General features: G+C 47.9%; 1 protein-coding gene and 1 long non-coding RNA gene across 3 annotated transcripts; both read right to left on the minus strand.

Moving 5' to 3' along the window:
* Nucleotides 1–19,400: 19,400 nt before the first annotated feature.
* LOC138365799 (uncharacterized) lies at nt 19,401–48,828 on the minus strand. Of its 2 annotated transcripts, none has more exons than XR_011229006.1 (3): nt 48,678–48,828; nt 21,582–21,784; nt 19,401–20,309 (listed from the first exon to the last, which is right to left on the minus strand). It is a non-coding gene; the product is annotated as an uncharacterized lncRNA (long non-coding RNA). The 2 variants fall into 2 exon arrangements; XR_011229007.1 differs by lacking the exon at nt 48,678–48,828 and adding an exon at nt 28,170–29,337.
* A 9,025-nt stretch (nt 48,829–57,853) lies between these two features.
* LOC138365951 (basic salivary proline-rich protein 4-like) lies at nt 57,854–58,438 on the minus strand. The gene has a single exon (XM_069326664.1). It carries the CDS (start codon nt 58,436–58,438, stop codon nt 57,854–57,856), a length of 585 nt encoding a protein of 194 aa, XP_069182765.1.
* Between the last annotated feature and the right edge of the window lie 2,510 nt (nt 58,439–60,948).

Here is a 60,948-nt window from a genome sequence, read left to right on the forward strand (position 1 = left end):
ACAGGGCGCTCTTGCCTGTCGCAGTTGCTGGACCACTATGATATGGCATTAGATGCTATGGAAGACAAACAAAACGCTGATGTAATTTACACAGATTTCGCAAAAGCTTTTGATAAATGTGACCATGGTGTTATTGCACATAAAATGCGTTCAAAAGGAATTACCGGGAAAATAGGCAGATGGATCTACAATTTCCTGACTGACAGAACCCAATGTGTAATAGTCAACAAAATAAAATCCAGCCCATCAACCGTGAAGAGCTCAGTCCCCCAGGGTACTGTGCTTGCTCCAGTACTTTTTCTCATCCTCATATCGGACATAGACCAGAACACAACCTATAGCACTGTATCATCCTTTGCAGATGACACTAGGATTTTCATGAGAGTTGGCAACATAGAGGACACGGCAAACCTCCAATCAGATGTAGATCAGGTCTTTCTATGGGCTACAGAAAATAATATGGTATTCAACGAGGATAAGTTTCAGCTCATGCGCTACGGAAAAATTGAAAATATAAAAACAGAAACCACGTACAAAACGCAGGCAAATCATAACATAGAACGAAAAGGCAATGTAAAGGACCTGGGTGTACTCATGTCGGAAGACCTTACCTTTAAAGAACACAATAAAGTAGCCGTCGCAACTGCAAGAAAAATGACAGGTTGGATAACAAGAACTTTTCACACTAGAGATGCTATACCGATGATGATACTTTTCAAAACGCTTGTGCTCTCTAGAGTGGAGTACTGCTGCACAATGACAGCCCCTTTCAAAGCTGGAGAAATTGCTGACCTAGAGAGCGTGCAGAGATCCTTTACTGCTAGAATCCACTCAGTAAAACATCTAAACTACTGGGGCCGACTAAAGAGCCTAAATCTGTACTCCCTTGAGCGCAGGCGGGAGAGATACATAATACTTTACACGTGGAAAATAATTGAGGGGCTGGTCCCAAACCTGCACACAGAAATAACACCACATGAGACCAGAAGACATGGCAGGATGTGCAGAATACCCCCGTTGAAAAGCAGAGGTGCAACAGGTACTCTGAGAGAGAACTCTATCAACATCAGAGGCCCGAGTCTGTTCAACACGCTTCCACTACACATAAGGGGCATAACTGGCAAATCCCTCACAGTGTTCAAGAGAGAACTGGATAAGCACCTCCAAAGGATACCTGATCAACCAGGCTGTGACTCATACGTCAGGCTGCGAGCAGCCGCGTCTAACAGCCTGGTTGATCAGTCCAGCAACCAGGAGGCCTGGTCGACGACCGGGCCGCGGGGACACTAAGCCCCGGAAGCACCTCAAGGTAGCCTCAAGGTAGCCAAGGTGGGACGCAGTCAGTCCCCCTGGCGTGGGACGCAGTCAGTCCCCCTGGCGTGGGACGCAGTCAGTCCCCCTGGCGTGGGACGCAGTCAGTCCCCCTGGCGTGGGACGCAGTCAGTCCCCTGGCGTGGGACGCAGTCAGTCCCCCTGGCGTGGGACGCAGTCAGTCCCCCTGGCGTGGGACGCAGTCAGTCCCCCTGGCGTGGGACGCAGTCAATCCCCCTGGCGTGGGACGCCGTCAGTCCCCCCCTCCCCCTGGCGTGGGACGCAGTCAGTCCCCCCCCCTCCCCCTGGCGTGGGACGCAGTCAGTCCCCCCCTCCCCCTGGCGTGGGACGCAGTCAGTCCCCCCCTCCCCCTGGCGTGGGACGCAGTCAGTCTTTGGTAATACATTGGTCAGTATTTGGTAATACATAAAATTGTATGTTTGTTTACAAATATAAAAGATAAATTGAAAGTTAAAGATGCTAATGTAGCTTGACTAAATATAATGTAAGTAGGATATATTTTGGTGCTCTGTAAGCGCGACTCACTGTAAGATAAGCGAGGACTAGAATAGTGCTTTAGCTCCTGTCCTCCTGCTCCTCCTCCTCTCCCTTCACCCGTCTAGTTATGGACACGCAGAACAAAGTGGAAGGGCCTGGCTGCAAGAGGAAGGCGGACGACTGCCAGACCATCAATAGTCCCGGAAAAAGACCAAAATACACCGATGAAAATACTGGATATGAAGTCAGCCCAGATGGACAGGTCCTAACACTGTTCCTACTTCACCCTCCCGTATGCACCGAGCCCCCATCCCTGAAGGGATTGAAGAATATTGCCCTGAAGGGCCACAATTACCTCAAGGCTCTGGTAAACTATAAGTTTTGTACCATGTTTGTGGACACCGGCGCTTCAGGCAATATGATCAAAGACAAAGATGCAAGAATACTGGGATTGGATAAGAAGGTTTCGACCAGCCAATATAGTAAAGTCGCCTTCTTTGACAAAGACAGAAACGTCAGCATAAGGATTGTTGAAAATGTTAAAATCCTCCTAGAACACCGCATAGAGCTGGTTACCAAAGTAGACATTTTCCCGACAGAAATTGATAATTTATTCGGCTTAAACAAATATCCAATGATTTTCTTCAGTTTCCCACTAATGGTCGAGTACCATGTAATACAGCAGTTTAAACGGGATAATTCTTATATATATTTCAAGAACCTTCCAAGGTCTCAGAATAATAAGTTTAGGTTTCATAAATGTTGCATTAGGATCAAGATGCCGCCATCATCACAACCTGACCGCTGCACAAACAAAATAGTCATTGATTCGGGAGCTGACAAGACGTTCGTCTCAAGGTTATACCTAAAGAGACTCGGTCTAGAGAAACGTCCTCCACAAACACTCCGGATACACATGGGGGGTGACGTGTATCTGCAGGATGAGTTAAGCGTCCATCCAAACCCGGATGAGATATATCCCTTCACCATAGGCACGGACGTATTTGAGAAGTATGAATGTATACTCGACGCCTCCGCCTTCCAATTGTTCTTTAACGTTAACAATAATACTTATATGTCCCTGTTAACCTGATGACCTAATTGGACTTCAATAAAGTAGTGTTTCATTGTTTTGTATAAAAAAAATAAAAAAATGTGTGAGTGTTTGTAGACTCGCCTAGTTGTGCTTCGCGAGGGTTGAGCTCTGGCTCTTTGGTCCCGTCAATCAACTAGTGTACAGATTCCTGAGCCTATTGGGCTCTATCATATCTACATTTGAAACTGTGTATGGAGTCAGCCTCCACCACATCACTGCCTAATGCATTCCATCTGTTAACTACTCTAGCTGCCACTGAAAAAGTTCTTTCTAACGTCCCTGTGGCTCATTTGAGTACTCAGTTACCACCTGTCTCCCCTTGTTCGTGTTCCACCAGTGTTAAATAAATATCTTTTATCTACCATGTCAATTCCTGTGAGAATTTTGTAGGTAATGATCATGTCTCTCCTTACTCATCAGTCTTCCAGTGTCGTGAGGTGCAGGTAACGCAGCCTTTCCTCGTAACTCATGCCTCTTAGTTCTGGGACTGGCGTAGTGGCATACCTCTGAACATTTTCCAGCTTCGTCTAGTAGTAGTGAAAATGGTGGTATGTTAGTATGGGTGATAGTGATGATACTGGTAGTTGTGAAGATGGTGGTATGTTAATATGAGTGATAGTGAGGATGATGGTAGTTGTGAAGATGGTGGTATGTTACTATGGGTGATAGTGAGGATGTTGGTAGTAGTGAAGATGGTGGGATGTTACTATGGGTGATAGTGAGGATGTTGGTAGTTGTGAAGATGGTGGTATGTTAATATGGGTGATAGTGAGGATGTTGGTACTAGTGAAGATGGTGGGATGTTAATATGGGTGATAGTGAGGATATTGGTAGTTGTGAAGATGGTGGGATGTTACTATGGGTGATAGTGAGGATGTTGGTAGTTGTGAAGATGGTGGGATGTTAATATGGGTGATAGTGAGGATGTTGGTAGTTGTGAAGATGGTGGGATGTTAATATGGGTGATAGTGAGGATTGTGGTAGTTGTGAAGATGGTGGTATGTTAATATGGGTGATAGTGAGGATGGTGGTAGTTGTGAAGATGGTGGTATGTTAATATGGGTGATAGTGAGGATGGTGGTAGTTGTGAAGATGGTGGGGTGTTATTATGGGTGATAGTGAGGATGTTGGTAGTTTTGAAGATGGTGGGATGTTAATATGGGTGATAGTGAGGATTGTGGTAGTTGTGAAGATGGTGGTATGTTAATATGGGTGATAGTGAGGATGGTGGTAGTTGTGAAGATGTTGAGATGTTAATATGGGTGATAGTGAGGATGGTGGTAGTTGTGAAGATGGTGGTAGTTGTGAAGATGGTGGTAGTTGTGAAGATGGTGGTAGTTGTGAAGATGGTGGTATGTTAATATGGGTGATAGTGAGGATGTTGGTAGTTGTGAAGATGGTGGTATGTTAATATGGGTGATAGTGAGGATGTTGGTAGTTGTGAGGATGTTGGTAGTTGTGAAGATGGTGGTATGTTAATATGGGTGATAGTGAGGATGTTGGTAGTTGTGAAGATGGTGGTATGTTAATATGGGTGATAGTGAGGATGTAGGTAGTTGTGAAGATGGTGGTATGTTAATATGGGTGATAGTGAGGATGTTGGTAGTTGTGAAGATGGTGGTATGTTAATATGGGTGATAGTGAGGATGTTGGTAGTTGTGAAGATGGTGGGATGTTAATATGGGTGATAGTGAGGATGGTGGTAGTTGTGAAGATGGTGGTATGTTAATATGGGTGATAGTGAGGATGTTGGTAGTTGTGAAGATGGTGGGATGTTAATATGGGTGATAGTGAGGATGGTGGTAGTTGTGAAGATGGTGGTATGTTAATATGGGTGATAGTGAGGATGTTGGTAGTTGTGAAGATGGTGGTAGTTGTGAAGATGGTGGTAGTTGTGAAGATGGTGGTAGTTGTGAAGATGGTGGTATGTTAATATGGGTGATAGTGAGGATGTTGGTAGTTGTGAAGATGGTGGTATGTTAATATGGGTGATAGTGAGGATGTTGGTAGTTGTGAGGATGTTGGTAGTTGTGAAGATGGTGGTATGTTAATATGGGTGATAGTGAGGATGTTGGTAGTTGTGAAGATGGTGGTATGTTAATATGGGTGATAGTGAGGATGTAGGTAGTTGTGAAGATGGTGGTATGTTAATATGGGTGATAGTGAGGATGTTGGTAGTTGTGAAGATGGTGGTATGTTAATATGGGTGATAGTGAGGATGTTGGTAGTTGTGAAGATGGTGGGATGTTAATATGGGTGATAGTGAGGATGGTGGTAGTTGTGAAGATGGTGGTATGTTAATATGGGTGATAGTGAGGATGTTGGTAGTTGTGAAGATGGTGGTATGTTAATATGGGTGATAGTGAGGATGTTGGTAGTTGTGAAGATGGTGGTATGTTAATATGGGTGATAGTGAGGATGTTGGTAGTTGTGAAGATGGTGGCATGTTAATATGGGTGATAGTGAGGATGGTGGTAGTTGTGAAGATGGTGGTATGTTAATATGGGTGATAGTGAGGATGTTGGTAGTTGTGAAGATGGTGGGATGTTAATATGGGTGATAGTGAGGATGGTGGTAGTTGTGAAGATGGCGGTATGTTAATATGGGTGATGGTGAGGATGTTGGTAGTTGTGAAGATGGTGGGATGTTAATATGGGTGATAGTGAGGATGTTGGTAGTTGTGAAGATGGTGGTATGTTAATATGGGTGATAGTGAGGATGTTGGTAGTTGTGAAGATGGTGGGATGTTAATATGGGTGATAGTGAGGATGGTGGTAGTTGTGAAGATGGTGGTATGTTAATATGGGTGATAGTGAGGATGTTGGTAGTTGTGAAGATGGTGGTATGTTAATATGGGTGATAGTGAGGATGTTGGTAGTTGTGAAGATGGTGGTATGTTAATATGGGTGATAGTGAGGATGTTGGTAGTTGTGAAGATGGTGGCATGTTAATATGGGTGATAGTGAGGATGGTGGTAGTTGTGAAGATGGTGGTATGTTAATATGGGTGATAGTGAGGATGTTGGTAGTTGTGAAGATGGTGGGATGTTAATATGGGTGATAGTGAGGATGGTGGTAGTTGTGAAGATGGTGGTATGTTAATATGGGTGATGGTGAGGATGTTGGTAGTTGTGAAGATGGTGGTATGTTAATATGGGTGATATTGAGGATGTTGGTAGTTGTGAAGATGGTGGTATGTTAATATGGGTGATAGTGAGGATGTTGGTAGTTGTGAAGATGGTGGTATGTTAATATGGGTGATAGTGAGGATGGTGGTAGTTGTGAAGATGGTGTTATGTTAATATGGGTGATAGTGAGGATGGTGGTAGTTGTGAAGATGGTGGGATGTTAATATGGGTGATATTGATGATGTTGGTAGTTGTGAAGATGGTGGGCTGTTAATATGGGTGATAGTGAGGATGCTGGTAGTTGTGTAGATGGTGGGATGTTAATATGGGTGATAGTGAGGATATGGTAGTAGTGAAGATGGTGGTATGTTAATATGGGTGATAGTGAGGATGGTGGTAGTTGTGAAGATGGTGATATGTTAATATGGGTGATAGTGAGGATGCTGGTAGTTGTGAAGATGGTGGGATGTTAATATGGGTGATAGTAAGGATGCTGGTAGTTGTGAAGATGGTGGGGTGTTAATATGGGTGATAGTGAGGATGGTGGTAGTTGTGTAGATGGTGGGGTGTTAATATGGGTGATAGTGAGGATGCTGGTAGTTATGTAGATGGTGGGATGTTAATATGGGGGATAGTGAGGATAATGGTAGTTGTGGAGATGGTACCGGGTTGATACCAGGTTGATGGGGTTTTGGGAGTTCTTCTACTCCCCAAACCCGGCCCGGGGCCAGGCTCGACTTGTGAGAGTTTGGTCCAATAGGCTGTTGCTTGGAGCGGCCCGCAGGCCCACATACCCACCGCAGCCTGGTTGGTCCGGCACTCCTTGGAGGAAATGGCCATTGCTTTGCGCAGGAAAGCGGTGTTTCTGATGGGGGGAAAAGAGAGACAATTGCACAGCGCAATCTGCAGGCGCAGTACGGTCAGTACTGGGTGGCATATAAATAGCTTTGGAAAAGGGGTCCTGCCCTCACTCTTGTTCCCGCCACAGACCGCTTCACACGAAACGTACCATCTCGCTCCGCACCGCCTTGAGGTTACCTTGAGGTTACCTCCCAGACTGATCCGCCAGGGGCGCCCTGCCCTACTCAATTTGCTTTAAGGTACAGTGCTGTTTCCATTACAAATTTAGTCAGGACTGTCCCCAGTGTCCGGCGTGTGCCTAGCGCCATCTCCTCGCGGTCCGTGCATCCCGCCCTAGCTAGTTCCCTAGGGTCCTCAGCCCCGTCACACCTGTCTTGGGGTCTGCCGGCGCGCTCTTCAGGTCCGTGCCCGGTGGGGCCCCTCTCTGAGAGGCCTAGCGTCGCCTGGTGGCGTGCCACGTGGCCAGGTTTTGGAGTCCTCTGTCCCTATGGCCGGCCTTAAGGCCCCGAGTTCCCGCTGCGCCCTCAGTGTGGGGGGCCACCCCCTGCTGCCGCAATGCCCCTTGGCAGGTGTGTGTCTCGCGCCGTGCCCCTAACAGACCGTGCCCCGGTTTTGCTTGCTCCCAGGCATGCCCTAGGGGCACCCGTTTGCCAGCGCCCTAGTGGGCGGGCAGGCGGGCTCACGCATCGTGCACAGGTGCTGGACCGTTTGGCGGCGCCGTGGCCATGCCCAATAGTTGCATGCCTGTAGGCGTGCCCTAGGGGCCTCGGACTGTGAGGTGGCCTGGCGTCCCCTTGTGGCGACGCCATGTGGTCAGTTTGCATGCATGCGAGAACAAGAGTAAGTAAGTAATTATCAAAAGAAGGCACCAAACCGGGAAGGCTATGTAGCATCATCAAATGCGCAAAATAATCAGAGGGCGCTAAATATCACCAAGGATGCCAATACGAGAACAAAAACGCATAAGGCGAACGATATCAAAAGTATCCGAGTCACCAAGAATTCTATTGAGGGACAGGTGACCGCGAGGGGCAGTCGGAAAGCAAGACACACGCTCGTCCTGGTAGTCAGGACATTCAAGAAGGACATGCACAACCGTAAGAGGGACAATGCAACTAGGACAATAATTAGCAGGGCGGCGCTCCATCAAGTGACCATGGGTTTAGCGAGTATGGCCAATACGCAACCTCGCCAGAGCTGTTTCCCACCGCCGGTTACGGTGGAAGGAGGACGGCCACGAGGAAACACAACATTTAAGAGTACGTAATGGGGCCTCGTAGCCTGGTGGATAGGGAGCAGGACTCGTAATTCTGTGGCGCGGGTTCGATTCCCGCACGAGGCAGAAACAAATGGGCAAAGTTTCTTTCACCCTGAATGCCCCTGTTACCTAGCAGTAAATAGGTACCTGGGTGTTAGCCAGCTGTCACGGGCTGCTTCCTGGGGGTGGAGGCCTGGTCGAGGACCGGCCGCGGGGACACTAAAAAGCCCCGAAATCATCTCTAGATAACCTCAAGACGTAGCTTGTTACCAGTAACAGACAACCAAGAAGCCTGCCAACGGGTAAGGACTGAGGAATGGATAACCGGGTAAAAGTCGGAATACGGAATGCCTTTACGAGAGATGGGACAGCTTCCTTGGCGGCAGCATCCGCACGCTCATTTAAAGACACACCAATATGGCTGGGAACCCAACAAAACTCAACCGACTTAAAATTACTGTGAACAAGAAACTGCCAATGCTGGATCTCGACAACTACTGGATGAACCGGATTAAAGGACCCGAGAGCCAGGAGGGCACTACGAGAGTCAACAACAACTACAAAGGAAGACTGACAACGAGAAAGCAGGAGACAAAGAGCATAGAGAATAGCATAAAGTTCCGCTGTAAAGATGCTAGTCTCCGGAGGTAAGCGACACATATAAGTGCGATCAGGAAAAACAACTGAGTAGCCAACACCGTCCGCCGACTTAGACCCATCGGTGAAGACAGAAACGGAGCGGGAGTGAGAAGAAAAGTGCTCAAGGAAAAGGCGTTTTAGAACCGTAGGAGGGGTAAAAGCTTTAGTGATACGGGTCAAGGAAGTACAAAACCGCGGAAGAGGGACTCTCCACGGGGGCAAAGAAGGAACAACACGAGGAGAAACATTAGAAATATGAACGCAAAGAGAATCCTGGAGGCGAGATAACCGGACAGAAAGAGGGAGGTGGTGAAGAGGAACAGGAACCGCAGGAGGGGTAAAAGTTAAAGCACGACAGAGGCGAGAGGAAGGATGTTGTAAGGACCGCGCAAGATAGCGAAGACAGTAGCGATCACGGCGGTCCTGGAGAGACAGGAAGCCAGTGTCAACATACAAGCTAAGGACGGGAGTCGAACGAAAGGCACCAGAACTGAGGCGCAACCCAGTATGGTGCAAAGCATCAAGACGGCGAAGAGTAGGAGAAGCAGACGAGTAAGCAGGGCAACCATAATCGAGCTTAGACAGGACAAGAGAGGAATGTAAAGCAAGGAGAGTGCGCCTATCTGGCCCCCAAGATGTATAGGACAAGACCCGAAGGAGGGTAATGGCCTTAGAGCACTCAATACGGAGGTAAGAGATATGGGGAGACCAAGACAAACGAGTGTCAAGGAATAACCCCAAAAGTTTCGCGGAATCTTTGTACTCAAGGGGATGACCATAAAGTGACAAAGAGGGACGAAGAACAACCCGTTTCCGCGTAAAAGTCATGGCACAAGTCTTAGAAGTAGAGAACTGGAAGCCATGATCTGTGGCCCAAGACGACACGGCATCAATTGCAAGTTGAAGCCGGCGTTGAAGGAGAGGCGAATCATCACCCTGACAACAAAGGGTAAGATCATCGACATAGAGAGCGGAGAAGACACCAGAAGGAAGAGAGGAAAGAAGACCATTGAGGGCAACCAGAAAAAGAGTAGTGCTCAGAACACTACCCTGGGGCACACCTTCGTATTGCTGAAAAGAGGGAGAGAGAGCGGTACCAAGGCGCACCCGAAAGGAACGACGAGAGAGGAAGCTGCGGAGAAAGAGAGGGAGATGACCACGAAGGCCAAAAGAATGAAGTTGAGATAGAATATGATAACGCCAAGTGGTGTCGTAAGCCTTTTCCAGGTCAAAAAGGACGGCAACAACGGAGGTCTTCGCAGCAAAAACAGTACGAATATAGACCTCCAAGTTCACCAGGACATCTGTCGTGCTGCGGCACTTGCGGAAACCAAATTGAGAAGGGGAGAGGAGGTGATGGTGTTCCAGGAACAACATCAGACGAACGTTAACCATACGTTCAAAGAGTTTGCAGACACAACTTGTGAGAGCAATAGGGCGAAAGTCCTTAGGGAAAGTACTCAGAGACCCCGGTTTGCGAACAGGGAGGACAACGGCATCGAGCCAGTCCTCAGGGACTGACGACGACTCCCAGATCCGATTATACAGACTCAGTAAATACTGAGACGTGCTCGGAGGGAGATGGCGAAGCATCTCATAATGAATACCATCGGAGCCCGCCGCCGTAGAACCGCAGAGGGCCAGGGCAGAACGAAGTTCAGAGAGAGAGAAGGGATCATTATAGGGAAGCTGAAGATGAGTGCAGAAATCTAAAGGACGAGACTCAAGGACAGGTTTACGAAGAAGGAAAGATTGGGGAAGATGAAGACCAGAGCTAACAGAAGAAAAGTGGGAACCCAGTTCGGAAGCGACCTGCAACGGGTCCGCGACACGAGTATCATGGAGGTGAAGGACCGGTGAAACATCGGGAACGAACTTACCCGCTATCTTGCGGATACGCTTCCAGATCTGGGCCAGAGGGGTTTCGGACGTAATTGTTGAGACATAAGATGCCCAACATACACGTTTAGCCGTACGGATGGCCCTACGGGCCACCGCACTCGCTTTCCGAAAGAAAAGAAAAGAATCGGTCGTCTGACTACGGCTGTGCCTCTTCCAGGCTGCACGCTTACAGCGGACAGCCCGAGCACAGTCCGCATTCCACCAGGGAACGCACTTCCGCGGACCCCGAGAGGAAGAGCGAGGAATAGAGCGGAGGGCAGCGTTGAAGACAGTGTCATGAAAAAGGAGGAGAGCGCGAGAGAGAGGCAGAAGGGAGAGGTCAGAGAGAGTAGCACTGAGGGTAAATAGGGTCCAGTCTGCCTTAGCAAACTGCCACCTAGGGAAAGAGAGGGAAGGGCGAAAAAAGAAAAAGGAAACAAGGATGGGGAAATGATCACTTCCATGGAGGTCATCAAGAACCTGCCACGTGAAATCTAAGTAAAGAGAAGAAGAGCAGAAAGAAAGATCAAGACAAGAAAGGGTGCGAGTCCGAGAGTCCAAATGAGTGGGCTCACCAGAATTCAATAGAGACAGGGAAGAAGAGAGGAGAAACGGCTCAAGAAGGCGACCCCGGGTATTCGTCAGAACGTCACCCCAAAGAGAATGACAACAATTGAAGTCACCTAGCAGGAGCACAGGCTCCGGCAAGGAGTCTAGGAGGTGTTTCAAATCAGGAAGAGAAAGCGGGACACTCGGGGGAGATAAATGGAACAAACTGTGTACCATTTCCCCACAAAGATACGAGCAGCAGAACAATGGAGAGGCGAAGGAAAAAGTAAAGGAACAAAGGGAACATCAGCACGAATCAGGAGAGCAGAAGAATTAGAAGCCCCAGCAACGGCTGGGGGGGGGGGGGAAGAGAAAGGAATAGCCACGAAAACGACCAGGACGAGCACCAAGCATCGGCTCCTCGAGACATTCACAAAAGGGCGAAAACCGCGAAATCAGAAAATGGAGTTCGAGGAAATTGGCGTAATAACCTCGAACGTTCCATTGAAGAATGGACAACGACGAGAAGAGAAAAGACAAAAACAGAGAACAAGGAAGAAACAAAGGCGAAAGAGCAACAGAGCACGTTAAAGAATATCAGGGTCGGGATCAGGGTCAGCAAAGTCAGGGTTAGGGGGCATGGGTAAACTGAGCAAAGACAGAGGGAAGGAAACAGGAGAACAGATCAGAGGTGGGCGGGCGGGGTCCGGAGGAGGAGGAGGAGGAAGTGGAGACAACGGAGAGGAGCAGTCAAGGACAGCAGCAGGAAGAGGGGGAGTAGAAAGAGGGGAGCGCACCTCAGCAAGAGCAGCAACTGAAAGGAAAGCAGGGGCCAAAGAAACCTCCATAGCAGGAACAGGGGGCGCAATCACTGAAATGGGAGGGGAAGGAGCAACAGAGCCAGAAGTAGGGGCCAAGGAAGAAAGCGAAGCCTTCTTACCTGCCGGGGAGGAGGAAGGAGAGGAGCCAGGCTTACGCTTCTGACGTAAAGAGACCGGTGTCCCAGCAACTACGTACCGTGCAACGGATTCCAGCGTCTCAACAGGAGAAGCTGAACGAGAGCACACACGACGGCCGTTAGCAGAGCGATGGACATCCGCATGCACCGACAGGCGGTGGGGAGAGCCAATAGATGGAGGAAGAGAATGGGAAGGAGGATCGGAGGGAGACGAGGAAGAAGACACAAGAGACACGACAGACCTGGTAGAAAGAAGGGGAACCCCTGACAGAGGACCAGGAGGGGGACCCTTTGGGACAGAACTCAAAGGAACAGAGGAGGGGGCAGTGGGCGTATCAGGGTTCAAGGCCCGGAAACGGTTGTGAGTCTGAGGAGGGAGGGAAGGACGAGGAGAGGAAGAGCGCAACACGCGAGCATAAGAGACGTTAGCATAAGGCGGGAGCCGGCGAACCTGGCGCCTCACCTCATGAAAAGATAAACACTCCCGGTGCTTCAAGTTGAGGACGGCCGCCGCAAGCTTGTAATGGATACAGGCATGGGAGAAGGTAGGATGGGCCTCACCGCAGTTGAGGCAGCGAGCTTGGGGAGAAGTGCACTCCGACTTAAGAGTGACCTTCACCCCCACACAAAGGACAAAGAGAGACGGTCCCAGAGCAGCAGAGGGCACCATGCCCAAACCTCCAGCACTTGTTACACAGCCGAGGAGAAGGAATATACTCCTGGACAGAGCACCTAGCACCAGCAAGAATGACAGAGGATGGAAGGGTCCTACCATCAAAGGTGATCTTTACAACACGAAGGGGTTGACGGCGACGACCACGAGGGGGATGAGTAAACGAGTCAACCTGGAGGACAGAATGGCCTTGGGCATCAAGGATATGCCGAATATCATCGTGGCAATCCTGCAGATTCCGAACACCGTTTGCAACATGGGGCAGGAGGAGAATAGTGCCAACACTGGCATTCATCTGAACATTCTTAGAGACCTGAACAGGGATCTCGCCAAGGCAAGACAAGGCTGCCAAGCGGGAAGCTGCATCCTGAGAAGGAGCAGCAACGACACGTGTACCGAGACGAGTGGGGTGGAAAGTAACAGACGCATCCACGGAATCAACAAGATGCCGATGGAGGGAGAAATCGTCAGGAGGCGCAGAATCAAGAGGGAGGAGATCAAAGTATTTGGCCCATGAAGCGGGACCAAACAAGGCCTGATACGCGGCAGTACGGGAAGGAATTGAGCGAGTGCGGCTGGAGCGCGAACGGCGTTCAGAACCCCCAGAGAGAGAGGGGTTAAAAGGCGCAGTAGTCACAACGAGAGACTTAGCCGCACCAGGGGACGAAGTGGTCACCACTGGGGGCTGGAGGCTCGACCCAACCACAGAGGAGGGAGGGGAGCTGGGGGGAAGAAGTCAGGACGGTCAAAGGAGGAGCAAGGTCGGGGCCCAACGCAGCAGGAGCTACAGAGCCCAGTCTTCCAATACAGGCCGACTCGGGGGCTTGGTCCCCCACCCCACGAGCCTGAGAGGGTACAATGGAAACATTTATCGACATAGAGATGAAGAGAAAAATTCATCCACGAATGTGCCCCCATACCCACCATGGAGCCACAAATAGAGGCAGGACACCCAACAGGAAGCTATCGCCGATCATGCCGGGGCCCCCTAGGGGTGCGTCGTGAGTATACGCCCCACAAACGCCACCTTAAGAAACGTCAGTCCGTCGAGATCGGGTTCAGCGACGAAAGGGGGATTGATAATAAAAGGTTCCCCTCGCTCGAGATGTCGGGTACAACAGTTCTACGGGTGCAAGAGTATGCCGCCTCAAGCACCCGGGCGTCAAAATAGAAGTAGTCCAAAGAAAGATCCAAAACAAGCAAAAGGTCAGCAGGAAACGACAAGGAAAAGGTGCTCAGCACAATTGGAGAGGACGGCAGCAGGAGAACAAGGCTAGAAAAGGACAGAGGACTGCCCAAGGAGCATCACACTCCGGCAGCCGCCCACTAAGCCCCCCTCACGGCATCAACGAGCTGAGCGGCGAGGAGGGGATAAAAAGTAAGTAATTATCAAAAGAAGGCACTAAACCGGGAAGGCTATGTAGCACCATCAAATGTGCGGAATAATCAGAGGGCACTAAATATCACCAAGGATGCCAATACGAGAACAGAAACGCATAAGGCGAAAGATATCAAAAGTATCCGAGTCACCAACAATTCTATCAAGGGATAAGGGACCGCGAGGGACGGTCGGAAAACAAGACACGCTCCTCCTGGAAGTCAGGACATTCAACAAGGGTATGCACAACCGTAAGAGGGACAATGCAATTTGGACAACAAGGAGCAGGGCGTCACTCCATTAAGTGACCGTGAGTTAAGCATGTATGGCCAATACGCAACCTCACCAGAGCCATTTCCCATCGCCGGTTGCGGTGGTAGGACGGTCATGAGGATACACTAATCTTAAGAGTACACAATTTGTTACCAGTAACAGAAGACCAACAATCCTGCCAACGGGTAAGGATGGAGAAATGAATAACTGGGTAAAAATCTGAATAAGGAATACCTTTACGAGAGATGGGACAAGAGCGGACAGCTTCCCTAGCGGCAGCATCCGTACGCTCATTTAAAAGTGACACCAATATGGCTAGGTGCCAAAACTCAACCGACTTAAATTTACTGGAAAAAACAGCCAATGCTGAATCTCTACAACCACTGGATGGACTCTATTAAAGGACCCAAGAGCCATGAGGGCACTACGAGAGTCAACGACAACTACAAAGGAAGATTAACAACGAGAAAGCAGGAGACGAAGAGCAGAGAGAATAGCATAAAGTTCCGCTATGAAGATGCCAGTCTCCAGAGGAAGGCGGCACATGTAAGTGCTGTCAGAAAAATTAACCGAGTAGCCTACACTGTCCGCAAACTTAGACCCATCGGTGAAGATGAAAATGTTGTGGAAGTGCGCATGGAAAAGGCGTTTCAGAACCGTAGGAGGGGTAAAAGCTTTAGTGATGCAGGTTTACGGGCTCACCATAGCCTGTGTGTGAGTGTCTCTCAAGATTCTCCCACAGCTGACTTGAATGGCTCATTGCAGCGCACAGTGCAATGATTTTCGTGCACAAGCCTATCTCTCTTAACCCTAGATAGTGACCTGACATGTTGGGTATCTCCAGAATGCCCACTTAACCAGGAACACTTTTATAATACGGAGGCTGCCGTATGTCCAGGCAGGCGCCGTATGTCCAGGCAGGAAGTAGATACAGGGAGTTAAGCATACTTGCCACCAAAGGGTCAGCGAGTACATTGGCCGGTGGAAGCGTGGGACAGAGGGGAGACGCTAGCAGCGTCTCCCCTCTGACGTTGACGTCTGGGGTCAACCGACGCGATGGACAATAACAGCCATGACGTGGTCGTGACGTGTTCATGACGTCACTCCTGCTACTGCTCATCGAACGAGCTAATATGATTGGTTCCCGCCCATTTGCTGCAATGCTATTGGTCAAATTGTAATCCCCTTGTGTGTGCCCCACAAGATGCCCTGAGCTTCAGGCAAAACCATTCTTGTGAGGGATCTCTTGCAAAGAGGACGTGTAGCTGTTCTGTCTATCGGCCAATAGACTGAACAACCGTTCATTCCTCACCGTCAAGTTAACTCTGCGTCTAAAAAATATACCCACACTCGCCCAGAATCACGTGTGAACATATTGTTCAGAAGCCTAAAGTGACAATCTCCAGAGCGAAACAGACTGATATCAGGTAACCCCTGGTGACAAAGATCGTTGTGAGTAACTTAGAGTGAACTAAGGCAGTGCCGCCATCTAAGTAACCTGTGTGTGACTTTACCACAAGTGTACCTGCATGGTACCACAGCCGCCACCAGCCGCCACTCGTCCCGAGCGTGTACCTCGGTACCTCGAAGCGCCCGCCGCCGCCCTCACTACTACGTGACGTCAACACCTTATTCGCCGTCAGTGCCAGTGTGTGTGCATGTGTGTCTGTTAAGCACACAGCATGCCCTACTGTAAGTACCCTCCGTGTCTACGAGCAAAACCAGCTGTCAGGCCACCTACGAGTGCTTGTATAAATGTGCCTGAGTGAGTGAGTGAGTAAGCAAGGAAAGGTACCCTATCTGTAAGTACAAGATCTTGTCATTGTTTTATTGTGTCTGTGTTGATCTGAGGTATCAACCACAGTTCTCACCTACTCATACCTGTCACAGGTCATAAGTGAATCGACGGTGTATGCATGTTTATCTGTGTGGTATCACGGCATTTCACTCGTCTGTTGAATGTGAGCTTCACATACACCACACATTTAGTTATTGTGTGACATTATTATTGTGCATGTTATTGCCTGTCCCATTGACAGTGTATTTGTGTTTATTACATATCATTACCGAGTATCCGGTTGGAACTCTTGTGATCCCTTTGCATACCGGCAGTTAGGTTGCCATGTTAATGATTGGCTGTCAACTGTGTTAAGTTAGGTGGTTCTCCACGAGTGGATACGAGTCCATTAGCCAGACGTCAAGAGTCTTGCTAATACAATCATAGCCTTTCTGACGCCAATCTAAAGTAAATCAAGCACCCTGTGTATTAGTGGTTAAGTTGGTAAATAAACTACTGTTAAGCTTTATGCGGTGTTTCCGTTGAACCACTTCTGAATACTGCCAACATTACTCAAGCCTTCAGCTCTAAGTGTCTTCAACACCGAGTTGCCTATAAGTCACTAAACTATAAATGTGAGGAGGACCCTAGGAGTCCCTTAAAGTGTTTAAATCATTGAGGAGATTCCAACGATCAACGTGGAGCAGGACCAGGTGAGATTAGTCTGAGAAGAGACCCTCAAGGACTCTAACTCGACCTTGCTCCCAGGCCCTGTACGGTTGCTCTCATTTTCTATTCTGCTAATTCCGATAGCTTTGTGAAGCGTCTGCCACATGTACATTGGCGACGTACGCATTGCAGTCGTGAAAGCTAAAAAGAAAACCCCCACATCTGGCGCCCAACGTGGGGCTTAGTTGGAACCTATGAGCTAGATTGTACAGTAAAATTTCGCACTTAAATTTTCCCTGAAAATTCAAAAGTGACGAGCAGTATTCAGAGGATGTTTAACACCCTGTTAGGTACACACACCACCAGTATGTCTGAGTGTGTAGAGTACAAACAGCGCTACCTGCATCTTCACCAGGCCTTGACCGCTCGTAGACCTGACGACTACGACACTCTTACTGAGCTAGAGTGTAAGGAACGAGTGGAACAGCACATGAGGGCCGTGGAAGAGGTGATGCTACAAGCACACATGCAGGGTAGTACTGAGGTAGTGTGCACGAGTGTCATGCACGCTACCTCAGTTTTGGACGTAATGGTGGAAACAAGACTTCCAACACTCATGCTTAGCCATACGGATGGTCCTACGGGCCACCGCACTCGCTTTCCGAAACACACAAAAAGAATTGGTCATCTGCCGGTGCCGGTCTCTCTTTCCGGCTGCACGCTAACAGCAGACAGCCCGAGCACAGTCTACATTCCACCAGGGAACGCACTTCTGCTTGCCCCGAGAGGTAGAGTGAGGAATAGAGTGGAGGGCAGCGTCAAAGACGGTGTCATGAAAATGAAGGAGGGCACGATGGAGAGGCAGAACGGAGAGAGTAGCTCGGAGGGTAAAGAGGTTCCAGTCTCCCTTGGCAAACTGCCACCTAGGGAAGGAGAGGGGAGGGTGAAAAGAGAAAAAGGTAACAAGGATGGGGAAATGGTCACTGCCATGGAGGTCATCAAGAACCCGTCATGAGAAATCCAAGTTAAGAGACGACGAGCAAAGAGAAAGATCAAAACAGGAAAGGGTGCGAGTTCGAGAGTCCAAATGAGTGGGGTCACCAGAATTCAGAAGAAACAGGAAAGAGGAGAGGATGAAAGGTTCAAAAAGGGTGTTTGTTAGAACATCACCCATAGAGGGTATGTCGATAATTAAAATCACCCAGCAGGAGCAAAGGTTCCGGCAAGTAGTCCAGTAGGTGTTTAAGATCAGGAAGAGAAAGTGGGACATGTGGGGGGAGATAAATGGAACCACAGCAAGGGCAGCGGGAACCAAAGAAATTTCCATAGCAGGAACAGGCGGCTCGACCACCAAAACGGGAGGGGATGGAGTGAGTCGGAGGTGAGGGGGGGGGGGAGATGAGCCAGGCTTTTGCTTCCGACTCAAAGAGAGGTGTTCCAGCAACAACGTACTGGGCAACAGACTAGAGCTTCTCCACACAGACAGAGACAGACACACAGAGACAGAGACAGACAGACAGACACACAGAGACAGACAGACAGACACGGAGAGACAGAGACAGACACACAGAGACAGAGACAGAGACAGACAGACACACAGAGAGAGAGAGACACACAGAGAGAGACAGACACACAGAGAGAGACAGACACACACAGACAGACACACAGAGACAGACACACAGAGAGAGATAGAGAGGGGGGGGTTAAAAAGTGCAGTATTTACGTTTGCAATGAGACTGAGCTGGGCCAGGGAACGAAGTGGTCACCGCTGGGGGCTTAGGGCTCAACCCAACCACAGAGGAGGGAGGGGAGCCAAGGGAAGTAGTCAGGAGGGTCAGGAGGAGGAGTTAGGTCTGGGGCGCAATGTAGCAGGGACTATAGAGCCCAGTCTTCCAACGCAGTCCGACTCGGGGGGCCTGGTCGCCCACCCCACAAGCCCAAGAAGTCATAAGAGGAACAGGAGTCATCGGCATGAAAACAAGAGGGAAGCTGAACACATTTCCGAATGTGCCCCCACACCCACCACGGAGCCACAATTAGAGGACAGGACACTCAACAAGAGACATGTTGCCGTCTTGCCGGGGCCCCCTAGGGGTGCGTCGTGAGTATACTCTCCACAAACACCACCTTAAGAACCGTCAGTCCGTCGAGATCACATTCAGTGACGAAAGAAGGATTGACAATAAAAGTATCCCCCTCGCGTGAGACGTTGGGTGCCACAGTTCTACGGGTGCAAGAGTAAGCCTTCTCAAACACCCAGGCGCCAAAACAAAAGGCCGAAAGAATAATCAAAACAGGCAAAAGGTCGGTGGGAAATGACAATTAGACAGGAGATGAGGGGGGGGGAGAAAAACGAAACATAAGGAAAAGTCATCCGGCAGAATTCGAGAGGACAGCAACAGGAGCATAATAATAATAATAATAATAATAATAATAATAATAATAATAATAATTAATAATAATAATATATTTAGAAAATTAAGGTCACAGAAGGACTGACCCATGGAGCATCACACTCCAGCAGCCGCCCACCAAGCCCCCTCAAGACGACAATGGGGCAGATAGGGTGGGGCTGGCGATTAAAAATAACTAGAATCTGGTAGTGAAGATATTATTTAAGCACTGGTTTGTGTGAGAGTATGCACGTGTGTGTGGATATAAACATTGATATATTTACATAATTTCACATAAATAGCCTGTCCTTGCAATGAACCGAGCCTGATGCGCTCTTATTATGAAGCCTCCAGACAATGTTTGATCGCCACGTAAGATGACAAATCAATAGTTAGAGCTGCAGGATATAACATTGTTGTGTTGGCGAAGTTTCTGAAGGAGGATACTATCTTACCCGTCAGGTGATGCCAATTGTGTGGGAGTGAAATTATGTCTTCAATGCGAGATAGAGTCAGTCTATGGTGGGATGGAGTCGGTTCCTGGTGGGAGATAGTGTCATTCCCCTGGAGTGGAATGGAGTCGTTCCCTGATGTGTGATAGAGTCGGTCTTTGGAGTGGGGTAGAGTCAGTCTCTGGTGCGGGATGAAGTCGGTCTTTGATGCGAGATCGAATCACTCCTTGGTATGGGATGTACTCAGTCCCAGGTATCAGACGAGTGTCGTTGATTTGGGATGGAATCATATCCTGGTGTGGAATGTAGTTAGTCCCTGGTGCGGGTTGGAGTTGGTCCTTAATGTGGGATAGGTGGGGTGAGTCCCCGGTGTGCGATGGAGTCAGGTCTTAATGTTGGATTGCATGCTATGTTGACATTGGGTTGCTGGGCGAGACGTTGCGAGAACTCGAAAATGAGGTTGGGAGCACGGGCAGCAAGGGATGCCCAGGAAGGCTGCATTGTCACCTCTGCTGCCTGTAGGAAAGATACATGTAAAATATTAGATACCATCACACCATGGACCATGCAGAAACTGCATGAACGCCCATGGACATTGCCAGGGCTGAATGAACGCACACAGATGTTTTCAGTTGCTGCATGAACGCACATAGACATTGTCTATGTGCGTCCTCATAGATGTTAACCCAGCGTTTGGTTAACGTGCCCACCCAAATTAACAAATAATTATAGTAAGAGAACATAACGAATTTAAATGTTTTAAATTATTTTATGCTCATTCACCTTGAAACTAATCAGTCACAAGAGGCAATACAACATCTATTTTAACAATGAAGTCACACTATAAATAATGTATCTGAGAAAATATTATGACAATAGATGGAACTCAACTGGCATCTCTGGGCTCCCAAGAGATGTACTATCCACTGTTCCATGATGGGCTAAAAAAAATCTCATCCAGAGGGTCTCCCAGAATTATTTAGAGTTTGGAAGTCACTATAGATGCATCAGTGTGAGCGGGTATCTCACACTACCTACACCTAATGTGGGTCATAAAAATTACATTGTGGTTAGGAGCTGGCACCTTCCATGCCCTATGTAAAGCTAGAGAGAACTTGTGTTCTAGATACATTTAGCCCATCATGGTACAGAGGGTATGTCTTGATACAGACACATAAATAGCCTTACTTATTAATTAAGCCTTTAACTCTTTCTTAAAATTGTTAAAAAAATATTACTAAATTCTTACAAATTATTTCAAATAATTTTAGAAGTGCTCCTAAAAATTTACATTTATCCTTACAGGAAGATAATTCATGTCACACTGGGAGCAACATTTGAGATAATCCTACTGTTACTACCTAAGGTGAGTTTTGCTGTCCAAACACGAGCGTCACCAGCCTAAATACCTATCTGAATGAAAGTTCCATCTGTGGTGGATAAGGGCATGGATGTGATCCACACTGCACGACACAAAGATCTAGAGACGTCACGAGTTGTCTCGTTAGGAATGACATCATTCCATTGAGATATATAGTGTGAACGTCTATTTCATCTAGTCGAGGTTTAGGGCACAGGTAGTACAGTGGAACAGCACTCTGCTTTGCATCACATGACGAAAGATGTGCAAGACGAAAGCAACGCAGACTTTTACACACATTCATAACAACGTAAGTGTACAAACAGGAGTCTGGGTGATCATGCATTGCCGCCAAACTAGGCTATGGACAAGAAAAAGACATGATGTGCGAGAATGTGGGCACAAGAGGGGTGGGGGACAATACGCACGTGTTGGAGGGCATATTGGAGGGCGGCCTCGCGGAGCCTTGCAGCCCCGTATTTGTGCGCCAGCAACAGCATGTCGGGGGCGGCGGTGGGCGAGAGTTCGGCCGCCAGGTGGTTCTCACACGCCCACACCAGGTCGTTCACCTCGTGACGCAGGCCAGCTACCAGCAGTGGTCGCGCTAGATGGCCCAGGTCGCTGCAATCACCTGCAATAGTTCAGAACATAAAAACTTGGGAAGAAGCAGTGGCCTACTGCCCCATACGATGTGGATACAATTTAGATACAACAATTTTTCTTCATGACAAAATTTGGAGCAATGTTGTGGAATGCACCCAAGATGCACTCTTATCTTGGGTGAATCTGGGATAACCAGAGGAGCGAGTTCAATCCCACAGCACTGCACAAAAATTTTGTCTCATTATCAATCATGTATCAAAATCTGTACTAATTTTAAAACACACTAAACTATTAGCCTCAACAGTACTATCAGGAACGTAGGAAGCAAAATAATCAAGTACAAGGAAATGGAGAAACTACAGGAATAACAGAATACCTGAGAGCATAGATACCAGAGGGCCAGGAATGAGTACTTCAGGAGTGAGAAGAGAAGCGGAGAGACTGTATGAAAATGATATCACAAGCAGAGTCAAGACCCAACCAAAACTGACCCACTCATATGAAAACAGAAAAAGAACGGGTGATGAAACTTAAAAAGGGGGACACAGAGAGAATGGCAAAGTGTGTGAATCAAGAGATTCCAAGCGGTCTTCACAATAGAGCAAGATGTTCCGGGACTTCTGAAGTTTACAGAGATGCAGCAGTAAAGCAAGCAACTTTGGAAGACTTAGAAATTGCCAGAGATGAGGTTAAAAGGCATCTGTTGGAAGCTGGACGTGACAGAGGCTGTTGGAAAATCTTTGGAGCAGGACGTGGATCGACCCAGCACCATGGTTAACCCCAGACGTGTCGTAACCCATGGACTATGATATGATTAAGATTATTTAACCTTGGATCTGCCCAACTCCACTGGGAGTCCGGAGGCACCGTGCTGGTCGCCAACCCAAGCATTACACACAATCCGCACACACACACACACACACACACACACACACACACACACACACACACACACACACACACACACACACACACACACACTGGCTCCTTCCTTCGAAAAGTCGGACTGGCGAACAGTAACAAGTGGAGTACCTCAAGGATCGGTGCTGGGACCAATCCTCTTTCTAATTTACGTAAATGATATGTTTACAGGAGTGGAATCATACATGTCAATGTTTGCAGATGACGCAAAATTAATGAGAAGAGTTGTGACAGACGAGGATTGTAGGATCCTCCAAGAGGACTTAAACAGGCTGCAGAGATGGTCAGGGAAATGGCTACTGGAGTTTAACACCAGTAAATGTAAAGTTATGGAAATGGGATCAGGTGACAGGAGACCAAAGGGACAGTACACAATGAAGGGGAACAGCCTACCTGTAACGATTCGAGAAAGAGACCTGGGAGTGGATGTGACACCTAATCTAACTCCTGAGGCACATATAAATAGGATAACGACAGCAGCGTACTCTACACTGGCGAAAATTAGAACTTCATTCAGAAACCTAAATGAGGAAGCTTTTAGGGCACTTTACACTGCCTACGTGAGACCCGTCTTAGAGTATGCCGCGCCATCATGGAGCCCCCACCTGAAGAAACACATAAAGAAACTGGAGAAGGTTCAGAGGTTTGCGACGAGGCTTGTCCCAGAGTTACGAGGGATGGGATATGAAGAGCGGCTGAAGGAACTGAACCTAACGACACTAGAGAAAAGAAGGGAGAGAGGAGATATGATAGGGACATATAAAATACTCAGGGGAATTGATAAAGTGGAAATAGATGAAATGTTCACACGTAATAATAACAGAACGAGGGGACATGGGTGGAAACTGGAAACTCAGATGAGTCACAGAGATGTTAGGAAGTTTTCTTTTAGCGTGAGAGTAGTAGAAAAATGGAATGCACTTGGGGAACAGGTTGTGGAAGCAAATACTATTCATACTTTTAAAACTAGGTATGATAGGGAAATGGGACAGGAGTCATTGCTGTAAACAACCGATAGCTAGAAAGGCGGGATCCAAGAGTCAATGCTCGATCCTGCAAGCACATATAGGTGAGTACATATAGGTGAGTACACACACACACACACACACACACACACACACACACACACACACACAAAGGAAATCTGTGAGGTACTGAATGCAAAATTCCATGGAGTGTTCACAACCGAGCCTGAGCAGCTCCCATTGTTAGAAGAGATTACCCAAGATGAAAGACTATCAGATATAGAGGTGACAGCAGAGGATGTAATGAAACAGTTGACAAAACTGGATGCAAATAAAGCTGTTGGACCAGACAAAGTATCACCGTGGATACTTAAAGAGGCAGCGCAGGCTCTCAGCGTGCCTCTGGCAATGATCTTTAATGAGTCACTTATGTTGGGAGAATTGCCCAGTTGCTGGAAGGAGGCAAATGTCGTACCGATTTTCAAAAAAGGTGATAGGGAGGAGGCACTTAACTACAGACCCGTATCACTGACAAGCATCCCCTGCAAAATACTTGAAAGAATAATTAGGCTAAGACTTGTTGAGCACCTGGAGAGCATTGGGTTTGTAAACAAGCACCAACATGGGTTCTGGACAGGGAAATCATGCCTAACAAACCTTTTAGAATTCTATGATAAAGTAACAAGGATAAGGCAGGACAGAGAAGGCTGGGCAGACTGCATATTTCTTGACTGCCAAAAGGCCTTTGATACGGTACCGCACATGAGACTGCTATACAAACTTGAGAGGCAGGCAGGAGCAAGCGGAAAGGCCCTAGTATGGGTGAAGAACTACCTAACAGGAAGGAGCCAGTGGGTAATGGTAAGGGGCGAGAAGTCGGACTGGCGAACAGTAACAAGTGGAGTACCTCAAGGATCGGTGCTGGGATCAATCCTCTTTCTAATTTACGTAAATGATATGTTTACAGGAGTGGAATCATACATGTCAATGTTTGCGGATGACGCAAAATTAATGAGAAGAGTTGTGACAGACGAGGATTGTAGGATCCTCCAAGAGGACTTAAACAGGCTGCAGAGATGGTCAGGGAAATGGCTACTGGAGTTTAACACCAGTAAATGTAAAGTTATGGAAATGGGATCAGGTGACAGGAGACCAAAGGGACAGTACACAATGAAGGGGAACAGCCTTCCTGTAACGATTCGAGAAAGAGACCTGGGAGTGGATGTGACACCTAATCTAACTCCTGAGGCACATATAAATAGGATAACGACAGCAGCGTACTCTACACTGGCGAAAATTAGAACTTCATTCAGAAACCTAAATGAGGAGGCTTTTAGGGTGCTTTACACTGCCTACGTGAGACCCGTCTTAGAGTATGCCGCGCCATCATGGAGCCCCCACCTGAAGAAACACAAAGAAACTGGAGAAGGTTCAGAGGTTTGCGACGAGGCTTGTCCCAGAGTTACGAGGGATGGGATATGAAGAGCGGCTGAAGGAACTGAACCTTACGACACTAGAAAAAAGAAGGGAGAGAGGAGATATGATAGGGACATATAAAATACTTGGGGGAATTGACAAAGTGGAAATAGATGAAATGTTCACACGTAATAATAACAGAACGAGGGGACATGGGTGGAAACTCAGATGAGTCACAGAGATGTTAGGAAGTTTTCTTTTAGCGTGAGAGTAGTGGAAAAATGGAATGCACTTGGGGAACAGGTTGTGGAAGCAAATACTATTCATACTTTTAAAACTAGGAATGATAGGGAAATGGGACAGGAGTCATTGCTGTAAACAACCGATAGCAGGAAAGGCGGGATCCAAGAGTCAATGCTCGATCCTGCAAGCACAAATAGGGGAGTACAAATAGGTGAGTACACACACACACACACCACACCAGACATTATTGCACTCACGGAGACAAAACTTGAAGATGTAATTTTAAATGAGGTCATATTCCCAAGGGGCTACTCAATTTGGAGACGGGACAGAAAAATTAGGAAAGGCGGTGGCGTTGCTGTGCTGGTGAAAGAACACCTAAAGGTGAACGAAATAATGACTGCCAATCCACAAGAAGTTGACATAATAGCACTAGAGATCTGCCATGAGGATGATAAACTAATGATAATAAATGCATATAGTCCACCGCCAAGCAGCACATGGTCAAAGGAGGAGCTAGATAGTAAACGTGAAGGTCTTATAACAATAATGAGAGAGATTATAGCGAGAGCGGATAACAATAGATCACGACTGTTGATAGTCGGTGACTTCAACTTGAAATCCATAAACTGGGAAGCATATGAAGCTAAAACAGAAGATTTTTGGACCTGTAAATTTGTAGACCTCATCCTGGAAACATTCTTGTATCAACATGTTAAACAAGCTACGAGGATGAGGGAAGGGGACGTTCCCTCCATGCTAGATTTGATATTTACCAGGAAGGAGGAAGAAATATTTGACATTCAGTACCTTCCTCCCTTGGGTAAAAGTGACTGTCTTTTTGGGAATAAAGTATGCAATGCGTTATAAGCTGGAAGAAAATAAGGAGGTTGAAGCAGTTGAAAAACCAGACTTCAGGAGAGGACATTATGGTGACCTTAGAAATTTTTTTAGTGAGTATAATTGGACAGACTTGATGCTAGGCAAGGAAGTGAATGAGATGTATGTCAAGTTTTGTGAAATATATGATAAAGGCACAAAAAAATTTATACCAAAACAGATGCAGAACTAGGATACAGGATTGGTTCAATAGAAATTGCTAGAGGGCTAGAGACCAAAAGACACAAAAATGGAATCAATACAGGAAGAGGCCGAACCCCCAAGCATACCAGCGATACAAAGATGCGAGAAACAACTACACGGCAGTGAGGAGAGAGGCAGAAAGAAATTTTGAAAAAGGGATTGCAGACAAATGTAAAACAGAACCAGGTCTATTCTATAAATTCATAAACAACAAATTGCAGGTAAAGGATAATATTCAGAGGTTGAAAATGGGAAATAGATTTACGGAAGATGAAAAGGAAATGTGTGAAACACTAAACGAAAAGTTCCAAAGTGTGTTTGTACAAAATGAAATCTTTAGGGAACCAGATACAATAAGAATTCCAGAGAACAACATAGAGCACATAGAGGTGTCTAGAGACGAAGTGGAAAAAATGCTCAAGGAGCTCGGTAAGAACAAAGCAGCTGGCCCAGATGGCGTTTCACCATGGGTTCTGAGAGAATGTGCATCTGAGCTCAGCATTCCACTTCACCTGATCTTTCAGGTCATCCCTGTGTACAGGAATCGTAGCAGACGTGTGGAAACAGGCTAACATAGTTCCAATCTACAAAAGTGGCACCAGGGACGACCCCCTCAATTATAGACCTGTATCATTGACAAGTGTAATAGTGAAAGTATTGGAAAAACTAATCAAAACTAAATGGGTAGAACACCTAGAGAGAAATGATATAATATCAGACAGACAGTATGGTTTTCGATCTGGAAGATCCTGTGTATCGAATTTACTCAGTTTCTATGATCGAGCCACAGAGATATTACAGGAAAGAGATGGTTGGGTTGACTGCATCTATCTGCACCTAAAAAAGGCTTTCGACAGAGTTCCACATAAGAGGTTGTTCTGGAAACTGGAAAATATTGGAGGGGTGACAGGTAAGCTTCTATCATGGATGAAAAATTTTCTGACTGATAGAAAAATGAGGGCAGTAATCAGAGGCAATGTATCAGAATGGAGAAATGTCGCAAGTGGAGTACCACAGGGTTCAGTTCTTGCACCAGTGATGTTTACTGTGTACATAAATGATCTACCAGTTGGTATACAGAATTATATGAACATGTTTGCTGATGATGCTAAGATAATAGGAAGAATAAGAAATTTAGATGATTGTCATGCCCTTCAAGAAGACCTGGACAAAATAAGTAGATGGAGCACCACTTGGCAAATGGAATATAATGTTAATAAATGTCATGTTATGGAATGTGGAATAGGAGAACATAGACCCCACACAACCTATATATTATGTGAGAAATCTTTAAAGAATTCTGATAAAGAAAGATCTAGGGGTGGTTCTAGATAGAAAACTATCACCTGAGGACCACATAAAGAATATTGTGCAAGGAGCCTATGCTATGCTTTCTAATTTCAGAATTGCATTTAAATACATGGAAGGCGATATACTAAAGAAATTGTTCATGACTTTTGTTAGGCCAAAGCTAGAATATGCAGCTGTTGTGTGGTGCCCATATCTTAAGAAGCACATCAACAAACTGGAAAAGGTGCAAAGACATGCTACTAAGTGGCTCCCAGAACTGAAGGGTAAGAGCTACGAGGAGAGGTTAGAAGCATTAAACATGCCAAAACTAGAAGACAGAAGAAAAAGAGGTGATATGATCACTACATACAAAATAGTAACAGGAATTGATAAAATCGACAGGGAAGATTTCCCGAGACCTGGCACTTCAAGAACAAGAGGTCATAGATTTAAACTAGCTAAACACAGATGCCGAAGAAATATAAGAAAATTTACCTTCGCAAATAGAGTGGTAGACAGTTGGAACAAGTTAAGTGAGAAGGTGGTGGAGGCCAAGACCGTCAGTTGTTTCAAAGCGTTATATGACAAAGAGTGCTGGGAAGAAGGGACACCACGAGCGTAGCTCTCATCCTGTAACTACACTTAGGTAATTACACTTAGGTAATTAAACACACACTGGTGCAGATAGCAGTGTTCTCCATCAAACACACTAATCAAATACTGTACACAAGGAAATCACAATAGCGTGATCTATCTACGAGAACATATATGGATAAGGACGGGGATCGTACCAGCGCCCTGAATAACTGCCAGATGAGCACCTTAACCCTTAGACTATGATATGCTAAAGATTATTTAACCTGGTATGTGCCCAAATCTGCTAGGAGTTTGGGGTTACCCATGATGCTGCTTCGAACTCCATCTTGTTGCAAAAGATCTTCTCAAAGGCTGTTGGACCTGAGAATCTCACCGTGGATACTAAAAGAGGATGCAGAAGCACTGTGCCTACCACTCTCTTTGGTGTATAATGGATCACTGGAAACAGGAGACCTACCAGAAACATTTGGAAATCAGCTATATTATTACCAATATACAAGAAGGTTATAGGCAGAAGTCCCTGTGCTTCAGGCCGGTGTCCCTAACTTGTGTATAAACCATGAAAGTTCATGAAGACAATGATGAAAAAAAAACCAGCAGCACATTTAGAGGGAAGAAACATGAATTCACAGATGATAATTCATGCTTCACAGGTTTAATAGAATTCTGTGACCAGGTGACAAATTAGACAAGATAAAGAATTTTCTTGGGACTGTCAGAAAGCCTTTGACATATTACCCCATAAGTTGGAGAAACAGGCAAGATTGTTCCAGTGGGTAAGTATCAAAGCAGCAAAAAACCGAGTTACCCAGACGGGCCCATGCTACATGGAACTATTGTTCCAGGACCCGAATCTAAAATGATAGTTACTAGTGGGCTCACCACAGCCCATGCTACTTTGAACTCGTTCTGAGTAGCTGAATCTAAAAAACAACAACTACTACCGAGTTACAGTGAGGGGAATGCTCAGAATGGCAAGATAATAAAAGCAGAGTCCCACAGGGTTCTGTACTTGTCGGGAAAAAAACCGACCCCACTTATTATTTAATACAATATGCAACTAATTGTGTTGCTGTTCTTGTACTAATCAATTAACCAATACAAACATTAATTTAGCAACTCGTTCAAAGAAAAATCAATTATTTAAAACCTCCAGTCCAGCATTAGAATCAATAACAAATTGTTCTCTATAACTGGATCAAATAAATAAAATCAACGCCTCCCTATTGTGAGGGAATGAGTTGTCACCAGCTAAATGTTCCACTGGTGTACATGCCCGTAACGCTAGCTGTGCACTGCAGCAAGTGCACGGCCATGCACTTTGACTAGAATTGGCAACCCGTACCTGAAACATTCCATGTTTGGGCACACTGGAGAGCCTGTCATCAACATTCCAAATATGTTACAATGGCGGTTGTACCACATTTGTGGAAAGAGAGCGTGCGAGGAGTAGCTTTTATTGTGAAGAGTTGAGGGAGACAGAAGCGAGCAGAGAGTGGCGGGAGGCCGTGAAGAGGTACCCTGCCAACTGTCGCCCACTCTGTTACCATAGCAACGCCAGCGGCCATCTTGGAAGCCTCCCTGCAGACCATACAACCTCATCTGTGATTGACCGAGGAGATAGGCCGCTGTATGCCTTCCTCTGATTGGTTCCTTTGAGGATTGAGAAGTCGGCACCTTGCCTGCCCCTGGCCGGATGGGAGCCATTCTCCTTCCAGCTTCCGCCTGTGTTCGACGAAATCCTTGGTCAGCCAGCCGAGTAAAGGGCGTCGTGGCGGTAGCTACTAGTACATCTCCATTCCTCCATCAACTACGACGTGGATCCATGGGACAAACAAAATCCGGGAACTCGTCATAGGTTGCATAGGAGACAGACAGGGAGTGTATCGGAAAGAATCGTGGGAAGTGGGTAAAGTTCATACGAGCGGGTAATGGACTCGTGATTCCCCCTCCCAGTGATTAATCAGACGTTCTGATCTGCTAGTGTTTTGTAGCAGTAGAGTGAACGGGGAATATCTTTCCGATGTTCAGGGGCAGTTTTCCCATAGAAATTCATGGGAATTGAGAGAAAGCCGTTTGTTAGTGTTTGCAACCATCTTGTAGTAACACTCGCTTCGCCCGGTGGTGGTACGAAGCCGCCGTGTATAATTACCTAAGTGTAATTACAGTGCTTCCTCAGTCTAACGAACCCCGCTCTATCGAATTCCCGGAAGAGCCGAACAAATTGAATTCGGTACCAAATGTTCAGTGGAACATACAAATGTTCGATTAAGCGAGGAATGTTCGTCCAAGCGGTCACCGAGGCCGAGCGTCAGAGCTGGCTGTCATCAACTATGATTCGCCAGAGTGTAAACAGTTATGTAGTGTTTTATAATAATAATAATAATAAGAGGATAATACTCAACTCTTTATAATAATAAGAGGATAATACTCAACTCTTTAACATGCCTAACTACTCGGCAATTCACAACTGTCGTCAAATGCAGAGAGGTGGTGGTACTGCTCTTTACTACCACCAAGAACTAACATGCTTAAAAATAATTAGAACTAGAGACTGCTGTGGGGAGTATATCTTCGCCAGTTTCAGAGTCAAGGGTGCCGAGTCTGTCCTGTCTGTGGGTGCAGTCTATAGAATTCCTAACACTGATGTGTCTGAATTCAACTCGAACCTTAGAAATCTAATACTAGATAACAGATTGAACAAAAACCATCTAATTATCGCAGGGGACTTAAATATTAACCTCTGCGAGCCTGAACACCCTACTGCTGTTAGCTTCCTCAACTGTATGAATTCCTGCTTCCTCATACCCTTAATCACTAGACCAACTAGAATCACTGATAGTACTGCCACGACTCTAGATCACATCTGGACTAACATAACCTCTCCGCTTACTTCAGGTATAATCACCGATAGCACTACAGACCATTACCCCACATTTCTCTTAACTAACATTAGCAAACCACCTCTAGAGACAAGAGAGTTAAGCTTTAGGCTGCACAATGAAACTGCTATAAACAATTTTATAACTGCTGCTGATAATGTCAACTGGGAGTCTGAGTTAGGTAACATAGGGGACATCAACCTAGCAGTGCAATCTTTTCTTCAAACAACTCTTAGCCTTTATAACACCCACTGTCCTATGCTTACAAAACAAGTCGCAAGCAAAAGACTTAACAATCCTTGGCTTACAAAGGGAATACTTAAATCCATTAACAAAAAACACGACCTTGAGAAGAAGTATAGGCTAGGAACAGTCTCCAAAGAATTCTCAAAGAATTACTCGTTATTGCTATCTAAAATAATTAGACGAGCCAAAACTAAATACTATGAAGATAAATTTACCCAAATAAAGAGCAACATTAAAAAAACTTGGAGCACAATTTCACAAATATTGGGATCAAAGAAGATTTTAAATAACAAACCAACACTCCTTTCCAATAACGCTGGTCAGCTTTCAGCCTCTGATTCTGCTATTGAGTTCAATAGGTTCTTCTCTTCCATTGGGTCATCCCTTGCAAATGATATTCCATCTTCCTGTACTGATGTTAAGGACTATCTTACAGGTAACTATCCACAGTCTCTGTACCTAAAGCCTACTAGTTCCACTGATGTCAATGAAATAATCCTTTCCCTTAAAACCAAGTCTAGTGCCCTCGAGGAGATACCAACTTTAATTTACAAAAAAGCCTCCAGATCTCTAGCCCCTGCTATTGCATTGCTCTTTGTTACGAACCCGGATCCAGCGTTCGAGCCTGGAGCAGTGACAAACACGCCATCTGTGGGTCAGCTCCCGAAACCCCTTCCAAACGAACGACGACACCTAGTGAGGACAGCGTGTACTGGCCTCGAGGACCAGTTTCTAGTCTGGTTCAGCGCTCAACACCGCCGCTCCTGACCTCTGGTGAGGTGGTGCTCCGACGCCAGCGCCATCTATGGAGTGGATATGTCGGGCGTTTGTATCTGAGCCTGTGAGTGTGGTGTATTAGTGTCCCAGTTATTGATGACGTGTCTGTTTACAGAGTCGACCTGGGACCACTGTGTTGAAGGTGGAGTCAGTCTACCCGAGGCAGCCAGTCTCCATACAGTGAAGTTTGCTGCAGCTGTCGTGACGTCGTCCCCCCGGAAGAACACTGTGGTGTGTTAAGCCTGCCAGTGGAGTGGCAGTGGAAGGATTTACCCGGGACCGACGGTTGGAGACGATAATCCACTGGGGTATTGAGGACAGGAGGGTGATTGGTGATATCACACGAGACTCCTGTCTAGGGCGTACCCCTTTTATCGTTCGTGGAGTGGCCGTACCAGCCTTGGTGGCTCAGTACCTGCCAGCAGATCTGCTGGACGTGTGGTTGACGGCCTCCACGACGGTGCCCCCAGTGGACCTGTGTTGTGGCTGACCTGTGGCCAGGGTAGACTCGGCGTTCTCAGAGGACACGTCTTGAGGCCACGAAGAAAGCACCGCGGACTCAGCACCTAGCTTCGAGGATCCATAGTCTCCAGCAGAAGACTACAGTGTTGATCCCCTTTGTAAAGTGTTAATACCCCTCCCCCTTGTGTACGTTTTACTTTTATATATTTAAATGGTGAAGGTTATATTATATTATATTAAGTTCTTACCTTTCTTTCCCTACTCCCTTTAAGTTACTTGCGTCACGGATCGCATCCCTTGATAGCCTCTACTGGCTTGGGGCCGGATATATATCTTCCTCTAACTACATCAGAGTAAGAACCCCGTTGCGTCCCGAGAGGGCCGTAACACTCTTCAACAATTCACTTGAACTCCAAACCTTTCCTGACATTCTAAAAAAAGCAAGAGTAACCCCTGTCCACAAATGTGGTGATCTCACAGATGTTAACAACTACAGACCTATATCAATCCTGCCTAACTTGTCAAAAATATTCGAAAAACTAATCTACAAGCAGCTTTACTCTTTTCTAGCCAAACACAATATACTTAGCTCTTGTCAATATGGCTTCAGACCCAAAAAAAGCACTAACGATGCACTTATTAGTATGATTAACTTAATTCACGCAGCTCTTGATAAAAAGGAGTTTCCTGTTGGGTTATTTGTGGACCTGCGTAAGGCTTTTGACACTGTCAACCATCAAAACCTTCTTCTTAAATTACATCATTATGGAGTCAGAGGACACTCCCTGCAATACCTCAAATCTTATCTTACTGACAGGCTCCAGTATGTTTCTGTGAATAATACAATTTCTCCCACCCTACCCATCAACATTGGTGTTCCTCAGGGCAGCATACTTGGCCCTCTCCTCTTTCTCATCTACATTAATGACCTTCCAAATGCCTCCCAACACCTCAAACCAATTCTATTTGCTGTCGACACAACCTTCATTTACTCCAGTCCTGACCCCCTTGCTCTAAATGCCACAGTAAATACTGAGCTAGAGAAAGTCCATCTTTGGCTAACCGCCAACAAACTCACCCTTAACATTGACAAAACGTTTTATATTCTGTTTGGCAATAAATCCTCTAATCAGATAAATCTCAAAATAAACAATACCCAAATTTGTAACAAATTAGATGGCAAATTCCTTGGCGTTCTCATCGACCACAAGCTGAATTTCCAGGGTCACATTCTAAATATATAAAAAAAAAAGTTAAAAAACTGTTGGCATCCTTTCTAAGATCAGATATTATGTACCCCGCCCTGCCCTGGTTACTCTCTATTACTCCCTCATCTATCCATACCTCAACTATGGTATTGGTGCTTGGGGTTCTACTACCCAAAATCATTTACGTCCTCTAATTACTCAACACAAAGCTGCTATTAGGACAATATCCAACTCTGGCCCCAGACATCACTCGGTACCCTTACTCAAATCTCTGAATATGTTAGATATTAAGTCACTGCACATTCTCTCTTGTGTATTATACATATATAAAACGCTGAACTGTAATGCCAATCCTGACCTCAAAAGCTTCATAGAAGGTTGTAACAGAACCCATGAGCACCACACCAGAAATAAATACAGTTTTGATATTCCAAAAGTACGACTTAATCAAACTAGAAATGCTCTACAAATCAAGGGACCCAGAATGTGGAATGACCTTCCCAACCATGTTAAAGACTGTACCTCTCTCAACCAGTTTAAGATAAAAATTAAGCACTACCTAATAAATTCCCTGTAACCTACCTCACTCCTCTATTGTCAACCCATGTCTAATTTTTTTTTTGTTTAATCAACACTGTCAACCTATTGTATTTGTGCTGCTTTTTCAGTCATGTTCCCCCTTTTTTTTATCTTTATTTGTATTTGTTCTCAACACTTTTTATTCTTTATGCTCAATTAGTATTAAGTTCTAGATATTAATGTTTTTCTTGCCCGAAACGCATTGCGTAATAGTGGCTTTAGGCATTGTATATACTAGCTCTATCTATATATCAATCCATTAATGTAACATCACTTGTATGTATGTACCTTACCTGAATAAACATATTTATTTATATATTTATATTTATTTATTATCCTTACCCATTGTTTCTAGGGAGAAATGGTGATAAAAATGGTGATAAAAAGGTGTCAGGGGGGCATTGGTGAGAGTTGTTGTCAGGAGGCAAGTGGTGTCAGGGGAGGCAACACGTGACTGGCGCCTCCATGCTCCCCCCCCCCCCCTCCACCTGACCACAGAGACCAGCCACTACCTCACTCTCCTCTCGTCGTCAGATGCCAAGAGTCAATTTAATGATAATTATCGCATTATCTACACTGAAAATAGCCTTTTTATTACAAAAATGTCATATTGGAGCATTAATAATGGTGAAAATTGTGATATATACAGTACATATTTTAAACAGTTTGAACACATTTCCTTTTCACAGAATTTTTAATACAATTGGGGTGTAAATAACAGCTAGCATTGTGTGGCCGGCCGGTCGCTCTCTGAGCCATTGGGGGGGTGGGTAGGAGGGGGGGGGGGGTTTGTTTCCTGGATCCCTCCCTCCCTCCTCTAACAGCCTACGTACTGTACTAATATCTATTTAGAATAAATTTTGAGGAGGCCAATAAAACAAGCACAGGTCGTGTGAACGTTAAGCCTTGGTGAGGTGGCTGGCATCATTTGTGGTGGTGTCGGGGGGAGGCAGGCGGTGTCGGGGGGAGGCAGGCGGTGTCGGGGGGAGGCAGGCGGTGTCGGGGGGAGGCAGGCGGTGTCGGGGGGAGGCAGGCGGTGTCAGGGGGAGGCAGGCGGTGTCAGGGGGAGGCAGGCGGTGTCAGGGGGAGGCAGGTGGTGGAAAGAGGCAGGTGGGGTCAGTGGTGGAAAGTGTTGTAAGGGGAAATTGAATTGTCAGGGGAGGTGGAAGTGGAGAGAGAAGGGTGCTGACCATGCATGTCTGCCAAACCTCTCATTCATATGGATGGTGTGGGGGATGGTGTGGGTGGTGTGGGGGATGGTGTGGGTGGAGTGGGGGGATGGTGTGGGGGGGATGGTGTGAGTGGTGTGGGGGATGGTGTAGGTTGAGTGGGGGGATGGTGTGGGTGGTGTGGGTGATGGTGTGGGTGGTGTGGGGGATGGAGTGGGTGGTGTGGGGGATGGTGTGGGTGGTGTGGAGGATGGTGTGGGTGGTGTGGAGGATGGTGTGGGTGGTGTGGGTGGTGTGGGGGATGGTGTGGGTGGTGTGGGTGGTGTGGAAAAATGGCGTTTCATTACATTCAATGCTGGTTTTCTGGGGGGAGCCCCTACGGCTCCCCGGAGCTACCTCACCAAAGACTACCTAAAAAACAAAGGGACATACCCGGAAGGCGGTCGGAGAATCACTCCACAATGCAAGTCGAGACAACAACCCAAGGTATATCATTCGCCAGAAAAAAAGGGAGAACGGCCGCAGACGAAGAAAACCTATGATCACGACCATAGGAGCCAAAAACCACTGCGCCTGAGAAGAGCAAGAAGCTCTGCCACACGACCCCCAGAGGCGAATGCCAATACAAAAAGAAAACCGAGGCAAAGCAAACCTGACCCCAAGGAGCCACAACCACCAAGGAGAAGAAAAACAGGAGAGCACCCTGTCCAAAGACCAGGACGACACAGGCAGTGCATAAGCAGGCCGGAGGTGTAACAACGCACGATACAACCTGCGAAACGGCGCAGAAGGAATATCGACACCGAAAACTAGCAGCAGAAACCAAGGTGCCAGACCCAGGAACGGCCCCAAGTGCCTCTACATCCTCCGCAAGCCAATCCTATGACAGCCCCAGGAGGGAAAAGAAAACGCAGGACCAAAATGAAAATGCGACAAGTGTGCAAGACCACCTCCACAAGTGCAGCTGACAGGGAAGGAACTCGCATAAGGAGCCGCCCCGCACCAACATCCCGAAGAAGGGCAGGAGCGAAAAGACTCATTAGGAGGAGCAAAATCGCTCCCAGGAAAACTAGTAGCGCCGAGAGTGTGTGAAGAGAAGAGATATTCACAAAAGAACCAAAAGGGCCAACACCCAGAAGCTGCTGGGAAGAGGACCCACAAGCCCTAGAAAGGACCGGAGGGAAGCTCAACCGAATGACGACAGACGCATCAGAAAACGGGAAGGAGCAAAACAGTCCCGAACCTTCGAGAACAAAAAGAAGCAAACACAAAGGACGAAGGCCCCAAAACCCCGTCGTACCCGAGACCAAAAGTCATGCAGAACACCAAGATGAGGACATGACGGAAGAAGGCCCATCCCGGAAAAAGGGGCGAAGATCGTAGAAAAGCACCCACCGACTGGACGGAAACAACGGGTACAACGGACAAGGAAACCAAGCCCAAGGAGGGGCCGATGCCCACAAAGCACATGCGGAGAGGGGGAACGGAAAACCCCACACCACAAAACTGCAAGTCCCCCCCAGATGGTTAGAAACACCCCGGCGGGGACCAACGGGGCCTGAGGTCCCTCACGTGAGCCCCACCCCAGCCCCGGGAACCAACCCTGCAGGCCCCGGGGCCGAGCTGTCCCCTCAAAGCCCGAGCGTCAAGAAAAACCCCGGGGCAGCCGTGAAAAACACGAAGGAAGGGAACCCACTAGGCTCTGGAACTTGAACTGAAACCGGAGGATAGGCGAGGGGCGAGACGAAGACCCCAAGCTCATCCCCAGCCAGCACAATGAGGCGAGGACAAGACAGTGAAACCAAGGAACATGGAAAAACCAGGCCCGGCACAGCCAGACCGGCAAGGAAGGAGAGCCCCAGAGGGAGCACGGAAGGGCCGAACATAACGCCACAACCAACCCCGACACTCAGCTGCAGAACCAAAACCGCAGCAAAACGTCACCACACTCTCCGAGGAAGCGACAGAGAAGATACATAAATCGTACACGAGTGGCACACAAGGGGACACAGGCGGAAACCGAGCACCCAACTGAGCCACAGGGACGGGAGAAGAAACGTGTGCAGTGTAACAGGCAATCAAAGGAACACATTAGGCAGCCCAACATGGGCTGACCCCATACACAGCCCTAAGAGCAGAGATGAGAGTGCCCAAGAAGTACAGAATCCGCCTGACAGGCAAACGACAGGGGAGAGGCGGAAACAAAGAGCCAGAACCCAACCTGCAAGCACAAGGAGGCGAACACAAAACCTCCGACACAGGAAAACTTACTACCAAACAGGCACCCCCACCGTTGCACTGCGGAACAAGGTGGAGGTGGGGCCCCGAACTCAAGCAAGGTTAGACAAGCATAGGAGAGTGGCAGGAGGAGTACAGGCAGGACCCGCCTCTGAAGGGACAAGAGGCCACCTGCAGACACCCGTGAACCGAGGAAGGAATCAGGTGGAGAGAACAAGAGCTGCCCAGTATGGGCTAATAGCCCAGCAGTAGGCACCTCGGGTGATACGGTCCACGTTCTCAAGTACGTATGTACACCCATTCCTACTCCCAAAAACAAAAACAGCGTCAGGACGAAGGAGACGCAAAAACCGCACCAACTCACCTGCAGAACATAGGCCCTGAAAGGCCATGAAGCAAGCGTTCGAGTCCGTATCCGCCGGAGGCGGCCAGTGCACCCATGCTGGAGAGGAGGGGAGCAGCGAAGGAGGCTCCCCACCTTAGAACGAAGGGAAAAACCTCATGATTTCCCCACAGCGGCACCCCAGAACACCCCCAAAGCAACGGGGCATTGGATTAAGAAAAGAGCGAGAGGCGAAGCCCCCCGAGAATTGGAGCAGAACACGTGTGCACTCCGCCCGGAACCAAAACAAACTCCCATGGCGCATGCGCAGGACGCAAAAGAAAGTAGCCCAACCAGGCGAAAAGTAGCCCAACCAGGCGAGAAGTAGCCCAACCAGGCGAGAAGTAGCCCAACCAGGCGAGAAGTAGCCCAACCAGGCGAGAAGTAGCCCAACCAGGCGCAAAGTAGCCCAACAAGGTGAGAAGTAGCCCAACCAGGCGCGAAGTAGCCCAACCGGGCGCGAAGTAGCCCAACAAGGCGAGAAGTAGCCCAACAAGGCGAGAAGTAGCCCAATAAAGCGAGAAGTAGCCCAACAAGGCGAGAAGTAGCGCAACCGGCTACAAGGAGCCCAACCGGCCACAAAGGAGCCCAAACGGCCACAAAGGAGCCCAAACGGCTACAAAGGAGCCCAAACGGCGACAAGGAGCCCAAACGGCGACAATGAGCCCAAACTGCTACAAGGAGCCCAAATGACTACAAGGAGCCCAAACGGCTACAAGGAGCCCAAACGACTACAAGGAGCCCAACCTGTCCAGAACAGAAGGAACCAGTATGGAGGAAAACTCCGGGACACGCACGAGGAAGCCGCAAAGGCCAACCGCACCGCAGGCGAAGAGATGCGGTTAGCCGAAAACCTCCTGAAGACGGAACCGTAGAAACCACAGGGACACGGAACCGAACCCGGGGAGGATACCTGGTTGATACCTGGTTGATGGGGTTCTGGGAGTTCTTCTACTCCCCAAGCCCGGCCCGAGGCCAGGCTTGACTTGTGAGAGTTTGGTCCACCAGGCTGTTGCTTGGAGCGGCCCGCAGGCCCACATACCCACCACAGCCCGGTTGGTCCGGCACTCCTTGGAGGAATAAATCTAGTTTCCTCTTGAAAATGTCCACGGTTGTTCCGACAATATTTCTTATGCTTGCTGGGAGGACGTTGAACAACCGCGGACCTCTGATGTTTATACAGTGTTCTCTGATTTTGCCTATGGCACCTCTGCTCTTCACTGGTTCTATTCTACATTTTCTTCCATATCGTTCACTCCAGTACATTGTTATTTTACTGTGTAGATTTGGTACTTGGCCCTCCAGTATCTTCCAGGTGTATATTTGATATCTCTCTCGTCTTCTTTCTAGTGAGTACATTTGGAGGGCTTTGAGACGATCCCAATAATTTAGGTGCTTTATTGCGTCTATGCGTGCCGTATATGTTCTCTGTATTCCCTCTATTTCAGCAATCTCGCCTGCTCTGAAGGGGGAAGTGAGTACTGAGCAGTACTCAAGACGGGACAACACAAGTGACTTGAAGAGTACAACCATTGTGATGGGATCCCTGGATTTGAAAGTTCTCGTAATCCATCCTATTATTTTTCTGGCTGTCGCAATATTTGCTTGGTTATGCTCCTTAAACGTTAGGTCGTCAGACATTATTATTCCCAAATCCTTTACATGCTGTTTTCCTACTATGGGTACATTTGATTGTGTTTTGTACTCTTGTATTATGTTTAAGGTCCTCATTTTTACCGTACCTGAGTACCTGGAATTTATCACTGTTAAACATCATGTTATTTTCTGATGCCCAGTCGAAAACTTTATTAATATCAGCTTGAAGTTTTTCAATATCCTCAGCCGAGGTAATTTTCATACTGATTTTTGTGTCATCTGCAAAGGATGATACGAAGCTGTGACTTGTATTTTTGTCTAAATCTGATATGAGAATAAGGAAAAGCAGCGGTGCAAGGACTGTACCCTGAGGTACAGAGCTTTTCACTGCACTTGGACTAGATTTTATATGGTTGACAGTTACTCGCTGAGTCCTGTTTGACAGAAAACTGAGTATCCAGCGTCCTACTTTACCGGTTATTCCCATTGACTTCATTTTGTGTGCTATCACACCATGGTCACAGTTATCGAAAGCCTTTGCGAAGTCTGTGTATATCACATCAGCATTCCGTTTCTCTTCTAATGCCTCAGTGACTTTGTCGTAGTGCTCAAGTAGCTGTGAGAGGCACGATCTTCCCGCTCGAAATCCATGTTGGCCTGGGTTGTGAAGGTCATTGGTCTCCATAAAATTGGTGACCTGACTCCTAATCACTCTCTCAAATACTTTTATGATGTGCGATGTTAGTGCAACTGGTCTATAATTTTTTGCCAATGCTTTGCTCCCTCCCTTGTGTAAAGGGGCTATGTCTGCTACTTTAAGTGCATCTGGTATCTCCCGTGTCCAAGCTCTTCCTCCACACTATAGTGAGTGCCTGTGCTACCGGCACTTTGCATTTCTTTATAAATATTGAATTCCATGAGTCTGGACCTGGGGCCGAGTGCATGGGCATGTTTTCAATGTCTTTTTCAAAATTTAGTGTGCTCGTGTTTATATCAGTTATATTTACTGGGGTTTGAATATCCCGCATAAAGAAATTGTCTGGATCTTCCACCTTCATGTTGTTTATTGGAGTGCTAAACATGTCCTCATACTGCTTTTTTAGGATTTCACTAATTTCTTTGTCATCCTCCGTGTATGAACCTTCACTTGTACGAATAGGTCCAATACTGGCAGTGGTTTTTGCTTTTGATTTCGCATATGAGAAGAAATATTTTGGATTTTTCTTTATTTCCTGAATTGCTTTCTGTTCTAACTGCCTTTCTTCAGTTTCATATGAGTGTTTCAATTTCCGCTCGATTTCTTCAATCTCCCTATTTAAATTATTCCTCCTTTGACGGGAAATTCGTGTCTGCATAAGCAGTTCCGTTATTTTTTTCCTGCGTTTATAGTGTCGTCTGCGTTCTCTTTCTACGTTAGATCTCATTCTAGCTTTCCTCAAAGGAACATGTTTCAGACAGACTTGATACGTTTCTGAAGTCAGTTTTTCTATCCCTTCTGTAGGACTTGTATTATTTAGAACAGTTCCCCATGGAATGTTTGTAAGTTCCCTGTTTATTATCTCCCAGTCTATACTTTTATTATTAAAATTGAATTTACTGAATAGCCCCTCTCGCTTTATCAACGTTTTAGGTCTATTCTGAGTATTGATGGTCGTTTGTCACAGAATCTAAGATTTGTCACAGAATCTAAGTAGTTCTCTAATCTGTGGTTGGTTAGGTCCTGATAGATTTCCTGGTATAATATTATTGTTTGCTATTTTCCACCTGAGACTAGGCAAGTTGAAGTCACCTAGGAAGATAATATCAGGTATCGGGTTCTCCAAATTATCAAGGCTATTCTCTATTTTGCTTATCTGTTCTGTGAATTCCTCAGCCGTTGCATCTGGCGGTTTGTATATTAGTATAATCACTAAATTTATTTTCTCTATTTTTAATCCCAGTACCTCTACCACCTCATTTGTAACGTAGGAGCAGAACCCAAGCCCAAATCGTACGCAGAGGGGGGAAAGAAAACCCCACTCCTCGTAACAGTAATCCCCGCTCAGAAGGACGGAAATCCAGGCGGGGCGCAATGGAGCCCAAGGCCCCCAAGGCCGCTCCTCCCCAACCCCAGGAGCCTCGGCACCAGGCCCCGGGGCCGAGTCGACCTCCAAAGCCCCGGCCTTACAAGAAAAAGCCGGGGTAGCCGAGAGAGCTGAAAGAGAAGGGGGCCCACTGGAGAAAACCCCGGAGCATCGGCCGGAGGAACAGACTCAAATGCCTCCGCAGCCACCCCGGACGGGGCAACCCCCGAAACTGCCCAAGTCTCAGAACCTCTAACTCCGCCCCGACCCCGGAGCCTGCAGACGCGTAGGGGCCGGAAGCAGGAGGGGGAAAAACAAGGGGGGCATGGAAGGAACCAAGGCCGAAGCGACCAAAGCCACCCAAGCGGGGCAGCATCGGGGCGTCCGGGGAAGCGACAAACCAGAGCGCGTTGCAACATCCTACCCTGCAACGCGCGAGCTGCCTGCACCCATTGGAATTCATCAGCAGACTGGGTGAATGGAGTCACGAACAAGCAACAAAGCTCGCAGGACTCAAGGGTCGAATGTGTCACCGACCCAAAAGGCAGCATGACGGAGGCAAAAACAAGGCGAGTCAACCTGAGAAAGGGACAGAGCAACCCTCAACTCGCACAAAGCGAGAGGGGACGCAAGGGTCTCCACTATCGGACCCGAGAGCCCCCGGGGGGTTTCCCAGGGCCCCTAGACTGGGTCTGCAAAGGGTTATCCCAGGCAGGGCAGTGCTAACCGGCGCCCCAAACTACCAAGCAAACTGCTAAAGCTGAACCCACGGGACGTGTCCACTCGCGAGGGCAAAGCAGGGGGTGCCACCACACAAACGAACCTAATATAAGGGGAGGGGGAACACAAGGAAGACCCCCCTACCAGGCAAAAACAATTATAAAAGAAAAAGCCACACAAGTGGACAACGTACCCAGAGGGAACAGAGCCGGCTGCTGTCATAGGTGAAAACTAGCTACGCAGTACCCTGCGCCCCACCAGTGCGATAACTACCACTTACCCCAAGGTAAACAAGGGAGTGAAACCCCCAAACCCTCGGGGCGGCCAAACGCTAAGCAGCGAAAAGCCAACAGAGGTAGACCCAAGGTGACTTGTGGAAGGCAACCCCAAGCCCCAAGGGCGGTACTTACAGGGCACTCAGGGAAGGTGACCCTAAGCACATGCAGCCCGAGTACCTGAGAATACTACTCCCAGCTCACACGACCACCATAAGAGCAGCACTGCAAACAAGTTACAGCACTGAGACAAGACTGGAGCTGGAGCCACACGACCGTGCATGATCCCATCAGCCGAGGAACTGGGGCAGGGATCGCCGGCGCGGGGGTCTGGGGCTCCCCCTTCCCGGGGAGGGGGGAGCTGCGCAGACATGCGGCGCGGCTCGCGTGACGTCATGCTTGTTAGTTCGTTTTCCTGGGGGATTCTGTCCACTCGTTTGTCGATTTTTGTTGTTTAACCAGAATAGGGGTTTGTTTTGTGGCGCTTACCTTTCTGGGTGCCTGTCCCGGTCGATGGCAGATATAGAATGCTCCAAATCACATGCGCATTTCTATGGGCCATTGCTCCCTGTGCCTCTCTGAGGGGGCCAGGTTCTGGCTCGTGGTCCCCGGTAGGCCTAGAACTCCACCCACATCGACTGATGCAAAATAGTTAGGGTATCCATATCAGCCATGGATAGCTCCGGGGAGCCGTAGAGGCTCCCGCTAGAAATATGTATGAATACCTGCCAAACAGACAGAATCGAAAAAACCAGAGTTGAATGTAATGAAATGCCATTTTCTGGGCGAGTCCCGGAGGCTCCACAGAGCTATCCAGGCTGAATCGATATGTATAACTTTCTGGCATCAGTCAAGGTGCTAGGAATTCTTGCCTAATGGCACCACGAGCCAGAACCTGGCCCCCTCAGAGAGGCACGAGGAGCAATGGCCTATAGAAACCTCCTTGTGGTTGGGAGCATTCTATGTCTGCCATCGACTGGGATAGGCACCCAGAAAGGTAGGCGCCCCAAAACAAACCCCCTATTCTGGTGAAAATATTGCTACCAAAAGCCGAACGAGTAGACAGAACTCCCCAAACAAAATTATCAAACTAGCATGACGTCATCATGTCACCGCGCCATCTGTGCAACCCCCCCCCCCCCCCTCCCCGGAAGAGGGAAGGGGGAGCCCCAGACCCTCCACGCCGGCGATCCAACTGGCAGTTCTTAGGCTGGATGTCAAAATACTCTAAAAACGCCGCCGACCAGAGGAAGGGAGGGATGCCGGGGAGCCTCCGGGACTCGCCCAGAAAAATGGCGTTTCATTACATTCAACGCTGGTTTTCTGGGGAGAGCCCTGTCGGCTCCCCGGAGCTACCTCACTACAGATAAGGAAAACAGGAAAGGAACCAGGAGGCGGACGCAACGTGCCCTAACCTAAAAACCAAGACCACAGACAAAATAAAGACCAAAACGAAAAGAAAATAAACCACCCAGACCAACGACCAGGATGGCACCAGAACTCAAGAGCAGGCCGGAAGGGAAACAACGCCCAGGACAGCAAGCAGAACGGAGCAGAAGGAACCGCAACACCGAACACAAGCAGGAGTGGCTCCGCCAGCACCACGTAATACGAGGTGACAGGACACGGTCCCAGACGACGGACCCGGAACAACCCTGAAGGGAAGACAAGCCAACCCTATCAGAGACCGAAGTAACCTTCGCAGTGATACAAAAACCAGAAGGACTACCAGGAAAACCACACACCGCCCCCGAGTTGAAACACGCAGGTGGGAGACCAATAACGAACCTACCAGTGCCGAAACAAACAACTAGTAACTAGCACCACGAACTAAAGCGCAAAACGCGAATCGAAAAACAGCGACCCCTCAACCCAAAGGAGCAACATAACCAGCTCCAGCAGGGAAGAATGACACACGCATCCCTGAGGCATCCAAGAGGAGAACTACGCAGGACGTGAACCGCAGGAAAGCAAACACCCCCGTTCCGGAAAAGGAACAAAGAAAAACAGGAGCCAGAACCGGAACCCAGCTACCGGTTCCAAGAAAAGGAACCAGTAAGGCAGGAGCAGCGAACCAAAAGTCCACAATCCTCCACAGACAGCGCAACACCGAAGCCTCCAGTAAGTCACAAAGAAAATCGTAGGAACTCAGTACCAAAATGGAACACCGGAGAAGTCCAAAAGCAGGGAACTGAACATGGACAGAGGCCTACCCGATCACCCAACATCAGGATAGTCAAGAAGCACCGACCCAGATACACAAACAAGTGTAGCATAGGAGGAAAAACGGAAATAGGTAAGGAAAACCCCGAATACGGACCAAGGAGCAGCCGGGAAGTAATGCACACGACCAACCACAAAATGTGTAGAGGAGCGCGTACAAACCCGAGGGATCTCATGGATAGAAGGGTGCAGCCAGGCACCGAAGATAGGCAAGGAATGAGTGTCCAGATAGGGAAAAGACCCAGGTGCCGACAACGAAACCAAAAGCACCGAAATGCGAGGCAGAGCCCCACAGGACAACAAAGAACAAGAGACATGGACAAAGGAGTCACTGAAGACACATGCAAGGTGACCAAACACAACACACCAAACACCCCTGTTAGTAGCTATCGACGCAACCCTGCCAAGCAGGGAAGAGTAAACAAGGATGGAGCAGTGACCAAGGGAGGTGTAGCGAGTAGATTATCCCAATAATATACTCGCTCCAAATGTATTAGCCTAATGAGAGAAGCAAAGCTTTTCACAGTACTAATTATGGAACTCAAACCTTGTCCTACGTCCAGTCAATATTCCTGCCAACCTTTGGAGAACGGTGAGGTGTTGCCCGAGCATATAAGCAGCAGAGTACCGAATAATAACTAGTCTACTTTCAAGTGTGGTCTAGAACAGACACTTGCAAGATACTGTACCGACTCTCAGTGCGCTCAACACACACCATTGCTCACCAAAGTATCACCCGCATACTTCTGTATACTCGACCAAATATATTTAGTCTCTTAGTGTTTGTTTATTGTCACCATTCTTTACGTAACAATATAACTGGTACAGTAGCACATGCCACCCTTGTGGCACATTTTGGACACGAAACAATGGGTATAAAATGGATAAGTGTAGATTTAGGAAAGACTTGAGGAAATACTGGTACGGTAACAGGTTCGTTGATTTGTGGAACCAAATACCGCGTAACGTGGTGGTGGTCTCACAAATGGTGCAAGCGTGGGTTGGGCACATATATGAGTGGGAATGGGTGGTAAGAAATAGGAGCTGCCTTGTATGGGCCAATAAGCCCTCTGCAGTTCCTCTGTTCTTATGTCCGTATGTCCGTATGCACAAGTGGACACAGGAGGAAGATGAGTACCCAAAGGAGCCACAGACACGAAAAAGAACCTGATCAATGTCAGAGGGAAAAGGAAGTGGAAAGCACTAGGAAGCTACGTGGTGGAGGCAGACTCCACCCACAGGAGCAAACGCAGAGAAGACAGAGCCCAGGAGGCTCAGGAAACTGCACAACCGTCGACCGACAGGAGATGCGGGGCCCAAGAGCCAGAGCTCGACCCCCGCAAGCACCCCACCAAAAGGCGAGAAAAAGCACCTGGCCGACAGGGGTGCCAGACATGACAATCTCACCTACAGAGCAGACACACAACCATACCACAACACAGGCGAGCCAAGTAACATACCAGGAGCATCGCTAGTGGTGCGCTCAAACGCCATGCATACTCGAGGCAGTAGGCATTGTATGTACCGTTACCTGAATAAAAATCGGAAGTCTAAGGAGAAATACGTATAGAGGTGCGCGCCCCACAGAAGACGAGGAGTAGTACAGAGGGGGAGGAGAAGGCGCCACGCCGAGCCATCCCACACCCAGAAGCAGAGGAAGAACGAAAGGATGCCAAATATATAAAATCCAGAAACCCTCGGCATCCAGAGGGCTACGACTGGAGGGAGAAAACGAGCAGGAAGCCATAGAAAACCGCGAGAAACAACGCGAACACACGAGCATACCGCCTACAAACAAAACGCATACCCCGGCCCCAGCGCGCGAGGTACAAAACGTACCACCCAGTGGACGGGTGGCGTGGCTTGCACATCAGGCGGACACACATATCGTACAAACACATCGTAAACACACATCGTACAAACACCAGAAAGGCGTGCATAACGAAGACGAAGAACGCCGAAACTGGAAGTAGAGACGACGCGAAAACGAAGCGAAAGAAAACAGAGGACGGAAGGTAACCAACGAGGCCGACAAAAAACCAGAAGGAAAACCACTTCAGAAATCAACAGATGTTCCAATAATATTGGAAGGTACGAAGAGACGCGCGAACCAATGAGAACCACGATAAGCAAGCACATACACACAGAGGTACATATGGACAAAAATATACCCCCTGATCAAGGGACACTCAGGGACCCCGATACGAAGGGAACAGCATCGCGACATAAGACCAAAAAGGATAAGGAATAGGGGGTGAAACACACCCTCAGGAACGACGGGACCAACGAACCCGAAGGAACACGGAACCGAACTCAGGGAGGGGTATACCCGAAAACAACAGGAACACAAGAGAGGGAAGGAACAACCCCACTCTGAGGAACTGCCAGCCCCTCACCAAAGGTACAAGGACCCAGGAGGGGCAAACGGGGCCGAGGCCCTTCAGGCAACCCCTCCCTAACCCCGGGAACCTCGACAGCATGACCCGGGGCCGAGCCGCACCCCCAAAGCCCTAGCTTGACAAGGAAAAGCCGGGGCAGCCGTACAAACATTAAGGAAGGGAGCCCACTGAACAGACCCATACGGCACGGCTGGAGGAACCAACTCGAATGCCTCCACCGCCACCCCGGAAGAGGAAATCCCCGAGACCGCCCTAGTCTCAACCCAACCAGACCCCGCTTGAACCCCGAAACCTGCCTACGGTTCGGAGCCGGAAACAAGGGAGGAAGTGTGCAGAACAGAAGGGGAAGGACAAGGAGTGGAAGGAGCCAGAGCCGAAGCGACCCCCACCCCCAAGTCCGGACCCCAACAATCAAAACAGGGCAGCCTCGGGGCATCCGGGGCCACAAACAACCAAGAGCGTTGCAGCAACCTACACCCAGCAAGCAACGCAGCAGCTGCCTGCACCCGATTATCATGACCAGTGGCCTGGGTGAACGAGAGCGCGTACCGACAACACCCATTGCACGACACCGGATCATAAGAAACAAAGACCCAACAGGCAGCATGGCAGAAGCACAACTTGTGAGTGTCACCCTGAGACAAGGGGACAGCAACCGTCAAACTCGTAGGACACGAGGGGGACTCCAGGGACACACCTATAGGACCACAGAGCCCCCGTGGGGTTTCCCAGGGCCCTTAGCCTTTGGTACACGCTAAAGGGAAGCCCAGGCAGGGTACCATGAACCGGCGCCCAAGTCTACCAAGCAAACTTCTAAAAGCTGAACCCCCGGGACGTGTCCACTCATGGGGGGCCTAGCAGAAGAAATTGAAACAAAAACATCTAAAACAGTAAAAGGGGCCCATAAAGGCAGACCCCCACCAGGCAAAAACAAAAACAAAAGTAAAACCCCGCAAGAGGACAACGTACCCAGGCGGAACAGAGCCGGCCGCTGTTATTGGTGAAAACTAGCTGTATGGTACCCCGCGCCCCTACCAGTGACAAAAAACTACCACCTACCCAGAGACAAACCAGGGCAACAAAATCCCAGCCGACTCCAAGGGCAGCCCAGTACCGAGCAGTAAAGGACACAGCGGAGGTAGAACCCAAGGTGACTTGTGGAAGGTGGCCCCAAGGGCAGTACTTACAGGGCACCTAAGGAAGATAGCCCTAGGCGCATGCAGCCCGAGTACCATGGAATCTTACTCCTGGCTCACACCCCACCGGTAGAGACAATCCACACCACAAGGCACAGAACTGAAACAAAAACCAGAGCCAGAGGCACTCGACCGGCCAGTAATTTCATCAGTCAAGAACTGCCAGTTGGATCGCCGGCGTGGAGGGTCTGGGGCTCCCCCTTCCCCCTCCCGGGGAGGGGGTGGGGGGGTTGCGCAGACGGCAGCACAGCGACATGATGACGTCATGCTGGTTTGATAATTTTGTTTGGGGATTTCTGTCCACTCGTTCGGCTTTCGGTAGCAATATTTTCACCAGAATAGGGGTTTGTTTTGGGGTGCCTATCTTTCTGGCTGCCTATCCCGGTCAATGGCAGACATTGAATGCTCCCAACCACAAGGGGGTTTCTATAGGCCATTGCTCCTCGTGCCTCTCTGAGGGGGCCAGATTCTGGCTCGTGAACCCCAGTAGGCAAGAACTCCTAGCACTTTGACTGATGCCAGAAAGTTATACATATCCATTCAGGCTGGATAGCTCCGGGACTCACCCAGAGAAGTTAAAGAAACAAAGTATAAAGAGTGCTTTTTTAAAATAAATGGCGTGAGCACATAGTGACCAAAACAAAGATGCCACTGGCATGAGGAAAGACAAACCAGAAGAGATTGATTTTGGTGACTTTGATGAGGAAAACATTAGCAGGAGTGGCTTTCACAAAAAGTTGTGAACAAAATAGAGATCTTTGTAAAGTATCATGTGGATACAATTAACAATTTAAGCAGCAGTAATGAAAAATTGAGAAACAAGATTACAGCTCTGGAAGGTCAAACAACCAGCATTGAATGTAATGAAACACCAGTTTCTGGGTGAGGCCCAGAGGCTTCCTGAGGCTATCATCACTGATTAACCTCTCCCACTCTACCAATAACCGTTGGAGTGCCACAGGGCAGCATCTTGGGACCTCTCCTATTTCTTATGTACATCAATGATCTGTCTAATGTCTCTAACATTCTGAAACCTATTTTGTTTGCTGATAATACAACCCTCATCTACTCTAACCCCAACCCACATACACTAAATAATGTTGTTAATAATGAACTAAAAAAAGTCCACTTATGGATGTCAACCAACAAACTAACACTTAACATAGAAAAGACCTACTACATCTTATTTGGAAGCAAATCTACAAATGCAATTCAGCTTCAGATAGACAATGTAAATATTAGCAATAAAAATGATGGCAAGTTTCTTGGCCTATTCCTAGACAAGAGACTCAACTTCAGTACCCACATACAACACATAACTAAGAAAGTCTCTAAAACAGTTTGTATACTCTCCATAATCAGATATTATGTACCTAACTCTGCTCTCATCTCTCTATATTATGCACTAATCTATCCGTATCTTAATTATGGTATTTGTGCATGGGGTTCAACCACTGCAAACCACCTCAAGTCCATCATTACCCAGCAAAAATCTGCTATCAGAATAATAACAAATTCTGCTTTCAGACAACACTCAGCCCCCTTGTTTAACTCCCTAAACATGCTAAACATAATCTCACTCCACAAATTCTCTTGTGTCAACTACATTTACAAAACCCTGTTCTTAAATGCAAATCCTGCTCTGAAATTCTCCCTGGACAGATGTAATAGAACCCATTATCACCACACCAGAAATAAATATCTCTGATATCCCCAGAGTCAAACTTAACCTGTGTAAACACTCTATGCAAATAAATGGACCCAGTCTATAGAACCCACTCCCTCTCGGCCTCGTAGCCTGGTGGATAGCACGCAGGACTCGTAATTCTGTGGCGCGGGTTCGATTCCCGCACGAGGCAGAAACAAATGGGCAAAGTTTCTTTCACCCTGAATGCCCCTGTTACCTAGCAGTAAATAGGTACCTGGGAGTTAGTCAGCTGTCAAGGGCTGCTTCCTGGGGGTGGAGGCCTGGTCGAGGACCGGGCCGCGGGGACACTAAAGCCCCGAAATCATCTCAAGATGACCTCAAGATCTTTAATTGAAAAGCTGTCCAACTTTTGCATCATTCAAAAACAATACTAAAAAGTACATAATTTCATCTTCATAGTTTTTACCTTTTGCTTTAAAATTGCACTATATCTATTGTTACCCAATCTCACAATCTTTATGTACCCAATCCGATCATCTTTACCATTGTGATCATTGCTGTCTTCTTATATGTGCTGTCAATCTGCTGTATGGTGTCTATTAATCTTGTTTAAATTACCAATCAAGCTGTCAAGCTGTCAATGTAATCAATCAGAGCTTTAAAATACCAATATACTTAAATATACTTACTAATCTCTCTCATCTCTTTTTTTTCTTGCAATGTATTTGTTTTCATTTTATTAATTCTGCTAGAATTTACCTACGTAAAATTATCTGTTAGATTAACCCTTAACATGCTAGGGGTATAATATCCTTTCTATCCCACAGGCGAATGTAATTTTGAAAAAAAAAAAAAAAAAAAAAAAAAAAAAATTTCTTCCTAACCTGTTAATTTGTGTTCACTGATCACGGGAAAAATAATAAAAAAATCGTAAGTGGCATATATTGCCCGCTATAGAGCGGGGAAGTCTGGCAAATTATAGGCGCTGACTCAGCGTGCGTCCCAGGCGGTCTGTTGCTCGCCAGCTGTCAGGCCGGAGTTGCCACAAAGAGATAATTACCTAATTATTTCAATGTCTCTGATTGATTTTTCATAGTTTTTTTGCTGTAATATTATTCAATAGTGTGTAGTTTGATATATTTATATAATAAAATGAGTGAATCATTGCTGTACTCAAAAATATGGTGTGCATATTGTTGATTCAATTATGTTCATCAATCAGTGAACAAATACTTTGTCGGTTATTACACTATAAGCACAGGTTATATATATCTGCGTGTTTTGTTCACTATAACGAACCACTAAGTAGCTATTATGAGTCAAAAAGTAACGAGGAGTGACCGCCGTGTACCAGCCAGCCACTCCTGCCCTCCCTCAAGTTATCTGACTCGCCCACATTCTCCTCCCACAATACTGTTTTTGCTATAATTCACTATATACAGACATTATATATAAGTATCTACATGTTTTGTTCACCATAACTGTACATCTAAGCTTGTATGGTGAGTAAAGGCACAAAGATGTAGGACCTCACACAGTCAGCTGATGGCTGCCGCCCTCAAGGCCAGAGGCACTAATATTTCTCCTCCAACAATACTGTGTGGTGTTATTACGCTATATATCTTATATACAGACGTTATCTATAAGTATTTACATGTTTTGTTCACCATAACTGTACATCTAAGTTTGTATGGTGAGTAAAGGCACAAAGATGTAGGACCTTACACAGTCAGCTGATGGCTGCCGCCCTCAAGGCCAGATGCACTAATATTTCTCCTCCAACAATACTGTGGGGTGTTATTACTCTATATACACACATTATATATAAATATCTACCTGTTTTATTAGCCATACTTATACAAATAAACTGGTATGGTGCCCAAAGACCATCGTGGTAATCAGTAAACAACACTGTCGTCTGCACAGTGGTGTCGTGCAGACGATGCCACCGCCCTCACCAAAATGGCGGCTCCAAACCTTCTCTTGCTGTTTGTACCCTCTATACACACGTTATATATACGTATCTACATTTGTGTTCACCATAGCGAACCACTAAGCTGGTATGGTGAGTGCAGTCAATAAAAGGTGGCCACACACAGTCAGAAGACATTGCCACCACCCTCCCTCCCACAGCATTACTCCTCCCTCCATGGCGCACAGCGCTAAATATCACCATAATCCTGCTATTATCAAAACTCTGGTCAGTTTTATCTCAGTCAAGGGTCTTCTGCAATAATATCATCGCTACATAATAGCATGAACAAGTATATTTTGGCAATTTTAGGAGATGCTGTGGTCACAAGCTGAACAGCAGTGCTGTTAGCTCATGCTGTGTGCGTCAGGCTTGGTTGCTCACTCAATACTGAGGCCAATAACACCCGGGAGTTTGGCCCATGATTTTTTTTTAAATGGTGTCTGTTTACAAGAGCCCTGATGAAGGTGTGGTGAACCCCGTGTATCCACGGGCCGTTTAAATCTTGCGTAGTACTCCAACACGTCATATGACGTGATGCGCAGTTGACTGGAACGTCCAACAGGTCATATGACGTGATGCGCACTTTAAGGGTTAAGGACCTGCCAAAACGCTGCACGTACTAGTGGCTTTACAAAATTGTAAATACTATGCTATGTATTCTCCAGACCCAATGTACCTTCTTGTATATAAATAAATAAATAAATAAATTAGGTGCCATATTACCAAGTGTCATCAGTTGCAGAGTTCTTTGTGCCTAAAAGGAACAACGAGTCAGAACCTGGCCCCCCTCAGAGAGGTGCAGAGAGTGATGACCTACGATCACTTTACACTGTCATACAATTCCCCTGGTAAACTGCCTCTTCACTCTCACCTTAATGGTTGACAGCCTACTCCACTCCAGCAAGATCTATAAATCTTCAAATACCAATGTTCTGGAGTTCCAGCTAGGTCCAGACAACCGGCCTCCCCCCCCCCCCCCCAGGCTTCTATCGTCAACCCCAACAAAGGCGCTTGTTACCTTGCTGGTACCTTGTTTAAAGCGATGTTGACACACAGGGTATGACGTCACCAACAGGGGTGATACCCGACCCGCAACGAGAATTTAGTCTCTCAGGTGCTCTCCACAGGGTCAACATTGCAAACTGTTCATGTTACGCTTTCCCGTAGTTTCGTGCCCAGGTTGTGGTGTTTCAAGAGTACATGGTTTATAAGTCGCCAAGCTGACCTCATTTTATAAAATGATTAACGTAACTTTCAAGTGCCTTTAATGATTCTTTCTGGGGGTTATCTTGAGATGATTTCGGGGCTTTTTAGTGTCCCCGCGGCCCGGTCCTCGACCAGGCCTCCACCCCCTGGAAGCAGCCTGTGACAGCTGACTAACACCTAGGTACCTATTTTACTGCTAGGTAACAGGGGCATAGGGTGAAAGAAACCCTACCCAATATTTCTCGCCGGCAAATGGGATTGAACCCAGGACCACAGGATCACAAGTCTAGCGTGCTGTCCGCTCGGCCAACCGGCTCCCTAGAGGGGGAGCCCCTACGGCTCCCCGGAGCTATTCAGGCTGAATGGATATGTATAACTTTCTGGCATCAGTCAAAGTGCTAGGAGTTCATGCCTACTGGGGACCACGAGCCAGAACCTGGCCTCCTCAGAGAGGCACGAGGAGCAAAGGCCTATAGAAACCCCCCCTGTAGTTGGGAGCAGTCTGTGTCTGCCATCGACCAAGACAAGCACCCAGAAAGGTAGATGCCCCAAAACAAACCTCTATTCTGGTGAAAAGATTGCTGCTGAAAGCCGAACGAGTGAACAGAATTCCCCAACAAAAATATCAAACTTGCATAACGTCATCACGTCCCCGTGCCGCTGTCTGAGCAACCCCCCCCCTCCCCGGGAGGGGGAAGGGGGAGCCCCAGACCCTTCGTGCCGGCTATCCAACTGGCAGTTCTTTGCTGATGGGTTTACTGGCCGGTCGGGTGCCCTGGCTCCACTTTTGTTACAGTCCTGTGTTGACCAGACCACACACTAGAAGGTGAAGGGACGACGATGGTTCGGTCTGTCCTGGACCATTCTCAAGTCGATTGTGAGAGATTCTCAATCGACTTGAGAATGGTCCAGGATGGACCGGAACGTCGTCGTCCCTTCACCTTCTAGTGTGTGGTCTGGTCAACATACTTTAGCCAGGTTATTGTGACTCATCACCTGCATTCAGTTCTGTGCTTTGTGGTGTGGGCTGTCTCTACAGGTGGTGTGTGAGCCAGGAGTGATATTCCACGGTACTCGGGCTGCATGCGCCTAGGGTTTCCTTCCCTAGATGCCCTGTGAGTACTACCCTTGGGGGCTTTGGGCCTCCTTCCACAATTCACCTTGGGATCTACCTCCGCTGTGTCCTTTACCTCTCGGTACTAGGCTGCCCTTGGGGTCAGCTGGAGTTTTTGCCCTAGTTTGTCTCTGGGTAGGAGGTTGTTTTTGTCACTGATAGGGGCGCAGGGTACTGCACAGTTAGTCTTCTAAAAGTATAGCGGTCGGCTCTGTTTTGCCTTGGTACATTGTCCTCTTGCGGGGTTTTTCTTTTGTTTTTGTTTTCTGCCTGGTGGGAGGGTCTCCTTGTTCTTCTCTTCACTTAGTGGAGTCTCCCGTTTGGCCCCCGTGAGTGTACACGTCCCGGGGGTTCAGCTTTTAGCAGTTTGTTCGTTAGACTTGGGTGCCGGTTCGCAGTACCTTGCCTGGGCTTCCCTTAACGTGTACACAAGGCTAAGGGCCATGGAAATCTCCACGGGGACTCTGTGGTCCGATGGAGGTGTCCTTGAGTCCCCTTCTTGCTTACTGCGAGTTTGATGGTTACTCTGTCCCCTTGTCTCAGGGTGACACTCACCGGTTTTGCCTCCGCCATGCTGCCTGCTGGGTCGGTGGTTCCTTGACCCGGAGTCGTGTGACGTTGGTTGTCTGTTCGTACTCCAGTTTTCCCACCCCACTCATTCTGTTGTCTGGGTTCAGGCAGGAGCCATGTTGCAGGCTGGGTTAGTTTGCTGCAACGCGCTTGGTTGATTGCGGCCCCGGATGCCCCAAGACTGCCCTGTTTTAGTGATGGTGACCCAGACTTGGGGGTGGGGGTCGCTTCAGCTCTGGTTCAGCATACTGGTGGGTTGCGCATTTGGGTCCGGGCCCCCTTGCTTCTGGCTCTGGCACGTCTGAGGTTTCGGGGTCAAGGTTGGGTTTCGCTGGTGTTTGAGGCTCGGGCAGTCTCGGTTTTTTTTTCTTCTTCCGGGGTGGCAGCGGAGGCCTTTGGACCTGTTCCTCCAACCGTGCGTAAGGGTCTGACCAGTGGCCTCCCTTCCTTAGTGTTTTATGGCTGCCCTGGCTTTTTCTTGTGAGACCGGGGCTTGTGGGGGATGGCTCAGTCCCAGGTCCGGCCTTGGAGGTTTCCGGGGTTGGGGAGGGGTCGCCTGGGGGGCCTTAACCCCGTTGAGCCCCGCTTGGGGTTTTTGTCCTAGGAGCGGGGCTGGCAGTTCCTCTGAGGGGGGGGGAAGGGGTTTATTCCTTCCCCCTCTGCATTCCTGTTGGTTTCGGAATTGCCCCTCCCCGGGTTCGGTCTTCGGGTCCGTCGGCTCCGTTGTTCCTGCAGGTGTTTTCATCCCTTCCCTGCTTCTCAGCCTCCGTCAGATTCTTGAGGATTCGCGACACTCTTCAATTCTTCCGGTATTATTGGAAAGTCTGCTGACTTCCGGTGTAGTACCGTCTAGTCCCTTCTCGGACTCGTTGGTCCTCTTCCGTTCTCCTTGTTTTATTTCGGTTCTCTTTCGCCTTCTTTTGTATTCCCTTCGTCTCTCCTTCCTGTCCCAACATTCCCCTTATTCGTTACATCTTCTTGCTGGTGTGTATACGATGTGTCATCCGTCTGGTGTACGAACCGCGCCACCGGAGAGCGGGTGGTGCAGTTCGTATCTAGTGCGCAGGGTCCGGGGTGATCGTTTTGTTCTTGGGTGGTGTACATGTTTTGGTGTTCTGCATCCTGTCTCACAATTTTATACGCCTTTTTGTTCGTCGTCTTCTCCAGTCATTACCTCTTGATGCGGGGGGTGTTCTGGATTTCTATGTGGGAACTTACCTGGTTGATACCTGGTTGATGGGGTTCTGGGAGTTCTACTCCCCAAGCCCGGCCCGAGGCCAGGCTTGACTTGTGAGAGTTTGGTCCACTAGGCTGTTGCTTGGAGCAGCCCGCAGGCCCACATACCCACCACAGCCCGGTTGGTCCGGCACTTCTTGGAGGAATAAATCTAGTTTCCTCTTGAAGATGTCCACGGTTGTTCTGGCAATATTTCTTATGCTCACTGGGAGGGTGTTGAACAACCGTGGACCTCTGATGTTTATAGAGTGTTCTCTGATTGTGCCTATGGCAACCCTGCTCTTCACTGGTTCTATTCTGCATTTTCTTCCATATCGTTCACTCCAGTATGTTGTTATTTTACTGTGTAAACTTCACCTCAATTCTTTTCCCTGATTCTGGGGGTGGGGTGGCTCCAGCTGGCGCCACCTCCGCCTCTGTCCTGCACCTCGGCTTCTGCTGGGTACGATCTCTGGTCATACTCCCCTGGCGATGCTCCTGGTTTCTTCCTCGGCTCAACTGTGTTGTGCCACGGTTGTGTGTCCACTCTGCAGGTGAGGTTGTGTGGTCTGGCAACGCTGTCGGTCGGGCGCTGGTTCTCGATTGGTGGGGTGTAGGTGTTGTGTTTTTCTTGGCCACTTTGTGTGTCTTGCCGTGGCCTTCCTTGGTCAATGTACTGTGGGACACAGCCTCGGTCTTCGGTGCCTTTTCGTTAGTCTTTCGCCGCCAGAATCTTTTCTCGGTTTTCTTTGAGCTCTCTTCTCCCTGCCAGTTTTTGTCCTCGCCTCATTGTCCTCCCCTAGTTCTGCTTGCAGGGGTTGGGCTCTGGCTCTTTGGTCCTGCTTCTCTGCTGTCATTCACCTGGTGTACCGTTTCCTGAGCCGTTTGGGCTCTTTCTTCTCTCCCTTTGGTGCTGTGTCTGCTTCTGCCACACCGCTGGCTACTGCCTTCCATCTGTTGCCTGCTCTGACACTGTCAGGGTTCTTTTTACTGTCCCTATGGCTCCTTGGGTACTCAGTTTCCACCTGTGTCCCCTCTTCTTTGTGTACCGCCTGTGTTCACCAGTTTCTCATTCTCTACCTTTTCCTTCCTCTGAGAATTTTGTTAGCTCCATGTTGGCCTCTTCCTGTTCCCTGGTTCTTTGTCGCCCTTGGTTAGGGGCGCTTCTTTGCTTGGTGTCCGATCCTGCAGGTTTTCCCGCGGCCCTGCCTCTCTTGCGGCTCGATCCAGCCCTGTACCAGCTGGGTCGTTCTTCCCTTCGAGTCTTCGCGTCTCAGGGTTTTTTGTTTTGGGTTTTCATCTGTTGTGTGGGCGCTGGTGGTTTCGTTGTTGGTCTCCCACCTGCGTTTTTCGTCTCGGCGGCAGTGGGTTGCTCCTGGCGGTCTTTCAGATTTTTCCTGTCACTGCGTAGGTGTACTACGGTCTCTGATAGGTTTGTCTTATCCTACCCTTCGGGGTTGTTCCGAGACTGTCCTTTGGTGCCGTGTGCTGTCATCTCGTCTCGGGCAGCGCTGGCGGGTCTGCTCCCGCTTGCGTTCAGTCTTGTTGTTCGTTCTACTTCCTTCTGCTTGCAGTTTGGTTGGTTTTTCACCTCCGGCCTGCTTCTGTGCTTCCGGTGCTGTTCTGGTCACTGGTCCTGGGGGCGGTTTTATCTTCTCCTCGGTTGTTGTGGCTCCTTCGGTTCTGGTGTGTTTTTCTGCTACTTTGGTCCTGGTGTTAGGTTGTTGTTCTTCTGCTGCAGTACCCTTCTTTTCGGGTGACGTTTGGGTCTGCTGTTTTCCAGTGGGGCCCTTGAGTTGCGGCTTGGTTGGTCGGGCCGGGGGTGCTTCGTGTGTTGTTTGCTTGTGGCTCTTCGATGTTTTCTGCACGTTGTGGCCTCTGGGGCCGTGGGTGCATTTTGCTTTGCCCAGGTTCCCTTCCTTCCTTCCTGTTCGGGGGGGGGGGGGGTTAGGGTCTCCCGGGTCGTCTGCAGGGTCCTTTGGTTTTGCTTGTGGTTCTTTGTTTTTGGTTTGGTTTGGGCGCATTGCGTACGCCTCCAGGTTCCTTCCCTCATTACACTATTTACACATGTGTATACCTATCTACATGTTTTATTCACCATTACTATGTAACCAAACTGGTATTGTGTCCAAACAGCACAGTGGCCACCATACACTGCATGACAAATCACACAGCAGCCAGCTGACAACGCTATGAGTACAGCGCCACCTCCTTCACCAAAATGGCTCTTCCCAACATACTCCTGTTGCTGTTATTACACTATATACACACATGGTATATACCCATATACAAATGTGTTCACCATAGCGAACTACTAAGCTAGTATGGTGAGCAAAACAAGAGTGGCTGCCACACACAGTGATGCTATCTTGATTCCCTCCCTCCCTCACCAAAATTCTTCCTCCCACAATACTATGCTCAGCGCTAATTATCACAAAAATCCTGCTATTATCACAATCCTGGTCACTAAAGCCTGTAAATAAATAAGTGACCACAAGTTTTTTTGTAAAGGAACATAAGAAGTGGTTTGAAGGTTCCTAGATAGACGAAATAATGCTGTGGTGCTGTGTCTACTGCTGTGAACATTGTGAACAGCATTGATTCACTGATATTTGAACATTGTACACAGTCATTATCACACTCAGGCTCTTCTGTAATACTATCATGGCTAAATAATACCAGTTACATATATTTTGACATTATTAGGCAATCCTGTGGTCACAAGCTGAACAGCAGTGCTGTGAGCACATACTGCATGTGCCAACCTTGGTTGCTCACTCAGTACTGAGGCTCTCACACCCGGGAATGTGGACCACAATTTACAAAAAATAAAATGGCGTCTGTTTACAAAAGCCCTGAGGAAGCTGATGTGAACCCCATGTAGCCGCGGGAGTTTTGAATCATACAATATACCTATAAGATCCCGGAGGCACGTTGTGTACCCCCCGTTGGGCGCCTGCAGGCGCATTGCGCAGTTCAGTGGTTAAACAATAATATGCCATATCTGTGATTACGGAGGTTATTTGCAGTAGCTATATAGTATTCTTCTGGCAGATCTTCTGTGGCAACCCAAAGAAATTGGCAACATCTACCTGTTGCAACATGTGAGAACGTATCGACGCCATAGCCACGAAGCACATACCTGGCTGATTCCCTGTCTCCCAAACCAATACTCAAATTGAAGCCTTCATATCAGATAAGGCGATTAAGTACTCAAACTAACCAAGCAGATTAACCAAATAACCAATTAGTATAAATTTTCCTACCAATCGATAATTCTCGATTGATTGGCTACAATTAATAAACCCCCAACTTGTGTAGGGATATTACTTGTGGGAGTCCACAAGTCATAATCATACAGTCCACTCAATTAACATGCAATATGCTAAGCTATTATAAGAAATAAATAAATAAACTAATTATAAATTATATATTAGAATTCATTAAATAAATCAATTAATAATTAAAAATATGTAATAAAATCCCATGAGTCAGAAATCCCAACATGGGATCTGTTTCGTTATGCCTATCTTTCTGGGTGCCTAACCCCGATCGATGGCAGGTAAGGAACACCCCTAACAACAGGTTGTTTTTTCCAGAGGCCATCACTCCCTGTGCCTCTCTGAGGGGGTCAGGTTCTGGCTCATGGTTCCTAGTAGGCTGAACGCCATTGACTAGAGCCCTGGTCTAATGTATCGCATATTAGCCCAATAGCTCCAAGGAGCAGGAAGGGCTCCCCACAGAAAACCAGCGTTGAAATGTAATGAAACACCATTTTCTGGGTGAGCCCCGGAGGCTTCCTGGAGCTTATCGGGCTAATGTATGTTATATTAGACCGAGACATTAGCTATGGAGTTCAGACCTACCAGGGACTAGTGCCAGAACCTGGCCCCTTCAGAGAGGTTTCAGGGCGCAATGGCCCTGGAAAACCCCTTGTGGTTGGGGTTTTCCTTATCTGCCATCGACCGGAGTTAGACACCCAGAAAGGTAGGCATAACAAAACAAACCCCACATGGTAAAAAACTAAAACAAAAAACCGAACAGAGAGGTAGAAGCTCCCTACAATCCCAAGGAAACAAGCAAACATCACACTTTACTGCCGCGCCGATCGTCTGCGCAGCCCTCCCCACCCCCAGAGGGAGAGGGGGAAGCCCCGGACCTCACCGTGCCAGCTGCCTAGCATCAGTTCGGAAGCTAAGCTTCAATCAACACAAAAAAAAAACGCGTACCGGTAGGAGGGAGGGTTTCCAGGGAGCCTCCGGGGCTCACTCAGAAAATGGCGTTTCATTACATTCAATGCTGGTTTTCTGTGGGGAGCCCCTATGGCTCCCTGGGGCTTCATACCCAAAGAGAAGGAAAAGAAAGGGCTGACCCGGGAGGCGGCCGCCACAAACTCTGCAAAGCGAAGCCGAGACCACAGGCTGCAACCTGCGACCCAAGGCAACAAAAACGCACAGGAGCAGACACGCGCATAAAGAACAGGCGGCCAAGAACCTGTGCAACCCTCAAATCCTTGCGCCCGAAATGAGCCCTA

Source organism: Procambarus clarkii, chromosome 18 (genome assembly GCF_040958095.1).
Source record: "Procambarus clarkii isolate CNS0578487 chromosome 18, FALCON_Pclarkii_2.0, whole genome shotgun sequence".
In the NCBI taxonomy this organism is placed as follows: domain Eukaryota; kingdom Metazoa; phylum Arthropoda; class Malacostraca; order Decapoda; family Cambaridae; genus Procambarus; species Procambarus clarkii.

What these genes read in the sequence shown, in the direction of transcription:
- LOC138365951 (XM_069326664.1), bottom strand. Translation starts at nt 58,438, where the DNA reads ATGCGCCCAAACCAAACCAAAAACAAAGAACCACAAGCAAAACCAAAG.